At 41.7% G+C, this 71,254-nt stretch overlaps 3 protein-coding genes across 5 annotated transcripts; 2 read left to right on the forward strand and 1 right to left on the reverse strand.

Annotated features, from left to right (window-relative positions):
• Window positions 1–8,447: 8,447 nt before the first annotated feature.
• Window positions 8,448–22,841, forward strand: marchf7 (membrane-associated ring finger (C3HC4) 7). 2 transcript variants are annotated; one of them, XM_017722236.1, is made up of 11 exons: window positions 8,448–8,532; window positions 11,101–11,295; window positions 13,292–13,450; window positions 13,698–13,863; window positions 15,238–15,423; window positions 17,591–18,686; window positions 19,478–19,647; window positions 19,826–19,929; window positions 21,108–21,209; window positions 21,383–21,431; window positions 21,966–22,841. In XM_017722236.1, exons 2-11 carry the CDS (start codon window positions 11,113–11,115, stop codon window positions 22,067–22,069), a joined length of 2,319 nt encoding a protein of 772 aa, XP_017577725.1. In that variant the 5' UTR covers window positions 8,448–8,532; window positions 11,101–11,112; the 3' UTR covers window positions 22,070–22,841. The 2 variants fall into 2 exon arrangements, with proteins under 2 accessions (XP_017577725.1, XP_017577726.1); XM_017722237.2 differs by lacking the exon at window positions 8,448–8,532 and adding an exon at window positions 8,569–9,122.
• A 2,494-nt stretch (window positions 22,842–25,335) lies between these two features.
• LOC108442268 (protein FAM171B) lies at window positions 25,336–35,508 on the forward strand. The gene is made up of 8 exons (XM_017722238.2): window positions 25,336–25,704; window positions 28,641–28,877; window positions 29,755–29,847; window positions 30,206–30,364; window positions 31,773–31,949; window positions 32,174–32,290; window positions 32,491–32,614; window positions 32,883–35,508. Exons 1-8 carry the CDS (start codon window positions 25,542–25,544, stop codon window positions 34,129–34,131), a joined length of 2,319 nt encoding a protein of 772 aa, XP_017577727.1. The 5' UTR covers window positions 25,336–25,541; the 3' UTR covers window positions 34,132–35,508.
• Window positions 35,509–35,559: 51 nt separating this feature from the next.
• Window positions 35,560–42,445, reverse strand: zswim2 (zinc finger, SWIM-type containing 2). Of its 2 annotated transcripts, XM_017722225.2 has the most exons (10): window positions 41,961–42,445; window positions 41,805–41,881; window positions 40,487–40,527; window positions 40,098–40,323; window positions 39,656–39,794; window positions 39,373–39,485; window positions 38,968–39,052; window positions 38,726–38,814; window positions 38,436–38,634; window positions 35,560–37,199 (listed from the first exon to the last, which is right to left on the reverse strand). In XM_017722225.2, exons 1-10 carry the CDS (start codon window positions 42,108–42,110, stop codon window positions 36,507–36,509), a joined length of 1,812 nt encoding a protein of 603 aa, XP_017577714.1. In that variant the 5' UTR covers window positions 42,111–42,445; the 3' UTR covers window positions 35,560–36,506. The 2 variants fall into 2 exon arrangements, with proteins under 2 accessions (XP_017577714.1, XP_017577715.1); XM_017722226.2 differs by lacking the exon at window positions 35,560–37,199 and having other exon boundaries at window positions 38,476–38,634; window positions 38,726–38,833.
• Between the last annotated feature and the right edge of the window lie 28,809 nt (window positions 42,446–71,254).

Genomic DNA, 71,254 nt, shown 5'->3' on the forward strand with positions numbered 1-71,254 from the left:
TTTTTTGACACATTCTGTTTGATTAGCAAAAGAAATCAAATAGAAAAAAGTCATTTTACATGATGTAATTTGGTCAATATTGATCTACGACTTACAGAACTTTTACTATTTATTTTAAAAATATCACAATCAGCCAACATTAGTGGTTTATTGGAGTGCAGTGCCAACAGGGCCATTTCTTGCGATAAGTGATATAAGCAACCACTTAGCCACCCCACGGCCCCAGGTTGAGCCACAAGGGGGCCCCCAAAAGTATGTACTTATTATTTATTATTAGTAGCAATCATGATGTTGATAGAAAAATTAAAAAAATATACTTATCAATTAGATTTTATGCATCAATGAATTACTTTCAAGATTATACAATGTTGCTAAAGATTCTATTTATTTCTGTTTATATATATATATATATAGTTAATCATTGTTTTATTGCGTTTGCTTTAGCATTTGCTGCACCTTTCCTCCTGATTAAAATAGATAAAGTATTTTTTTTAAGTCTTTGTGTTGGTGGGAGGGACCCCAGCTAAGATATGGCTTTGGGCCGCTGAACCTTTACAAATGGCCCTGCAAATAACTCCCAAATGACACTGGAGAAGGAGCATTCACTGTGTCCTTTTGTGTGACTGTTTGTGTCAAAGAAAGCAGGTCCTATTCCTCACAACTATAAGACATACTAATTTTTAAGTGGATGAAGATGAGATCTGGTATCAACACTTAATATCTGCACTTAAATATTGATCAGGTCATGCACATTGTGTTTTGCCTTCAGTTCAGTGTATCTACAAATAAAATGACATATTTTCTTCACTATTCCTAAAAAGCAACAGACCCAGTTTTAAGTAACATGAGGTAAAATCTTAATGTAACAAATTGCACTGCACAATGCAGGGAGAGTAATCAACGTTCATCTTCCCTCGCCCGTCTCTTGAATTTCAATGTTTCACGCCAACTGTCAGGCCGCATCAAACCTCTCTTTATGCAAAGCAGTGTCTGCTTTAATTAGTAGTTTCAGGTCAGTGCAGCCTGCGCTCTAGGCAGCGAGCGGGGCCAGACATTCGCAGGAGCCTCCATGTTGTCTGATCAAAAAATAGGCCATCACTGCCGTGCCGAGAGTGGCCACGTCTCATCACCCCAGCAACAACATGTGTGTGTGTGCGCGTGCGTGTTTGTGTGTGCGTGTTTATCCCCCATGAGCCATCCATCTCCACGCAGCAGGGTGGTTTTGGGTGGAGCACACATAATCACAGCAGTCACTGTACACCTGGAGGTCTGCGAAATAATAAACAGCGTTCAGGTCGTGGTTTCCCTGTATGTTTTGCTCAGCTCTGTGGATCTAAGAGCCCAGCGCCTTTAAAGACAGCCGAAGAAAACAACACGAGATTCTTCAAGGAAGTCTAAGGCCAATGAAGCAATAAGCCGAACAGTGTCAGAATACTTGGAAGCTAATTTACGGATTTGTGTCAGTTTTTCCAGTTTATTTAATTGTATTTACTCAGTTTCCTTCTTTATTCCTCACTATTGTCCATTTCTTTGGAGATCATTTTGTCAAAAACTGGAAGCACTAAAGGGAGCATTCTGGCCTGAACTAGCATCCACTACATTGTTTGTCACGTTGTGTAGCAGCACAGCACTGTATCCCTCGGCCTCATCAGCTTGATATCTTATGTTTCAATCCATGAAAGTTCTCTCACTACAATTCCCAGCATGCATACTGCAAATACATCATACTACAATTTGTGAATACCCCCCAAAGTGATAAAGGAATGCAGTAATATAGAGGCTAATAAATACAGACAGCTTCCCAGCAGTGATGTTAGCTAGCTGGCTTTCTTCTGTATTAGCCACCTAGCCCACCCTCAAAGCACTGGTAGTTTTCAAAGGTTCCTCCCCACCTTCAAAACAAATTTGAAGAGTTTTTTGTCTTTAAACCAGAAAATCTCATTCTAGAGACTACTGTGGCACCACTGTATGATGTGAGTAGGCATGTTTACACCAGTTTATGTTTTTTTGGTTCCATTTGTGGTTAGAGTGCACCTTTAACTAGTCAACGTGGTTTAATGCAAACATGTAATGATGGAGAAATGCATCTCTTGTTAGCTGCATTAGCCTCATAGCATTAGTCTAAAGAAAGAAAAAGGGAAATAGGAAAAACTGTGTTCATTTGATTTGTTGCAAATCTATAACTCTAAACTGGCTTCGCTCTTAAGGCCTAAAGCTGTCCTGCAAGGAAAACCAGCAAAACCAACATGTGTTGTGTTTTGGATGCTGGTATGCTAGGCAACCAGGATGACGACACTAGGCGACCAGCTAAACCAGCACCAAACCAGCACTACACCTGCATAAACCAGATTAGACCAGCTGGGAATTAATGCTGGTCTGTGCTGTTTTTTTAGCAGGGAAGGTCCAACATGCAGACGCTCCTTTTCAGATGTTCTCCTCCATGCAGAGAAACCTACCACAAAGGATCTGAGCAAAGCGAATAGTGTACATTTCAGCATTTCAGAAAATCCTCTACTTACTACCATTGCATCTTCATTTCACACAAAGAAAGAGTGTGGAAACTACATCTGTAGGCTGGCGGTGTGAATGACTCCAGCCAGTCAGCCAATAACAGGGCCTGCTTGCCACTTTTTAACCAGTTTAGATTGGGCTGTTAAGTCAGTCCTTATGGCCTCTAGCGACTGACCCTCTTGTGTCCAACATGCATTTGTTGCAGTTGAGGTTCCAGTTGGAAAGTTCAGCGTCCAGATGCTCTTTTCCTGGCACTTCCTTTGACTCTGGGGGAAGGGCAGGCTACAGTGATCACATGAAAAGGCGTAGGCTGGTTGAAGCTTGTTCTTGCCTCGCCTTCTATTCCAGAGTGCGGATTCTAGGCAGAAGTGGCGCGCGCCGCTCGGAACTGTGCCCCTATTGTGTCCCCTGAAAAAGCATGACCCTCTGTGGTCCGTTCTGAAGGAGCAGAAGACCTGGGGGATGGGGGTGGGTTATCATGGATCAAGCAAGGGAGGGGGATGTTTTTTTTTTTTTTTTAACATAACCTAAAGAACTTTCACAAGCCTCTCTGTATATAAAGTATAAAGTTCTGGAAATATATTACTGCTATAAATTTTTCTTATATCTTCTGTTAAAAGGAAAAAGACACTTAAAGGGCCCATATCATACAAAAGGGAAGCTTCAAAATGTATAGTTCATTCCCTAGTCCATGCAGTCCATAGACTTAAACAAAGCTGCAAAATGGCCTGATTTGAATTCATTGTTTCTGTGATATCACAAAAAAACAACTCATTTACACGTATCTGTGATTCAGACAGGTTGAAATTTTTGATGTAAAAAACTAAGACCTTTAACGTAACTTACAGGCCTAAATAAACTTTGCTTGACATTTGCTTCTTTATGTTTGGTTTATTTCTGTGACAGCTTTACAAATTAGGCTGCTCTACGAAGTGATCAAACTGTCAAAGGTTCCCAGGAGCAGATGGCATGCATAAGCGAAGAGACGGCGAAGCGACAGTAATCATAAACAATGTCTAATCATACAGTTCTGATGCTAGGCCACAGCCTACCTGGCAAAAATATACAATATTTGTCCAATAGACACCAGCTCATGCAATTTCTTCTAAAACCAAGGATATTAATACTGAGCTTGTGTCCCATTTACTGTGTAAAAGCCTCTACTCATCTGGAAAGGCTTTATGCTAGATGCTGGAACATTGCTGTGAGGATTTGATTGCATTCAGCCACAAGATTGGTGAGGTCAGGTACAGATGCTGGATGATCATTTCTGGATCACTCCAGCTCATCCCAAAGGTGCTGGATGGAGCTCTGTCACTCTAAAGAACAAAGTTCCACTGTTTCACAGTCCAATGCCAGGTGGCTTTACACTCCTACAGCAAGTGCCTGGCATTGGGCATGGAGACCTGAGCGTGCCGTTCCACCGGCAGCGCTTTTCTATGGAGATTTTACAAGCTGTGTGTTCACTGTGTTAGTAGAAAGAGGCTGAATTCACCAATTAGAATACAGTGTCTGCAGACTTTTCTGGACTTTTCAATGTATGTCCCATGGTCCATGAAAGGCGTGGGAAAACTGTGGTGAGGGAGCGCGAGAGCTAATGGTGGAAAAAGCGGAGTGGGCTCCAGGCATTCCTTTGTGATTACACATCTGTGCGAAAGGAGGCCAGACATTCTTTTGGACCGTATCTGAAGCCTGCTGACCCTCAATCCCTCCTTTCCCTCCCCTCTTCATTCGGAAAAAAAAGAAGGATTTTAACTGTGAATGTTGTTTTGGTCCAGTCAAAGCATCAGCCTGCAGAGGAGCTCGGTCCCACCCACCGAGTTTAGTGTTCATGGTTGCCCGAGTCTGATAAAGGCCTAGGCCAGATCAGACTCGAGGACAGGGATGACGCTCAGGGCGCAATGATATTCTTATGCCAGACATTTGTTTTACATGTAGCCTAACCTTTTCCTTCCTCTTTCTAAACTCTTTACCTCCGACCTAATAGCTGTCTGGCTACGTAGTGGAGCCAGTGTGACAACAGATGGCCAGAGCCAGCAACCACCACAGCTGCTTCTTTAGGTTGAGGCTTTGTTCCAGAAGTCAAAAAAGGATGAATCACAACTTCTGCATACCAGCCTGGGTTAATATCAGTTTAGTGCAGTCGCATGCAGTCATGTTCTGTAACAAACAGATAAAAAAAGAAAAACAATTAAAAGAGGAATTCCATCAATTGTTAAGACGTAAACAAAGTCATTCAGCGTTTTTGGTATGAGATGATCCATGCTAGAGAAACGAGTGGTGGTGATAGGAACCAGACGTCCACAGTATTTCATGTTTCTAAAAGCTCCCTCTCGAAAGGCTGTTACATGAAATGTTCACAGATATGTTGCCTGGTGCCTGAGACATTGGTTTACTCAAGTTTTGAGATAAGGCGGAATAGTAACCTCCAAAGTTTTCAGATCATCGATCAGTTTGGATTGTGAACGAAATGGCTATATGGATCATTCTTCCTAATTGGTTTAAAGTCAGAGCTCAAAAGCTTTTAGATTAAAACCCTTTGAGTGACCCTGTACCTTAACCCTTTAGCATTCCAGGCTTGTTACATACTAAGGCTTATTATTCATTAACTACAGGGACTTCAATGCAAACTAATGGAGCTATTCTTAGGTTATAGAAGTGTTTAAGAAAACTTTGGGCCTGACGGCAGGCCCAAGGCTCAGTAAGGGGTTAATTATGTATATGTATCTTGCTAGTGACAAACGTTTCAGACGTGATCATTTTATTTCATTTTGAGCAGAACTGAAAAATCTTAGCTAGTACATGACTAACAAACCCAGCTCAGCAGCTGGACACACATTCAGTCAAATATTTTTATTAAAACACAAAAAAAAGTTGAATTAACTGCAGAAAATATGACAATTCCTGCTGTTACACAATGATTTTCAGACTTTGACACAATTAAGTCAAAAACAATGGGCTCTGACAGCTCACCATGTAGCCATGGGGGACAGGGACGCAGTCTCACTTCCTGCTCTGAAGTGCAGGGTGTGGCTAAAAAGACTCCGCCCACGGCCTAAAACATTTGAGCCTGTTTACATCTTGCATTAAGATGCTTTTCTGGTGATCGGATCACATTCGGATTTCACTTGAATGCACCCTCAGGATGCGCTGTGAGCGGATTACGATCGGATCACTTAAACCACATTCGGAGTTGACTCCTGAATAAAGACGGCGGACACATGAGGTTGAACGCATTCCTGCTCTCTTGGCTGATCTCATCTGGTCAACCTGGGGATGCATTTTAGTGAAAAGCGTAAATGGAATCTGGCCAAAGTTTATCCAGATCCAATCCAGACACAGAACACGTTACCCTCTTAAATGGCCTAAGATTCATTACACACTTCTAACCTAAGAACAGCTCAGCCAGTTTTCACTGAAGTCCCTGTAGTCAGTGAATGATGCACCTTAGCATGTAGCACACCTGGGATTTTAAGGGGTTAATGTAAAGTGTAAACAGGCTGTCATTTAAAAATTACATTCATGATGAATCCAAATCTCTCAACTTCACTTAAAGTAAATCAAGATGACATAAAAACAAGAAAAAAAATGGAAGTATATAGTATGACCGGTTGAGATTGAGGGGTTAGTGTTTGGGGCTTCCACTGCATTCAACTACTTTCCTTTCACTCCACTACAGTTCAGAATCTAATATCCGACTTTTTCCTCCTACATTTTGAGAAATCTGTCGTTCCTTTTGGTTTCTGTGTGTATAAAAACGTAACATGTCAAAACGAAAGAAGCGCAAAGCCAGAGCACCAATCAGGGCCCAGCGGTCACTTTGTTTAGAGCTGGTTTTGACCTGTTGGTCATACCGACCCAGTGCAGCACGCGGTTCAACGTCAGCGCAGCAGCGTAAAACTTTGGGAGAGTCTGTTCAACATAAATGATGAACTAACCTAACTTTGTGTAAATAGAGCTCAATATAGAAATATGTCCACATATGCAGTCGAGACTGACGCGGCTTTTTTCTGAATTTCTACAAACACCATTTCATTTTATAGTAAATGAGTTTGGGCTGGTTTATGTTTATGAACAGACGCCTACAGATCAACATAGTAAAGGAGCTCATCTGTGATCCTGAGTTTAAAGCCAGTTTTTATTCAACTTAAACTTGGAACTAAGTTGTAAATAAATCTGAAACTGAAACTTTGCTTGTGTGTAAAAAGTGATTTCAGAGCCACTCGGTTCTCCCTGATGGAAACTGTTTACCTTCAGTGTTTTGTGCTTCTGATCATTTTAATAGACGTCAGCGTCACTAATTAATGACGTTCTATTAAAAGACTGGTTTACCAAGAGAGACGCTGGAGGACTTTCACCTGAAATGAGTTCATGAAGCCAGTCTGGTTATAAAAATGATAACAGGACATCAGAGCCAGAATTACTCTTTTAGTACTTTTACTTTATACTTAAGTACATTTGAAGGTAAATACTTTAGTACTTTTACTCCAGTGGAGGTCTAAAGGGAGGAACTTCTACTTTTACTGGAGGAATATTTTACCCTGGGTGTCTCGACTTTAACTGAAGCACATGGTTTGTGTGCTTAGCCCACCGCTGTGTAATAGTTGTGACAGGCTGAACGGTCCATATTTGCCTAGGCGTCACGATCCCTGGTTCCTATCACCTGCACTGTGAATAAATCTGAGGCGGTAAATTTCTCCACAGTGCATTTCAAAAATGAGAAATCAATGGAAACTTCACTCGCTGCTTGCTGGTACATCTGACCCCAGCGCTGAGATTTCTGCCAAAATTGAGAAATCTAAATATGAAACAACTAATTATGAAACCATAAAACAAATCATATGCCCTTTTAAAATGTTCTATTGTTTCGCAAAGGCAGTGGTTCTACTTCATTTCATGCCAAGTGGTGCTAAGTGGTTCTTTGCATGGTGAGATGGTTCCTTAGATCGATGGCGAATGTGTTGTATAAGGTGCTATATAGAACCTTATTGAAAATGGATCCATGTAGCACCAAAACGGTACTGCTACCGTCAAGCTTGTAAGCTTTTAGTGCTGCATAGAACCACATACAAGACATTCTCCATTAATCTTAAGAAGCCACCTTCTTGCAAAGAAACATTTAACTTGAATCGGTTGTATATAGAACTCGTGGTTCTGAATAGAACCATTCCCTTCACTAAAGAACCTATTTGTAATCATTTTTGCACCTGGTTTTAGTGAGTAAACAACTATAAATAGTAGATATTTTTGAAAATATCCTGTTTTGACAATTCAATGCAAATCCAGTACTGAGCTGTTTGCTAAATCTGCAATGCAAAACAACCGAGCAACACAAGACACATACAGTTTGTCATGCGTTTGCATATTCATCAATTATGAAGGCTTGTAGGCGTTAGTGTACATACTGCATTAAGACTTAAGTACAATAGCGCTGATGTTTATTATTCTAATTAATGTCTCATTATCGCATTCGCAGCATTTCTAATTACCTTCCTGATAGGATAAATACCATGTGGCTCCATGCAAACAAAAACCAAAGAGCGGAGCGGCGAGAACCTGCGCGACACGTCGCCCTCTGCTGGCCAATTAGACCAACGACGACAACGTTAAAAAAAAATCCGAGCCTGCCTTTCAGATTATCTCTTCACTTAATCAAGTCACCAGGCGCATATTTGATTTATCCTGAATATCTTGTGCGTGCTATTTTTTTTTCATGTTACATTAACACACGCGCGCAGAGTATTATATGATCTACTGAACTACAAGCGAGCCGCTCAGCGCAGACACCGACTCATCAACTCCAAGCCGTTTAAGGAAAATCAGCGATCCTATTGCACGAACCAGGCGAAGGGGCGGGTCATAAGGCTGTGCGCCCACGCTCATTGGCTGAAAAGCCTGTCAATCACCTGGTAGCGAGCAACGCGGTGCTGCCGGTGTCCGTTTGCACTGTGCATCACATGACCTGCCCTATATCAACATACGGCCGCCATTAGTACTAAAGGCAGAGACGGGAAATCAGAGGTGAGACACTTTAGCTTCGGTTGTAAGCGCGAACGTCCACTTTCGGCACGTTGATGCTCCGTTTTTGGTCGATTAAAGTGAGGAAAAGCCTTCTCGGTTTGTGTTCTGACTCGAAGACGCACCGCAAAACCTTGTTTTATCAGCAGAAGTGGCCAGAGTTGTTAGCTAGCTGGCTAACGCTAGCGGGCTGCTATCTTGCTAACTCGGCCGAAAACAGGGCCTGGTGTTTTTCCTCTCGGCTGCTGTCAGAACCGCTTTAGCTGATCCGTTCGCATTTCGAAAGTTTGACGTTGCAGGGAGCGCGTTTACACTGGCCTCTCTGTGAGGCGGAGATCCTGGGCTGCTTGTTGGGCCGCTAACTGAACATCGGCGCTTCAGCTTAACCCGTTTTTATTTCCTCCGGTCGGTTAAAATGTGAGAGAGACGGTTTAACGGCTCGGGCTCAGACTCGCTTTCGGGCACTTCGTCTGGACTGCTGTCCCCGTTGCCTCGTAGCTCGAGTTCTGTGTGGCTGGTCTGTAAGTTGGACGAAGCCAGGTCGTGGTGCCTGGACGTTGCTGTCCCGAGGCCAGAGAGGGGCATTTTGAAAGGTCAGTGTCGTGTGTGTGTGAGCTGCTGGCTCGGCTAACGGTCTCGACTAAACGCTTAGAGCTGCTCGGGCATCGCGCTACTTTACCTGTCTTTCGTTTCACGAGCTGGCGTAATAAATCCCCCGCACGGTGGGCCTCGACTTCTACTCTATTCAGGGAGCGAATAAGAGAAACTGGATGAAGGGACCAGCGTTTCGAGCGCTTATTGAAGATCTTACAAGCTCTTGAGCTGCGCTAAAGCGGCTGGGGTGGCTGCAGGAAGGCCGGCTGTGAGTTGGAACAGCCTTGAGGAGCTCAGGGTTTGTCTGCACCAGCTACACAGGAAGAACTGGATGTATACACACCCTTGTATTTGAGTAATAACTTAAGGCTCTGGCCTAAATTCCACTGATTTTTCAGAGTGTTTGCATGATGAAATGGTTCAAATGTTAACAAGGTCATTCAGAGTGGTTTGATGCCAAATCCTCCTTTCTGAAGTCGAGTTGTTTACAGGGGGGAGGGGGGTAAACAGGAATCAGACATCTGGGACGTGCATTGTCTCTGAAAAGCTCCCTCAGGGAAAGGGGGAAGCTGTTGCATGACAATGTTTTGCCATGAATTTGGCCTAAAACATGTATTTCATTGGCAGAGAGGTACTTACAGGGCGTTGTAAGGCAAAAAGAAAAAGTCCTCAAATAATAATTATGCAAAATTTACCACTATTTTGACGTTTATCAACATTGCATGCAGAAAACGTGTTGACTGGTGGTTTTGGATAGCAAATAACATGGCTTCATTTGCATTGTAGACATTGCGAATCCTGTTTCCCGTCACCACGACTGAGTCGGTAGGTTTTTCTACAGGCTAGATGTGAGCAATACGTGAGTTGATGTCTTGATTTAAGGGTTTATACACTGATCAACCAACTGCACATGTTATTACACAAAGAAATTGGATCAGTTTAATTGGTTTTCGTGCAGTTCAGTGTGTGAAGTGTTACAGCAGTCGGTGGTTCTTTTTTGAATGTTGATTTTTGGTTTGTTCCAACTCCTCAAGCCTCAGAAAAACTAAATGGGATGATTCATAATGTGTTTACAAACTCCCTTGAAGCATCACTGTGTACCCACTGCCGGAAAAATACCAACAGATCCAAACAATAAGGGTCACAGAAGCAGTCTTTTCCTTCCTGCACTCCTTCAGAAGTCCGTGGAAGCCATGAAATGCTGGGGAACTTTCTAGAGGCGTTGAGAATGTTCTGGATAAAGTTAGGGGTCTCTCAGGGGTTCTCCTTCCCTCGCAGTACCTCTTTGGGGCAGCATTTTCCTGCAGGTTAACTTTAGCAAATGAGAGTTGGAAAATAGCAAGAGACCTATCTTAACCCACTGTATCAGAAGGAAGCTATTTTGATACCGTACTGTAAGGGGGGGGTATTTATAGAGCAGCTGGTGCTGGTTCTGTGTGACAAGTCCGTCCGACAAAGTTAGTAATGTGAAAATAAACCAATCATGAGTTTATTAGAGCGGTCCCCGATTGTAAGCAGTCAAGGCTCCGTGTGTTCTCAGCTGTTTGGCTGAGTCGGTCTTGAGTACTCCTGGATCGTAAAGCATAATTATTTATAACCTCACCTCTTTGCACAGCCCTAATTCCTGAAAATGTCTCCAATGCGTGACTGTACCCAGGTCCAAGGTTGGCGATAAGATCTTTTAGAAGCCAGCGTGATGTTCTTATCGTGCCGAGCAGTCTGCTGTTCTTGATGACGGTGAAAACAGTCATACTGAGTCATGTTAGTGCTGAAGGCGCATGGCTGTGAAATGAATTCCTTTTAATTCATTTGCATGCTCAGGTCACTTCAAGAACCCAACCGGTATTTGATCTGCAAGGCTCTGTTATGACCCGACACCCTCCATGTATTGTTAATTTATTAAGCAGTAAGTGTTTCCACAAGTTGTTTAAATGTTTTAGTCCCCTAGTCAAAGTGTCTTTGATCTGTATCTCACAGTCACCCTCAGCAATGGATTCCAAGCCTCGTCGGCTGCCGTTCACCATCTCCAGCTCTTCGTCCCTGTCCTCACCTTCATCCCTCTCCTCTTCTTCCTCGGCTCTCAGCGCCAGTCGGCTGTATGGCAGAGGGAGTGTGCTGGGGAGCGATCGTTTCAGCAGGGGAGGTGCAGGAAAACTAGACTCTGACTACCAGGTACTGAATCTAGATGCAGCTCCACAGTGAGAAACCTTCTCCTGGGCACAGTAACTGTGTGGTCGGGTTCAGTTTGCCCAGTTACGCCCCCCCCCCCCCCCCCCCTTGTAATACTGAGAATTAAAAGTATCAGATACCAACCCAGTGTACCATCTTTAAAAATATGATGGTTTAAAATGGACTACTTTTAAAGTTCTTCGTTTTAGATTTGGTTGCCACTGATTGGTCTAACTGCCGGCAGTTCACAAGCTCTGTGTTATAAGGTTAAATTTCCCCACTTAAAACATAAGACATTTTTGATAATGTAGGCTGTAATGAAAAAATTCCGCTTTTGTGATTTTAAAATTGCACCCTATTAAATTGTGTTTTTGTTATAATAACCATTAATCTTTCTGTGCTGGCTTCAGCTTTTCAAAGTAATGCTGTTACCTTACAAGAAGAAATGTATAGCCAGTAATTACATACAGAACAAAAGTTTGGCACATTCACAAAAAACATGACTTGATGTAGTCCTATGAAATTTAAATGAATTACATGCTAATGTAATTTAATGACTTTTTTCCTCCATCTGAAAAACTCAGTTTGTGAATTTGATTGTGCTGGCATGCACTAGTGGAGGGAGAAAACATTAACCAATATCATGTTTCATCTCCCACTTCCACTGTCACTGAGCTGAAACTTGCAGCTAGCACAGCCTCTCGCTGGTACCAAGTACTTAACTTTTCTTTTATTTTTCAAGCAGAATAAGCAGCTGTGATATTTTAAGCTAGATCTGTCATGGAATTGGATTAGGATTGTGTGGGGTCTGTCTTTCTGTCTTTCTGTCTGTCTTAGTTTTGCTGCTGGTGCCATCTAATACGAGCTACTGGGCTGGTGCCAGCTTTAATCTGTGTTTGTAGGGGGAGGGATTGCCTTTTATCTCACCCTCTCTTTAGAACTGCTAATTACAGTGAACGTATTGGCCTGATTTCAGCATTTAGCCCAATTGTAGAACCGTGATATAATCAGATGAGGTTGGGGGGGAGGTGGCCCTTCAGTACCTGCTTCATTTGAAAAGTTTTTGGAAACTTGCGCTGCCTTCTGGGCTCCTCTGTTTAGATGGAAAGATGGAAATAGATCTACAGGCAATATTAGCCCTACTAGTTCTGTTAGCATCCTGCTCTCAGCGGTCCTGCTGTGTCTATGAGAAGCTCTTCGTGTTACACAAGCTTGGGTTATTTATTTATTTTTTTACAGGACAGGCCAGATTGCTGGCCCCTAATGGGTTTCAGCCAGCTTGGCACGGAGTGTCTTGCTAGATAAGGTTACCGGAGCAGCCGGAGTTGTTTTTGACCCTGAGAATGTGTGTGGAAGATCACATGCAAATACAAGTGATAACTAAACACCATGACATGACGTTATCCAGGGTGAGCACAAAATGCTTTTAAACACGGCTCGTCACCACAAGCCTCCAAAGCGCCTTTGTTTGCTTTAACCAAACCAAAACAAGGGGGGCCTTATCACACCTTGGAGGACGTGTTTCTTTGTTGTCCCCAACTTGTAATGCTGTAGTGCTCTGTTTGTAAGAAACTGGGATTTGGAAACTCTTCTGAAAAACAGAGGTGTATATTTTGTGTTAAGATATTATGTAGTTTATGATAATGATAACCTGGACCGTGACATGCTACCTCATGCAGGTATCTACCCAGGGTGGAGAGAGTTTTAGAGAAAAATGGTTGCACTCTGAAATATCCAGTGGCATCTTGTTATTCTCAGATTTAATTGGAGCAATAACTAGGAATTTAATCTCAACAACAGGCACTTTTGTAAATGAGCATTGGTGGCGTATTAACATAGTGGTCCATTTTAATATGCTGGCCTATTTTAGCTGCTTAGTGTATTCCTGCCGTCATGCCATTCAGATTAACTAGTTACCGTGAGAACATGCCAAGAATGATCTGTAACTAATTTCTGTCTATCCTGTAACCGTAACGGTTCTCTTTTCCCTGTATTTCAGAGCCCCTGCCTTTCTGGAGGCCCAAGAGATTACAGCTCCTCAGAGAGCCGACACTCCAGGTGGAAGTTGTCCACGCCCCTCTCTTCCTCTTCCTTGTCTTCCTCTTCATCATGTGATCGCCAGTGGACAGAGTCTTCCTATGGGGGAAGAAGCAAACATGTAAATGTTTAACTTGTTTCGTTTGGTTATGAGCCACTTATTCATGCTTTTCTTAGAAGCTTGTCTTTCTGTAAGCTTACATGCAGATCAACATCTTGCCTTACAGGTTTTTTGTCTTCTCGCTGATGTGTACAGTTTGACTCCAGTTCTTTGCTGTATTTTGTCTCTGTGATCATCGATGAGGTCACTTGCTTGAGTCAGCATGAGATAACTGTGGTTCTCCCCCTCCCAACGTGTGTTGTTACAGGTTGACTCAGAGAGAGGACTAGGGTCATACTCCAGCCTCCTTGGTGCACCTCAGGACAGTGAGTCCAAGAGAGCCAAGCTGTCCTACACAAATAGAGCAACATACAGTAGAAGCCCATTTACCTCCACACCCAGCAGCACATACTCAAACCTGGGAGGCTTGCCAGGTACTCTCACATTGGGCAGAGTAAAGTCTGTGAACATATGTTGATGTAATTATGCATGAAATATGATTCTTAGGAGACTAAATCTTCTGTACTAGCTACATCCTTTAAAGCTAAAGTCATAGGTAGTGGAACAACAAACGAGTGGTTTAAAGCACTGATGTCAGGGTGTTAAATAGTAGGATGCATCAAATCCCTTTTCTTTTTTCCCTTCAGACCACAAAGTACACGTTTTGTAGTATTTGCTGATAAAGATTCCGATACCATACTGAGTAATCTACTTAACTTGAAGTAGTTGTTGGAGCAAATAAGTGCAACGTACTTTTCATTTGTCATTACAGTTTATCAGATTTTAAATGATGTGCATTCGCTTGTGAGGTCACACGAGTTACCTTGGCTTGAGTAGCATCACATTTGAGAAAAGCAGGTTTGTCTCGACAGCAACCTCTGCAGCATAGTGACCGCAGGAACCACGTTAAAGGTTAATGCATTCGTGGAGCCCACATTTTGAGTTTTGTCTTGAGGGGTGTGTGTGTGTGTGTGGGGGGGGGGGGGTTAAGCTGTAGTTGAATGTCGTTTAAAGTCAGACACACTAAGATTTTAGGAATCTTGTGCTTTGGTGAAGCACATTATGTTTAAATGGGTCGTGTATGAATATCGTACAGTCATATTTTTAGCCTCCATGTCTCCACTCTGTCTGTCTGTCTGTCTGTCTGTCTGTCGCCAAAACTTGACCGTATAGGTCTGGCAGGAATTTGCCAAGGCAAAATGTTTAGTGACCAGCAACTTGGGGTTCTTCTGCCACAGTTAAACAGTTGCTGCAATGTACTGTAGGCTGAAATCACCTGGTGGTATCAGATGGTATCGGTTGTTGGTGTTGGCATTTTTATGAGTATCGGTATTTGTATTGATGCATCCCTAAAAAAAAAAATTCTGCAAAATAATGTACATTTTTTTAAAGTCGGTTGTTGCATGTTATGACAAAAATCATGTTGCATGAATGCTGTACCTGGCCATTGAGGCATTTGTTCCTTATTTATAAATGTATAAATTGCAAGTGATGGTAAAGTTGATAAAGATTAGGATTGTGTCAATTTTTATTTTGGTTATGTAAAAGACTGAAGGTGAATCTTGGTATGGAAGTGCATGTATGCCTCTGTTTGATGAAACATTTAATGTATAGTAATTTTATATTTTATACTTAGTTTAATTTAAAATTCAGTTCACTGGTGTATGAAGCCTAAAAACAGTCACAAACACTTTGTATAGAAAATGCAGAATGTACTGTGAAGAGGAATGTTGGTACATTTTATAACATTTGTATCTAATCTTTTTCTTTGATTATGCAGGTAAATAACAAACTGACCTTGTGTTTAGATTCATCTTGGAAGTCCACATTCAGCCCTTTGTCCAGGTCCTCTTCATCCTCTTCCTCCTCATCCTCCTCGTCTTCATCAGAGGGTCTGTGGGCTCGCAGGGAAGCAGAGAAGAGGGTGGACCCTGGACTGACCAGTCTGGGGGAGCACCACAGCTATAGACCCACATCACTGACCTCCTCACTGTGTACGTATAAGTTTACCCCAGACCTGCACTGCTGCCTACATGCCTCTGACTTTAGCCCAGATTGTGGTCTCCAGTGCCTGAGGTTTTTTCGATGCTCTACGTTCAAGACCTGAGCTGTTCTGTCAGTCTTCGTTTTCCTTTGCTGTTTCACCCAAAGTACTTGACCTGTACATGTCCAACAAACAATTATAGCATTTCAGGTCAGTTATTTGAAGATGATTGACCTGAATGATTCACACTTTTTGAGTAGGTCTGTGGTTGCTCTGATTAATCTGCTGCTTCAAAGGAATAATTTGGCACAAATATGTAGTAAAAAAAAAATTGTTGGTTCAGGTAATGCATATTTGGTAGATCAAATTCAGACATTAAAATGACTTTTTTGTGTGATGTACTTTTTCCTCATTTTTGTAGCGTCAGAAACCACATGCACGTCTGTTTGAGATTGCTTAAAATCTGTGCGGTTGGAGTCCAGTGTGCGATCATTTAGGCAAGCTGGTTGAACAGTGCTAAGTGGTTAATTGGATATAACCTCCCTTTACTTCTTTAACTACTGTAGCCTTATCGCTCCAGTCCAGAACTAAAGAACATTAGACACCAAACTTTTCTTAGCTGATCACACTTATCTGGGATAAGTGGGTAAACTTATTTATTTATTTATCTATTTATCTATTTATTTATTTATTTATTTATTTTGGCCATACTATTCCTTTAAAGTCATATTAACAATGCAGGTCTGCTTTAACTGGAGCACAGAGTGAATCAGGATACGTCTGAGCTCTACATATAACTCGAATCATAATTCAAACCAGACATGCCAGACTATAATTCACTAAGCCACCGTGTTGTAAACTTTGAGGTGAGCTCATAAACAACCTTGATTATACTGTACACATTTTAGCCAAAATAACATTCAGACTCTCAAGAAAATGTTTCTGTACTAAGTTGTGCATTTGCCATGAGAAATGTGGGGAAGTTGCAATTTCCCTTGCTGTCAAAGTGTTTGTGTTGGATAATTTATGCACCATTAACAAACTTGCCACAACTTACAGTTTGTTTTCAGTGGTGATTAGAGTTTGTCTCATGCAATCAGGCTTTTTACAGGAATGAATGTTGTAGTAGAGCCACCAGTAACTAATGAACAAAGGTTTTCTGGGTTAGAGTTTTTAAGAAAATAGTGAAGACTGAGACAGTAGAAGGCAGAGACAGGCTAGGATTGTGTGGGAGTTGTGAACAAGTAGTACTTCTTATCCACAAGGAAACAAAACAGAATGTAAACTTATTAGATGTTACAGCAGAACTAGCACCATTGGATTTCTTGACCAGAAATGTTTTACTTCTGTGTGTGTGTGTGTTTAAAAAAAAAAAAACAAAAAAAAACATATATATGTGTGTATATAATTTATTTATTTATTTAATTTTATTATTATTTTTTAAAATCTTTTTTTTTTTTGGCTTGAAGTTTTGAAAAAATTCTGCATCGGACTAAACACTTGAGATGTCAACAAGCTTTCAAACTTTGTTGGAAGTTATGGATCACCTATACTGTGCCCTCTATACTTATCAGTGTTGGGTGTAATGATGCATGAACATCTTCTGTGGGCTTTCTCACTGTTTAGCTGAATACAGGGTTAAGTATTCAGTGATTTTAAAGCTTTTCCAACATGATTGCTGTCATAACATTTATGTAACATTAGAGAATGTAAATTGTGTTTATACTACGCATAAATTCAGGAACAAAAGTATTTCAGGTCATTTGATAGTTGATTCTGTTAAGACATTGAGTTATTTGCCTGTTTTTAAAGTTAATTTCTACTTTTTGAATTCGATGAATTTCACCATTGAACGACCAATTGATGACCGCTGGGATAGGCTCCAGCACCCCCCGCGACCCTGAGGGAGAAGCGGCTTAAATGGATGGATGGATGGATGGATGGATGGATTGATTGAATGACCAAATGTATGATGACTGACAATCATGTCACTCAAGCAATGTTTGACTGAAGATAATTATCTGTTAATATAATCTGTCTGTATTTTCAGAATTAAGCCCCATGCTATAGGCATCTGTATCTTTACAAAATGTCCAGGTTGTTTGGGCTGTAATCCACACGTTTCTGTTCACTGAAGTCCAATCTTGAAATGTAACGCTTCATATGTTGCATTTCAGATCGCCCAGAGCGTGTGACCTCCACTTATGCCCAGGGAGCTCGACCCAAAGAGAGCCTGTACTCCTCCCGCAGAGAGAGCAGCTCAACCAGCCATCGTCTCTCCTCTGAGTACCTCTCATCCTCCCTGGAGCGCAGCTCCCACAGGCTGGCTTCTGATTACCAGCCAAGTCCTCGTCTCCCTCGAGACACACCGAGCTCCAGTGCCACCCGCACCTCAGTCTCTCGGTCAGATCCTTTGTGCCTCTCCTCCTGGAGCTCCTCCCCTTATACGGCCCTCAATGAGTGTACTTCCAGCCCTCCTCCGTCTAGACCTGCCCCTGTGCCAAATCCCGCTCCCGAGGGCGGAGACTCGGATGGCAGAAGCACCACCAGAAGGCTGCTGTCCCGTCTCTTCTCCAGGCGCTCCAATCAAGAGTCTAGCTCCACCTCCAGCACTAACTCTGTCTCAAGATTGTTTGACACCACCCCTGAAGAGGCCCCTCACAGCGACGCCCCACCCACAGTCAGTAGGGAAAGTGTGGAGGCAGATCCAGCACAGGCATTTGCGTTCCTGCGCAGGCGTGAGCAGGCTCTGTCTCCTGTGCAAGAGAATACAGATGTGGAGCCAGAAGCAGAGTCCCTCAGGCCTCCCACAGGGCTGTCCTGGCTCAATTGGAACCGCTGCACCCCTCTGTTTTCCCGTCGCCGGAGAGAGGGCCGTGACGAGAGTGCCCGTATGGAGGCCCGCCAGTCACCACCGTTCCCACTCAGCAGTCCAGAGGGGCGCAAAACACCTGACAGGGACACACACCATGATGATGAGGAGGAGGAGGAGGAGGAGGAGGAGGAGGATGATGACGTGTCGGAGGGAGCAACAGCTGCTCCTCCTGCTGGAGCCTCAGGACTCTCCTCAGCCCTCTTACAGGATGCCTCCCGTCTTCAAGGGCGGAGCCCTGGTGTTACCAGGGTGCTGTCGAGCCCTTTGTTCCGAATGCCTGAAAATGTAATCGTTGGATTGGATGTTGGGATAGAGGGGCGAAGTCAGGCTGAGGCACAAGCAAAGGAAAAGCCTGCTCCCTCCAGAGACCCAGAGAGACTTCGGAAGATTCAGGAAAGGTGAAATACTGTCCATTGATCATGATTACCCTTTAAAAGCTGCAGTTTGAGTAGAATTCATCCTTTGGTTCTACAGCAGAGGCTACCAACGCAGGTTCTGCTGTATCCTTGTTCTGCACATTTTAGAATTTTCCCTGCTCTAAAAGACCCTCTTCAACTCATTAAATGCAGAGTAGTAAGTAAATTAGCTGCATCAGGTCTGTTAGAGCAGAGTAAACGGCAAAATATGCCAGCAGGTCTGATCTAGAACCAGAGCTAGGAGCCAGTGTTAATGGGCACTCATCTGTGGTGTACTAGATCAGTAACTTTATCTAAAGCTTTTAGTCACATTGTGACTGGAAGTTGAGGCTGGGGTAGCAGTCTTTGGTCTGTTGCTAAATAATGCATGAATGTTGTCTAGTTGTCTGGTACGCAGGAGGCATTTTATGGCAGAAATAAGGTATTGCTGCAGGAACCCTTGCAGTACAGTGGCTACAAAAAAACGTATGTGGTCATTTTGGGATGTACTGGACAAAATTGCCTTTTATGTATCTCAGTTGGTCACTGCTGCACAATGTGTTCTTTCTATATCCCTGCACCATTTAGGGTTGTCTAGTGTGTTGTACCCTTTCAAATTTTAAGTCGATATTTATCATCCTTCATTATTAGTCATGTCGTTTTGCAAGAAAGTGTTTTAAAACCAGCCTGCATGCGAGTTCCCAAACACCACAACATTCAGTGTGCATCATTGCCCTTTTGACATGGCCACTATTTGGCAAATTTGTTGACAATGGCACCGTTTTTCTTGATAGTCTGCTATTGGAGGACTCGGATGAGGAAGAGGGGGATCTGTGCAGGATCTGTCAGATGGGAGAGACCTCAAGTTCCAACCCGTTGATTGAGCCGTGCAGGTGTACAGGCAGTCTTCAGTATGTGCACCAGGACTGTATCAAGAAGTGGCTGCGCTCCAAAATCAGCTCCGGTAAACATCTTGCCTTTCCTCTGGTGACTAATCCTTTAACTTGGTCATTGATGATACAGGAGTCATGAAGAAGCATGCAGCAGCTGAAGCAAATAGAAGTCGTATCCACCTATTAATTTCCAATTTTGTCCTTTAATGTTGTTCTGACTCAGCTGCTTTGGCTCTCGTGACTCTGCAGGTTCGACCCTGGAGGCTATCACTACTTGTGAATTGTGCAAGGAGAAGCTGCACCTGAACATCGAGAACTTTGACATTAATGAACTGTACAGATCTCATGAACGGGTAGGAGCTTCTTGCACGCACGCACGCACACACACACACACACACACACACACACACACACACACACACACACACACACACACACACACACACACACACACACAGCTGCGACAGATTTATTAAAGCAACATTTTATAGTTGGCCAGTAATTGATGGACTCACTTAAGGGTACTGTAACTTGGATTAAAACAGTAAACATGGTGATACTGAAAATGTGACTTGTTTGTTTAAATGTTTAATTGAAACGAATGCATCTATATATAAGTTGAATCAAGAGTTAGAACCACTCAACTGCTGTACCTGATCAGGACTGTGTGGTGTTTTTAGACTGCTATTCCTTCTAAATATACATCCAGGAACAAGGAATGTGCATGGGTATTTGAGTGCTTCAGCTGTTCCATATGCCAGTATTTGAATACTGAAGTCACTATTTGCATGTTACTTGCATGTACAGCCTAATGATTTAATAGATTGGTGATAAATAAATAAATAAATAAATATTTATTTATTTTTCTGTTTTAATATTTGTAACACGACTGTTTTTACTTGTCTGCTGGCAAGAAACTACTTCCTGTAGAACAAGGCCTCACCAGTCCTCATCAGCATCCAGCATTGCACTGCTTATCTCTAGTGAAGAGGCTGAGCTGTAGCTCATTTGAAGAGGCAGTCTGTGTTACTTTAAATCAACACATTTCCCTTTGCCTACTTTTTAATAGGGGGAAAACATTTTTAAACATTCTTCTGTGCTAAATGTTGGTGCTACTAGCTTTTTTTTTTTGCCTCCAAACTACCCATGATGTCACCTCACAATGTAAACCTACAGGCCTGTTTATTTTGGCTGAATTCCTTTTTATTCCCATTTAGTTTTGTCTTCCCTGCAGTTAATCGAACATCCGGTCATTAGCTCTTATGATGTGAAAATGGCCAGAATGCTGTTCCTTAACAAAAAAGTTAATGGCATGATGAGAGAAGGAAAGAAACAAGGTGTAATAAAATGACTCTTAATTCTGATTGGAACAAGCAAAAACTAAACAGCACCCAAGACATAAGAACTTCAGATAATATACTTTAAATATGCATGTATTTGAAATCTATGGATAGGAAAGAAATGCTGAAAGCGAGATATTAAAGTGAACTGTGGCTCCTGTCCCATAAGTATCTGAATTGTTTGGTTTCAGTCCGAGTACGAATTCATCAGCTGTGGTCTGTACCTGGTGGTCCTCTTGCACCTGTGTGAGCAGAGGTTCTCTGATGTTCTGGGAGCAGTTAATGAAGCTGGGGTAAGCACCTTCAACTGTACACCAGCTTATCCATCTCAACCTGTCAGATCTGTATCTCAGCAAATAAACAATCTCTCCCAAATAGAGTACAGTTCATTTTTCCTTTGAAATGTGACTTTTCAACAACAATGTGACGTTTACTTGAAGAAAACATTCTCCCCTCTCTCGCTCAGTTGTTCAACTTGGCGAGAACTCTTCACGAACACATGGACAATCTTGAAAGTATGTTTCAAATAGCTTTTTCTCTTTCTTTACTTTGGTTCTTCCTCACCACCCTTGGGTCTTGTTGTCTAAGGTTGATTGATTCAGTGAACTTGGTAATATCTGAATGCTTTAAGTTCAAAATGGGCAAAATTGATTAGACTTTTGGGTAAGTACTATTTCACAGGTCTAACGGTAAAAGCTGAGTTGTATTAAAGAAATTGCTATTGGGGAAGATGGGCGTGCTGAAGCATGGCTTCGGATATCCGCAAACAGATGTACTCGCGAATCTGCTACGTAGTGAATGGATTAATTTTATAATCACATTTATAATGACACATTTGTTATTGCATGCCCACTGCAAGTCTTTAAGCTCCAAGTTTTACTTCTAAATTAATTCATTGATTTTAATTGACCTTCTTTTAGTAATGTTTCCTTATGTGTTCTAATGATCTGTTTTGCTGTTCCTCTCACTCTCTCTTGCCCTTCATTCATGCTCACTCTATCCCTCATTCTTCCTCTCTTCCACTCTTTCGTCTACTCTCTTATTCTCAGGTTCCTATGCCGAATCTGACGAAGACGAGGTGCAGGACAGCAGGCCCTCTATTGACTTCTGTGACCTAGAGGATGAGGAGGAGGAGGAGGAGGAGGAGTTTTAATCATGTTGAAGGTGGAGTAGAGAAAATCGCCGACAATCTGCCTCCTCTCAGCGCTCCACCTCTGCTCGTTCGCCCATTTGAGCAGACATTCGAAACGGCGTCCCAGTGATGGTACCTTAAACACTGTCTACAGCCCCATGAAGGGTTCTCATGATATGCAGATAAACTTTTCTTGGGGAGTGTTTGGCCCCCACAAACTCACTCACCCATCTACCCTTGGGATTTGATTGAGAACTTTTATGTTCATTCTGTTTTTTTTGTTTTTTTTGGGTTGTTCTTGCATCTGAAGCTGCCGAGTGCACTATGAAGCTTTATGCAGTGAGAAGAAAGAGCTGTTGGGCTGTTAAACCATGAGTGCTTTATTTGTTTACTATGCTAGCACGAAGACTGGGGAGAGGGCGGATCAGCACTACAGGGGCTGGGTTCAGTTAGATGGAGGTGCTGTGGATGAAGTGAAGCAAGACGAACCTAAACGGTGTAAGAGTATATAAGGGCATGGTGAAATGTGACATTGTATCAAAGATGATGGAAAAAATAATTCCCTTTAATTTCTTCATGTTTAATGTGACAAATGGATTTGCTTTGAAGTGAGTTTTTGGAGAATGAGTGTGAGAATGGGGATGACTTTTATTCAGAGAGTGTTCACGGTCGACTTTTCCATTGTCTGTTTAAATGTCGCTTTCTAATTGTAATTTGCTCTGCTTACTGATTTCTCAATTGAATTAAAGTAATAAAAGTTTGTATGGAGGTACGTCGCACATCTGCTTACTGATTTCTGGGCCCGTGTGTTCATTTATTTTGTGTAGAAGTGGCTTTCTGACACATTCCTGTTTAATTTGGTTCCAGAATAGGATCGGAAGTTCTCCAGATTGGGACATTAATAGGGGTGGGGGGTTTGAGGACAGAAGCTTGTTGGACGTTAGTTTGGAATAAGGTATTTTTAGCCCAAGTCTTGGGCCCAATCCCATTTCACCCTTTGCCCCTGTCACTTACCCCTTAATATTAATGGTAATAAATAATTGCCCCCCTCTTTGAAGGCGTATGATGCCCTAAATGTAACTAAAGCCCATCAGTGAGGAGCTGGACTTTCCCCTCCTCTGCGGTCACTGCAGACCGGCAGGGTCGCCTACAGAGCAGCACTAGTAGCTGTTAATGAAGCAAAGTTTTTATTTTTAAAATTTTACTTTTTTTTAATTTTATTTTTAGTTTTATATTCATTTGAGGTTTGTCCCATTTCGTAGGGCAAGATTGTAAGTCAATTCCAAGGGGTTAGGGTTCCAGTCGAAAACAATGTGTAGGGGAAAGAAGGAGAAATGGGATTGGGCCTTGAAAAATGACTGAAAAGGAAACGGCAGCCTTTCCTTCCCATCTAAAGTAGAAAGCAGACAGTAAAGTAAAAAAAAAATTAAAAATCAGGGAAAACCCATTTTAATAGGAGCATTAATACCATATAACCTTGTCCTATCATATTGAAGTCCAGTGCCTCATCAGTTTGTCCGACCCTCGGGTGGTCCTACCGAGCATGTACGCATCATTAGTATAACTTGGTGTTATCAGCTTTCTGTTTAAAATGGTTTATTGTGGTTCAATGTTGATTCAGTACAGGCTCTGCTTATTATTCCAACGTAGCTCCTGATCAGGTGATTTGGGTTAATAAAACATCCTGTTTATTCTTTTCATGCCCTTTTATGTGGTGCATTTACATGCATTAACCTCCGTCTCGAGCCACTTCTACACAGCAAAGCAATCATTTTATAGGTTCCTGCATTCTGAGATGCTCCTCAAGGAGGGCGATGAGGCTAATATCTTTCCTTGCACTATCAGGACATTTTATTTATTGGTTCAAAAGGTGACTTTCATAAGTCACAGTGATATAATACAAGGACAAGCAGTTTGTTTATCGCTGCTGTCTGAACAAAACCTTGTATCTCCATTTTTGTCGATTTTCAGTTTTTGACATAATTTGAAAATGCGTGTTGGCCTTTACATTGTATGCACATTTCACGAAGGATGGACCCAAATAAACGGGCAAAAATGACTTGGGGGGGGGGGGGGGGGGGGGAATCTGGTTCCATTGACTTACATTGAAAGTATTGCATGTTTTTTCCTTCTCCTGTAAAGTTACCATTTTGGAGATACGAGGTTTTGTTCCGACAGCAGAGTTATATTATATTTTTATTATGCCTCCATATCAACAGTCTGAACACAAATGTGTCTCCAAACAAAACTCAAAACCAATCTTACGGGAGAAGGCAGGCGTGTTCTTAAAGAAGAGCACCACAGGGTCGTTTCTGCATGATGAAGATAAAATGTTTGGGGTTTGGTGTGAAGTTGTTCCCAGTGGTGTTGATGGGAACCAGACATCCAAAGCGTTTTGTGCCTCTAAAAGCTCCTTCACAGAACGTTATTTAGGCTTGATCTACACTCTTAAAAAAGATGGTTCTTCAGGGGCTCATTAGTTAAGAAAATGGTTCCATATAGAACCATGGACACTCAAAGAACCCTTAGCATGATTAAAGGGTTCTGGAGATGGTAAATGTGCTGCAAATGGTTCTATACAGAACCTTTTTGAATATTGTTACAATGTCAAGCTTGTTGCAATAGAAGAACCATGTTCAAAAAGGTTCTACATAGAACCATCTATAGCACATTCTCCATCAATCCGAGGAGCCCTTTTTAAGAACCCTTTAATCATGCAAAGAGTTCTTTGAATGTTCAGGGTTCTATATACAACCTTTATTCAAGAACCCTTGAAGAACAGAGTTTAGTCACCTATAAATAAATATGCGCTGTGGTAGGACATTTCAACAATGTACACTCTTTTAAATAATGGCTCTTTAAGGGTTCCTTAATAAAAAACAATGGTTCTATATAGAACCATGAACACACAAAGAACCCTTTGCATGATTAAATGTTTTTTTTTTTTTGTAGCACAGAGCTCTTCAGATTGATGGAGAATGTGCTGGAGGTGGTTCTGTGTGGAACCTATTTGAATAATAAGTTGGATATAGTAACAATAGAAGAAACTATTTCAGTTAGGTTCTATATAGAACCACCTTCATCGCATTCTCCATCATTCTGAAGAGCTCTTTAGTGATGCAAAGAACCGTTTAATTCTTTGGGCAATCACGCTTCTATATAGAACCATTTTCGGTACTGCAGAACACTTGAAGAACCATGTTTTTAAAGCGTGTACGACACCGGATTAGCGCCACTACACTGTTCTGCCAGCAGATGGCGCTGCGCTGCTGTGATGATGCAACTGTACGGCTCAGACACCCGCCCATAGAAAGGCACCAGCAGCCGTGTTACGCCTGGGTCTCCGCGGCGTGACCGTGATGCTCAAGCCGACCTGAAGGGATATTTACACTAAAAAACCCCACAAACGCACCGCGACCCCCGAAGAAAAGCTGCCTCAGCCCCCCGCCTCACTGCGTGCAGTTATGTCTCTGAGGCGCTGCCCTCTCTCGCCATGGCTGAAGTCGCAGCGTACCTGCTCCTCTTCGTTGTGCTGATTTTCTGTGAGGATGGGGAGCTGGGGGGCGCTCGGGCTGGCCTGCTCCCCCACGGCCCTGCCTCGCCAACCCGGGACAATGGCAGCAACGCGGCCACGGCTTCGCCCACCGAGCCTGCAGGTAGAGACACGGCACAACAGCGCTTTAGCACCACAGACACACACGGGCTTTTCCAGCCTACGCGCTCTCATCAGCACCGCCACCACAATCTCTCACTCAGCGCGGCTGGACTGTGGGTGGCTCTCCCTCACCGACGCGGCCTGGGTGTATTATTTCAGCAGCGATGAAAGCGAGACGTTGATATTAGGGCTAATATTAGGGTGGCGTCGATCTAATAGCTCTGGTTGTTTGGTGAAAAGGGCTGGGTGTATTATTTCCAGCAGCGACAGTAAACGGTACCGGAGCTTTACGGGCTGGTGATGTGCTGTGAGGGATAAATAAGTGATGAGGCTGCGCTGTAACATCCCGGCTCAGGTTTCATGTCTGGTTTGGTTGGTGATGCACGTTTACAGCTGCAGTGTTTGTGTAGGGTGGTGGAGTCTATGGGCTGCTGTGAGTGACCCTTTGGGGAAAGGCTGATGTAGAAGAATAGGCCCCCATATGTTACTGTAACAGGCCCGTATAATAGATTTAAAGGCACAGGCAGTCATTTCTCAGAATGTTTACACCACTTTCGTGCTTGTTTTGAGGAAAACCCTTCATATGGTTCATTGTCCAGGCAAATCAGACTCCAACTTTCATACAATAAATTACTAATTACCATTTTATACACTCTTAAAAAAGACGGCTCTTCTGTGGTTCTTTAGTAAGTGCAATGGTTCTGTTTAGATGTCTAAAAGCTTTTCATGGTTCTTGGTAGAACCGGGGTCCTCTCTGCGTGGAGTTTGCATGTTCTCCCCGTGTCTGCGTGGGTTTCCTCTGGGTTCTCCAGTTTCCTCCCACAGTCCAAAGACATGCAGTCAGGCCAATTGGACATACTGAATCGCCCATGGGTGTGAATGTGTGAGTGACTGTCTGTGTCTGTCTGTCTGCCCTGCGGTGGACTGGCGACCTGTCCAGGGTGTATCCTGCCTTCCGCCCGAAGACTGCTGGGGGCACACTAGGGGGCAGTTAGCACACTTGTCCAGAGCGGTGGGCAGCCCTATCCATGGTGCCCGGGGAGCAATTGGGGGTCAGGTGCCTTGCTGTCAGCCAAGGAGATGAAACCAGCGACCTTCTGGTAAGAAGGCTGGTTCCCTGACCTCCAGCCTCCGACTGCCCCAGTTGCCTTTACTGAAGAACCATTGAGAAGCCATGTGTTTTAAGAGTGTACGTTCTTTAGCAAAGTGGTGGTTTCACCATGCAAAGAACCATTTAAATGCGCAAATGGTTCTATATAGAACTCCTGGTTCCAGACAGAATAAATCCCTTTACTGAAGAACCCCTGAAGCACCATCTCTTTGAGAGTGTAGGTTCTTGTATTCTGAGATTCTGTTTGAGCACCAAGGCTAAAATCCTTCCTTACACAGTTCAGAATTTTTATTACTCACTCTAAAAAATGATGGTTCTTTGAGGGTTCTTCGGTAGAGAAAACGGTTCTAATCAGAACCATGAACACTCTAAGAACTCTTTGCATGATTAAAGGGTTCTTTGTGTTGTGATAGGTTCAGATTGATGCAGAATGTGATGGTGGAGATGGTTCTATGTAGAACCTTTGTGAAAAGGGCTCTTCTGTCACAAGCTTGACATTTTTCAAAAAGGTTCTATATAGCCATGTACTTCAATCATGAAAAGGGTTCTTTGAGTGTTCATGGTTCTATATAGAACCGTTTTCTTTATTAAAGAAGCCTTGGAAAAGCATTTTAAGGATTTTTTTATTGCAGACATTACAGTAACTCTACAGTAATAAAAGGCCATATAGTTTGTAAGCCTGTTTTGTTTACATTACGTTCCTATTATGCAACCAAATTGATGGAGGCCTAACACAAATAGTGCCTCAAAAAATGTTAATCTTACAGGAGAAGGCAAGCACGTTGTTAGAGAGGAACTCCACCAACTAGTTCAGCATTTCGGCATAATGAAGTTAAAATGTGAACGACGTATTCAGAGGTCTAGACACACTTGGTCACAGTGGTGGTGATAGGAACCAGACGTCCAAGGCGTTTTATGCCTATAAAGCTTCCTCACGGAAAGTTATTACATGAAAGTAAGAATGCCTGAGACGCTGTTTTACACTAGTTTTGACATAATATTTGTGTAATAATATTCAGTCCCAGCAACTGAATTACACAGAAATTTTGAAAAATCGCTCCATTTGGACCATTTCTATTGGCCCATCCATCATGAAATGTTGGCACAGTGTAAAAGACTGTGTTCAAAAGGTTTGGATAAAATAAAATATACAACAGATGATATGATGCATGGTCTAGGCCAGGGTGGGGAGGGTTGGAGTGAGTTGAAGGTACTTTTGTACAGTAAAACGTACAGTGATTTTTCCATTTCTTGCGTTCTGAGCTTTAATAAAAGTTGAGATCCTCCCTCAAATGTTTCATTGCCAAAAAATGCGCATGTACTTAAAGAATGACCATAGGCTTTTTACTGTAAATGTCAGGTTAGATATTCTTGGTGATTTACACTCAGATTATTAATTGATACAATTTCAAATGAGGATAAGTTCAACCCACGTTCAGCAAATCGGGATAATCATTGTGATGCACTTTGAGACCGGATTGGTAGAGGTCTGCGTACGGGTGCAGCTTTCTGCTCATTTCGCTTATGACAGTTGGCACTTTGATCTATTTTTAAGTCTCTCTGACGGAGCTGGGGTCTGTCTCATTATTATTTCATGGTGAAGATAAGGTTAAAGCAGGATTCCTACTGCTATCAATAAATAACAGCAGACAATGCAAACTAGCCCCAAAAAGCAGTTTTTTTAACTGTTGACAAGAAATTTCATTTGCAGGTATTTCACTGCAGTTTGTTCCACCCTTTCCGTTTCTAAAGTTTCCCGTTTTCATACAGCATATCAGTTTACTTAACTGAAAGTCACCCTAACGCCGCTCATCACTTCCTTCCAGAGTCATCCTCTCTGACTCTGAAGGTGTGGGTGAAGGATGCGTCCAGCCAGCGGTACCTGAGCGGGGCCCAAGTCCGAGTGTTTGTGAACGGATCTCAGCTGCACTCCAGCCAGACCCAGGAGAACGGAGAGGTCCTGCTGACCGTTTCCTACCAACTCGGAGTCACCCTGACCCTGGTAGCCAGCATGGACGCCTATGTACCTGCTCAGCTCCCCTGGAAGACCACCAAGATGCCCAGTAAGTCTGTTACCCTGTTTTATTTAATGTTTCCAAAATGTTGGGTCTAAAGGGACCCTGAGCATTTAATGTTATTCATGTTATGTGATGTTCTGTAGTGCAGTGTTTCCTCACCGCTTTGACAGAAATCATGATTTTGTGTCCTCTTTGTATTCTCTCACTACAATACCCAACATGCATTGCACAAAATATGTCATGCAATCATTGGAGTCCCATCATGATCATAAGAAAGATCCAGGCTAATAAAGACAGACACAATAGCACTAACCTGCCTTCTTTCTACATTAGTCAGCATGTCTGGGAAAAGAAGCCATTTCAAACAGCCTGCCTTCAAATATCCATCCCACAATGGATCTGTGAAGCTTTTCCAAAGTTCTTTCATACCTTCGATATACATCTATATATCGATATAAATCGATATAGATTTATTTTTCTGCATCATTATATTTCTTATCTGATTTGGAATTTGTCACATTGCATTGAAAACCAGAATAAAACGCAAACACAACATTAACATTCTCAGTTACATTAGACAACTTCACCCAAAGCTCAGTGTGTTGGAAACCCATTAGGAGAAGAGATTACACTGATATCTTATTCCTCCAGTAAGATCTTTGTTTTGCCCATATTCACTCCCTCCTGCCATCAGATGACTGTGTTCCAGGACAATGCCTCTGAGTTTAAACAATGGCTTCACACACTGCTGTGAGAGAAGGTTTTCTGTGAGCTGCTCTGACATCACGCTGGCCTGTTTTCTAACACTCACAAGGCACAAATTACCTTTACATGCCAAACACTGATACCAACACTAACGTAATTCAGGCAAAGCTGGGGGTGTCAGATCTGACCTGGACTTATTTTTCATGTTCTGTTTCAGTATTTTCTGCTGTTACCATGTCCCTGGTCCCGCAAACCCAAGGCAACATCTGGCTCTTTGAAGACACTGTGTTGATAACAAGAAAAACATCTGGTGCGTACACATGCTGAACCTAGTTTGAGTTTTTGTTTATTTGTTATTTATTTATTTATTTCTGGGGAAAACTTGGATTTCTGGATGAATGAAAGAATACATTGTGTGATATCACTTATGGGGCACATAAATCAAATGAAAGGTCATTTTAGATTCATTGGACAGTTTTGTGTCGTAGTTTTTTAAGGGAGTTTTGGGATTTTGTCTTTCACAACTTCAGAGGTTTACTTCAGATTGAGTTGGCAGTGTTGTTTCTGTGTGTAAACAGTGCGCTTAGAGACTTAAATCAAATCCTTCCACTAATGTTACTTTCAAAATGCTTGACCCGACACTTACGTTAACACTATTTCTCTTAAAGATTTGTCATCTCAGCCAAGTGTCCAGTTCCCCAAGAGTCTCCTTTCGCTCCCAGAGAACACGAGCATCTCCATGGTGACTGCCTATCTGACCGTTCCAACCCCACCCCCAGAGAAAGACAATCATTTCTGTACAGTGGGGGTCCTCAACAACAAAGGAGGTACGCAGACTGAAAGCATGTTAATGACTGCAGAGGAATCAGTGAGTGTGTTTACATGCACTTAATAATCCAATAACTGCATAACATTAGATTTTGTTAGTAATCTGATCAATACATTTACATGCACTAGTAATCAGATAATGGGGAAACTCCCCAGTAATCAGATTTCTGCTCTACAACCAGCCAGACTCACAGACGTTTACGCAAACGTAATGTAAAATTCAAACTTTATGATGTGGCTTTTTTAAAAAACATTGCACCACTTTACCTTAAAATATGAACATCATCTGGAAGATGAAGAATATTTAATGCTTCATTTCGTCAAGCATGTAGTTTTAGTGTCGCTCCAAAAGTGTTTTGCTGCTTATTTCGGGTACTGCTGTTTTCGCACATCTGCAGACCGAGAAATCAGAAAGAAGAGTGTGATGTGCTGAGAAATCTTGATTACTGAGCTAAAATCCAGCTCTCTTTATTGGATTTCTTAATCAGATTTGTAGATTTCTAGACCTAGAGTCTAAGAAATTGGAGTGTGCTGTTTACATGACCATTTGAATGATCAGGTGACTGCAGAAATCTGATTATGATCAGATTATTGAGTGCACTCACTGACGTTCCCAGAGTAAGTAATCAAAGATCAGAAGGTACTCGAAGGAAAACTGAAGTTCAGCAGGCTGTTTTTAATGGATTCATTGTTGGCCAGGTCAAGTCAGCGATGACTACAGTCTCTTAGTCAGTGTTCCATTGATTAAATACTAATATTGAGTAATTAGCATAATTGATTAAACAGTATGTTAGGTCTGCTGGCCTCTACATTAAACCAATGTAACTAAACCCTTTCAACTGCAGGAGCCTGTATGCATGAAAATAATCAAAATTTAAATAGGGGTCACAATGCTGGTAAGATAAAATCGAATTAAGATATTTTCCCCAAATCATTCTGCCCAGTCACCTCCAGCTAATTAAAGGAATAGTTCATAGTTCAATAGGATGACTTACTGTAAGTTATAAAAATGAAGTTCACCACTACAGACAGTCATTTCAGACAACACCGGGCTCTGGTAATCACAGAGCAGGATGATCTTGGATCAGATTCCTCCATGTTTATTGCCGTCATTGCCACAAAGACTGATTTTAGTTCACCACTTCACTTCTTAAAAAAGCTAAATTTGGGCTCCATTGTTAAATGCAGGAATTGCTGAGTCATTCCTTTAACTTCTTCAGTAGTCCTTGATTGGCTAGATCAGATGCATAGTGTTAGGTAAAAGTTGGATTCAGGTTATACCTAAACAGGAGTTTAGATCCTGAGGTAGATCTCCAGGACGAGGGTTGGTGGCCACTGCAGTAGACCATAAACTTCTATATATCTACAGAACAAACTGTTCATAAATCAGAGTATATTTCTCTCAAGTTTCAGGATACAGGACTGTGAAATTGTGCCCTGTGGCAATGCTCAGCACTCAGTTGCTGTCCGGTGGGAAAGAGATTGACATCAGAGGGCCTATTCAGCTCACAATTCCCTTACCGTACCACACCCACTTCCAAGCCTCCGACTCCCTTCCTGCCTGGACTTTTGACAAGACCACAGGTTGGTGGAGAACAAAAAAGCAGATGCGATTAGCTTATACAATGTAAATAATGGCAAATGTCTTCATAGTCTTGTCCCTTGAGCCCTGCCATTTCCAACAACTGAGGGTGGCTTGCACTGTTTTGCATAATTTTCTATGCTCATTGAAGCCTTTTCTGTAATCTCAGAAGGTCTCAGACTTGCCTTCTGGTTTTCCAATGAATTAGCATATTCTTTTGATGTAGGTACCTGGGTGAAAAAGGGCTTCGGCTCTGTTAGGAGGGAACGAAATGGATTGGTCTGGACTTATGTGGCTCCTCACCTTGGAAACTGGATCGCAGCACCATCTCCATCTTCCAGTGGTAAGCCGGAAAATCGATATGTCTCAAAACAAGAGCGGTCATTTTCCACATAGCATAGGATCCATGCATAGCCCATAAACAAGGCTATGGTTATAATCCGTGTCATCACTGAAGGCTAATATGAACAGAGCCTCGAGTGTTTATCTCTTTTCTTGTACATTTCCAACCCAGTAACCAGATTTGTGTTTGCAAAAATCTAGGTTACTTGGGACATGCAACTTCGATGGATTTCATCTCATACCATACATACCTTCTTGTGGGCATCTTGGGCGGTACACTAGTGATCGTCATTGGATTTTTATCTGTGATCTTATGTCACTGCAGGTAAGAGATCACTTTTACCACCAACTTCGCCCTGTTGGACTATTGGTTTCTTATAATTACACTCACCCTAACTTTAACCTTAAATTTGATGCATCTAATCTCGTCTTAAAGTCAATGCAAAGCCTAACCCTAACCATAACCTTGTTCCCTGTGCTGATAAGCTAAGATTGTTTTTGTAATTTTTTTGTTTTCGTCAACTACTCAGCAGTGTCCGTCTGTAGATGACTTTCCACGTAAGGTAGCATTTCTTTTTCTGTTTGCTCTGCAGAGATTTAAACCATGTGACTGAGCGAAGACGACGGAACTCCACCAAACTGTCTGTTCTAAAGAAAGACCAGACCACATCCACCAGCTCGGATGAAGTCCCTGAGCCTTTGTACCACAGTGGGGACAGGTCTTACCCAATGGCCTCAAGAGGTGTAGGCCATCCCGATGTGTCAGCCTCCCCTCGACACCAGGCCAACTATAACATCTACGTTGAAAATGTATGTAGGCCTGTGGGTAATCTATATGAGAACATTGGAACTGCAGGCCTAGAGAGCCTTAGGGCTCCGGTACCCAACTTGTATGTGAACAGTGATGAAGTAGCAAGGCTTCGAGAGATGTCTGAAAAGAGTACCTCTTGGCAAGCTCCTGGAGAGAGTGTGGTATATCGAGACAAGTTGTTCCACATCTACAACCAGCCTGTGGCCGTTGTTCAAGCTCCAGAGCTCTTCACTGCCCAGGGACAAACTGATTCTACTGGAAGCAGATGCGCCACCTTTCCTCGGAATGGCATGGAACACGGAGCACAGGCTGAGCGCAACTTCAAAGACAGTTTCACCCAGACGTTGCCCAAAGTCCCACAGCAGGACAGCGATGAGCAGCCTGCTTTGGAGGGCCCACAAACCTCTACTGCCAATCCAGGAATTTGGGGCCGCTACAGTCACCTGCTTGAGTCTGTCTCTGTTCCGGGTACCCTGAATGAGGCAGCTGGAATGGGTCCATTCCACGGTGAGCTTCAGGGAATCTCTGAACAGACCTTGCTGGAGCTCTCCAAAGCCAAGCCTTCTCCCCATCCTCCTCGGGCATGGTTTGTGTCCCTGGATGGTAAACCAGCAGCCCAAGTCCGTCACTCTGTAATCGAGCTCCAGGGGAGGCACCGGCCAGGCAGCAGCAACGACACCAGCCTGGACTCTGGGGTGGATATGAATGAGCTACAGCAATCGGTACGGAAGAATGACCGGGAGGGACCCTCCATCACCAACATGCCCAAAGCAGTAGGGGGTCGTGGCCATGAGGAACAGGACTTGAGCAGTAGTGAAATCGGAAGTCCCGAGGATGCATCCCTGAGGAACACCCTAGAGGGTAGCAGCGCAGCCATTCCAAACATCCCTGAGGATAAGGACGCAGGTGACACATCCAGTGAATCCAGATCCACCCCGCCGCCTCGCAGGCTGCGAAAGGTACGGGACAAAAAGCCTGATAAGAAAGCAACTCGACACATGAGGGAGGAGAGGCCTCAAACAAAACGCTAGCCAGCCTTTGTGGAGCTTTTCGGTGTTCGCCAAATATACCTGGTTCATCAGTTCATCAAATATACCTTGATCAACTTGCCTTATTATATTGTCATCAGGAAGGGTGTCGCAATTGATAAAAACAAAAACAACCGGTCTTTACCTTTGGAGCATAGCTTTCTAAAAGTGAATTTCTGTGGTATCTCTAATTTTGCTGCATCCAACTGTTGGCCAGTGTGTCACAATAGCTTCACTGCTCACTCCAGCGTGTCATTGCCCGTGTCACGTTTGTACAAAGTCCTATGTTTACATAGTAAGAGTGCATTGCAGTAGCGTACATATTACATTCAGAATCAACTTTTTTTTCACTGTGAGCACAATGTCTATACCTACAAAGCTTTTTTAAGCTGATGAAGAGCGTGCATACTGAAAAGGATGGTTGTAATGGCATAATGATAATGGAATGCTTTGTACACTTGAAGTCGTCTTTCTTTTTTAAGTTCAGGTACAAATGTGAAATAACATGAAATCCAGTAAATAAGCAATTTGGAATGTTGTGAGACAACAATAACCATCGTATTTTCCTCATGTCTGTAACCAGTACATGAAGGATATAAAATTTTGGCATTCAGGAAAAAAAACTGAAAAAAACAAAGTGCACTAGAACTGGAATTTTTAATAAGAGGCCTTTGAGGTCATAGATTGTTTCACACACTTAATATTGTTTATACTTTTTGAAATTGCATGCAGTTCATTGTGAAGGTTTTTTTCCCCCATTGGATGATATGATGTGTTCTATGTGAGAATGTAGCAGCAAACACCAGAGATCTGGCTCAGGTTATGTCTTCTTTTACCAAGGCTTTTATTCTGAATACTTCAAAGCTGTAAGTAAAATGCTTAAAAGGCCATAGTTCAAGCACGTCATGATGTTTTTGTGTGCATAGATGTTTTGATGGGTGATATTAATTCACGAAAGTGACCAGTAGGCTATAATGTAATCACTTGCTGAATGTCTGATATTTTTTTCTTTTTTTAGTGTAGCACTCATATTTTGTTGACGATTAGAAAGAAACACTGGTAGACTGTTACCAAGTAGCAGAAGTGTGTGGACCGAGTTTTGGAAGGCAGTTTGATTTTGGCATTATGACGATAAAATAGTGATGCATGACGGAAAAGAAGCCGAGGGGATCGTTTTCTTTGTAAGTAGTGTCAACCAAATGTGTTTTGACGTCACTTCTCATATTGTACTGTGTATAATTTATTTGTAAAATACTTCAGTCATTTTTAAACTTACCACTTTAAAAAGCGCTTACGGGAAAGTCCTCCCATTTCTTGAATGCTTTACTGACCAGCTTGTCATTTGCCTTTTTTGTGCACATCAATAAAGGGTGTAACCAGTCTGTTCGTGAGTTCTGCTTACCTAAACAGCATTTTACATTACCAGCAAAACAATTTTAAAAATCTGATTTAATGTGCTTTTCACAATCGCAAAGGAACAATTCATTTTTACATGACCATTTTCCAACATATATATTCAGTAAACAGGCTGTTTTTTTACTGTGCTTCAAGACTTATATATAAAAGCAATAAGCCACAAGAGAGGCCATACGCTGCTGTGATTTTATCGAGAGGATAATTCAAATCAAATAAAAAAAATTATATATATATATATATATATATATATATATATATATAAAAAGGTGTGAAATAGAGGGAGTCCTGGTGGGGTCTGGGAAATGTGTATGAATTTTAAAATAAGTCTTTAATTGCTATTTTGTATTGTGGTAGTGTAACAGAGATGTGAAGTAGTTTTAGAGCAGTGGGATCACCCCCCCCCCCCACCTTAATCACCAGCGTCCTAGTTAATCTGCTAACAGTTACGAAGAATAATATTTTATTTTATTACATTCATTAAAACTATCTGAGTTGATTGTGAAGGGGCCTTTAGAAAGAGACTTAAGTAGATAACGCCTGTACTTGCCAATGTATTTGTTCCAATCAGATGTGTAGTAAGGTGGGGTTGCTCTGAACAGCCTTATTTAATAGAAGGCCAATATTGCTGATTGTTGTAATTCCACGGTATTTCATAGTTTTGATGTCACCATTATCGAAAAATGTGGAAAATAATAAAGAAAAGCTCTTCTAACAGTAGGTGTGTCCATGAATCATGTCAATGTAAAAGCAAGGAACAGATACAAAATGCTTGTTGAATTTGCTTTTAACTACAACCTTTGCTTGAAAAAAGGAAATATAAATCCCTCTTTTTTGGCAAGGAGAACACAAAAAACAGTCCTTGAAGGAAAATTAAATCAAATGGCTAATCAAAAATAGCTGGAATCATCAGATTATTTTGATTATGAAATACTTGTGCTAAATAATAAAAACATTCTATCCCACTATTCTTGGTTGCTTTTGTGTTTAACAGTGATCGGTATGCTTGTCATCCACAGATCAAGCTCACTCAGATCTTTACCACTCGGCTGTGGTCTTAACCATAATGGTCTGTGTCCTTGGGGAGAACCATTTTTGAGTCTGGTTTTATTGGGATGCTCATTTAACTCTGGAAAAGAGCTCTGCTGGGTTCTGTCAGACCCTTCCATTCTCCTGATAGTACATGCTGACGTGAGAGATGAACATCTGCCTGGAAAAGATGGCTTCACACTGACTCTTCTCCTGGGGGCCGAGATTGGAGCCTGTCCCGAAGACCTGCACCTCTGGTTGAATCTGGATTCACTAGATTGACTTTGGGCTCTGTTTATTCCAGAATTTGTTGTGCTTATGCAGAGTCTCTGTGTGACCTGGGTAAGGGATTCAAAACAAAGAGGAGCCAATGGACCTGCTGTAGATGTGTCGGATCTTTCTGTGCTTTGCAAGGCAGGTGCCCTGGCAGTCTGAGCCAGCAGGCCAAAACCTGGAATGAACAGCTCAGATCGCTGCTGATCAATAAGGCTAGGCTTGGCACCATTAGAAGGAATGACGGGTGCCTGGACCCCAACAGCATTCCATGTGAGGGGGTTGTAGATGACTTGCCAGTCCAGTGGGCAGCAGACAGACTGGTGTAACCATGCGTCGATACACCCAGTATGGAACTGCAGTGCCAGAAAAAGAGAGGGAGCAGCAGTTTGGTATTGATACTGTCCTTATGCCTTACCACTAGGCTTTCTTAGTGACTTTGTTGATACAGTTAGTGATGAATTATGAAGACTGCCATCATGCTGTCTCTTTAACAGGAGTCTCACAGATATAAGGATAAGAATATAACTCGGTTGCTTAGTTCGTTAGCTCACTTGTGTAATTTACTATAACCAAAAGGTACAGACATGACAGTATTTACTAGCTAAAAAGATACAGACCAGCTATACTTAGATGAACAGTGTGGTGACAAATCTAATTTATAGTTTTCCACTTGCCACAAACGTTGTCAATCAGGTATTTTTGGTGTGCAAGATCATTATTTCTGGAGATATGAGGCGAACGTGGCTAACTGCATATCAAATCGTACTGAGGTGTTCAGTAATCTCAAACTGGCTTACATATGTGGTTTAAATACCTCAGTCTATAAAAATGGACAAAAGTGCAGACATAAAAGATTGCTGCTACTTTTTTTTCCTTCTCAAAGAACCCTTTAATCATGCAAAGGGTTCTCTGAGTGCACATGGTTCTATATAGAACCATATTTTTTTAGGTATGCAACTTTTTATCTGTTTCAATAGCAACAGAAACCAAAGCTTTTTGAGATCACTTAACAAATCAATGCAGTTCAAGGACTCTTAAAAAAGGTGGCTCTTCAAAGGTTCTTTAGCACAGAAAATGGTTTAAGTAAAACCATGAACACTCTGCATGATTCAAGGGTTCTCTGTTCTTTAGAATGAAGGAGAACGTGCTGTATATGGTTCTATATAGAACCTTTTTGAAAATGGTTCTATATAGCACCCAAATAGATTCTTCTACTGTTGATGTCAAGCTTGTGATAATAGAAAAACCCTTCTGGGTGCTATATAGAACACTTTACTGCACATTCGCCTTCCATTCAAAGAATGATTTCACCAGTCAAAGAACCCTTTAATCATACAAAGGGTTCTTTGAGTGTTCATGGGTCCATATATAACAATTTTCTTTGCTAAATAACCCTTGAAGAACCATCTTTTTTAAAGAGTGTAGGTATGGAGTTTTTGTTATGACACTAATTGGAGGAGCTTCCCATTGTTGTTAACTACATGAGCCTTGCTCCAGTGCAAAACTAAGGAAGCACTTTCTGGACACCAACCATCTCTTGACTGATCAACAACATCCAGAGTAAATTGACACAAGCCTTTGGAAGTTACCTTGTGTCGACAGGGTAGAGTTTTAACATGCTGGCCCAAATGGAAGCTCTGAAGGCATAAGCGGCACTGCATGCCCTTTTCCAGAAGTTTGGAGCTAGGGCGAATTCGTAGAACTGGTAAACTCTTCAGCACATGCTCTGGAACCACATCTGACATCTCACTGGCCTTAACGCGGAGTGCATCAGTGGGGCTGCAATGGCTGCAAAGGGATAGTTTTTATTGAAACATTTAAGAAGAGCTAACACCAAAAGAACAGTTACTGAAGTAAGGGGTGTATAAGAGATCCTTACTTGTGCATCAACTGACTGTCTACTGTCTGTGCTTTTTTGGGTTGGGGGTCCACACTTTGTGCCACTGGTTGCCACGGCTGGTTTCTTTTCTGCAGCAATCACAGTTAACTGGTAGAATCATATTAGAAATCTCTAGAGGTTGTGTAGTAAAACACTGACAATTACCTGGCAAACTCAAACACACTCATATATCGGCAACCCCAAAACGAAAGGTGGAAATTAGCCTTGAATCAGAAACTCACCATTCTAGATGCAAAGCTATGCTGAGGGTGGCAGTTGCTCTTAAAGCAGTCCTCACACAGGTGGAAATAACTGCAGATGGTGCACCTACAATATAAGAGTATATTTATGTTAACTATATGGAAAATGAAACATGTAAGAGGCCTTTAGTCTTCCTAAGGACTCAAATGCTTGAGCTTGGTCTATGGGTTTCTCATGTTATAAGGACTTCTCATGAGAGTTGGGATAACTTGAGGCTTTGGGCCATATGTTGGTTAATGGTGCTCAACCGATATTGAGCTGATTTATTTGATTAACTACTATAAAATAACTCTGAAAGTAAATGATATGCAGTTACTTCAATCAGTGGTTATCATACCAAGGTTCTGACTTCAGTGTGGAGAACAGCGTTGGAAGAATTCACCTACTTTAAACATTTTCCAACTATGGGACAGACTCTGCAGTTGTTGCACGGAATCCCAAGGTGTTTGTCCAGTTGCTCTCTTTCCGAGGGAGTATACAGTTTGCCAGAGGTCTTTACCTGCAAATGTACAGAATCTTCATGTGTGCAACTGCATCACCTTGCATGTTCACTAGACATTTACTGGGATATTTATCTTGTTCAATTTCTATATATACACAATATAGGAATTCCAAAGAAGGGAAAAAAGTGGAGATTTCCTACCACCTGTTACGTCAAACCAGTCCTACCTGCTCCACTAGCAGCTTCGATGCACCAAAGTCCTCTCGGCACAATGGACACTTCACCATGACCTCCGTTTCTGACCTGGTCTGATGGTCAGCCCAGACTTTCATACAGGAGATGTGGACGTTGTTTCCACATCCATACCTTTAAGATGACAAACATCAGCACCTCATATTAAAAATCATAACAGATTTGTAAACTCATAGGTCTACAGTTTTGATACAAATAATTTCTCTCAATTTTTGGCTTCAAAACGTAGCACAGCACAGTTCAGAGCAGAATGGAACATGTTAACACTTTGTCAGCTAATCTGTTGAGTATCTCTGAGAGAGATGGGAGATGTTAGCCGAAGAGAAACAGTCTGAAATACTTTAATGACATACAGATCTTAATATATTACAATCCTAGATTACAAAGCAATTACAGGCCACAAGCAATTGTATAAACCTGCAATGCGTCACTGGCAGTCTTTTCTTCAGCAGCTCCTCTTGACAGATGGGGCATATATCATCTTCTCCGACTGCCTTCTGCCTGACTGTACCTTCCTCCTCGCTGGAGTCAGGCTGTGGGGGTGCTGAGAAGGTGCTGTCAGTTGGGCGTGGAGTTCTGGCCCTGTACAGACCCTGTAACACCTCCAGGATCTGTCTGTCCACAAGACCTGGCTGGAAACAATCTGGATGGGAGGAAATAGCGATGAAATTGGTGAGACAAAGCAGAAAACACCAAAAGCTTCCAAAGTTACCAAAGCACTGCTGTGAAAACTGTGATGGATGTGGAAATTGAATTGAGCTTGACACAGTTCGGCTTACTTAGTTACAAATGAAGAGAAAACTTACATTCATGGTCTCTTGGTAGCCTAAATTTACGCATCAAAATCCTGAAATGAAGACAGAGTCAGAAAACATAACATGGAGTGAGGACACATACATAATCAAACCAAAGCAGATCTATATTATGAGCGTATTTATAAGGGGAATTGCAACAATTTTTAAAAAATGGCATAATTTTCCTATTTCGATTGTTATATCAAAAACAGGGCTGCAAAACAGCAGAGGGCGCCCACAAGCGAGTCCTCAGCGAAACGGGGTGAACGGAGCTTAACGGCTAAAAACGAAAAGTTTAGTTTCTGATCACTTTCCTTTAATTTTAGGAAGTAGAAGTATGGACTTCACCAAAAAAGCAAAGACAACTCACCTGTATGTTTCCTTTCTTTCTACAGCAAACAGGTTTTGGGCTGCTACTGAGTCCTGATTGGTTGGTGAGCGGTGCAGCTCTGTGGTTGTTCGTGCTCACGAACGTACATGAGGCCTATAACTCGAGATCAAAAGCGCTTAAAAATACCACACTAGTGTTAAAATGTCTTATGCTATTCTGTGTTCAGGATACAAATGCGTCCTTTTTATCAGTGTTTAAGCATTTATAAGCTATGATTTTGCCCAAATGCTCCATATTAACCCATTCAATTTGGACTCGCTCAGGAGCGCCCTCTAGTGTTAGAAACCCAGAAAACACTACAGAATGGTACTTTTCTCTAGAGTAAGTTCTCTGGGGGTGCATCAGTTGTGCACTGTTGTGGTGCACTGTGGGATTCTTTGAGTGCACTGGATCTTCTGCTCTATGTATTCAGACACCACTACCAGATGGCAGAACCCCAAAATAGTGCACTACATAGTGAATATGGCACAGTTTTGGACTCACATCTCAGGCAGAAGGCAGTGAGTTCATAACCAGTACATTAGTAACTTTCTTGTGAGGGAGGCAATAAGTGTCTGGTTCCTGTCACCCACCCCAAACCCGCTGTGGCTGACCCGCCCCGTGCTCGACAGCATCAGCGCCTCCCGCCCTTGGCATCGTCTCTCCCCCCTCGGCCATAAGGTTGCTGTGGGGGCAGTCATGGGCTGGACCTGAAGGTCGCCGGTTTGATCCCCAGAGCTGACAGCACATGTCTGAGGTGTCCTTGAGCAAGACACCTAACCCCCAACTGCTCCCCGGGCGCTGCAGATTGGGCTGCCCACCGCTCCGGGCAAGTGTGCTCACTGCCCCCTAGTGTGTGTGTGTGGTGTTTCACTGCACGGATGGGTTAAACGCAGAGGTGAAATTTCCCTGTTGTGGGACTAATAAGGGTCAATTAATACTTAATATCTAGGCCCTTACCAACAGATGTGTTTGCAGAGGTCCTTCTCTTTTTGGAAAGTTCCACAGGTGCAAGTGTGAGGATCACCCAGGCACACCTGAAAGACAGAAACACGCTGAACAGCAGCCCAGCAGACCTCAGCAGTGAAAGGAAGCGGACACAAGGCCTGAACTCACCCTGTGCTGTTTGGATTCCCCATCTTCCTTCAGGAGGAATCCGGTGGGCCCGAATTCTTTCAGGATGAAAATCGTCGTGCTCGTCGCCAGATCTTGTTGCCAGGTTACGGCGTCGGTGGCTGTTTTTCTCCAAGCTGTTTTACGGAACATGGCTCGGTTTAGCAAGTCTGACTGCTGCTGTCTGCTGGTAGCTAGTAGGCTAACGTGTTAGCTAATAGACGTAATAAGCTCTTTTTAAGCGAAACGCTTTAAATGTGAAGTGCCGGGCAGTTATGGCGGTATAGCCCGCTGTGCCAGCAGGAAATGTGGTTTTTACCGACAGTAAAGGCTAAATACTGTGTCGGCATGTCTCCCTGTCAGGAGTTGTGTTAGCGCGTTGTTTCTTCAGGCAGTGTGGCGTTTCCACTCACAGCGTTTCTATAGCAACCGTCCACAGCAATAAGCGGTTTTGCAAATCACCGCTAGATGGCGATGCCACTCTTTGCACTGTGTGTTGATGGACGACCATGCAGGCCTGATGACTTTATAACTGATGAATTTATAATGTAGTTTATAACAGTCCGTTCTATAAATTAAGCTGTAGTATCACCAAAGATGGGCAGAGTAGCTTAAGATATCCTCAACTAAAGGTCATTTCTTCAGTATGACTCAAAAACTAGTTTGGGTGGGTGCAACAAAAGAGGATCAGGTCCATATGCTCCAAAAGTAAAACTTGAGAACCGCAGTGGAACCTCTTAGAACACTATAGAACACTATACGTTTTTGTCTAAAAAAGGAGAAATCGTATTTAAGGTGGAAACAAGCCATTTCTTAAATTAAACTTCAATAAATCATTAAACTTCTATCCATCCATCCATCCATCCATCCATCCATCCAGTTTCCAAGCCGCTTCTCCGTCAGGGTCGCAGGACATTAAACTTCTAAAACATTTCAAATTACGCAGCCCTTAAAGCACCAACACAAAAAAAGTGAACAGCATTGTGTTCCTTTGTACAAAACCCTGCTGATGACATCCTGTATACATAAAAATAATGTGTGGCCACGAGATGATTAAGTGGGAATGAGATGGTTAAGTCATGGCCATTACTTAGTAAGGCGTGGGAACAAGACCATGGCTTATGGAGTCGTGGCCACGCATTAGGATCTCGTTCCCATGGTTTACTAAGTTGTGGCCACGACTTAATCATCACCCTTGCAAAACCTGTGCATTTCCTCCTGTTCTGTTGCAGTTATTTTGTGATTCCATACTATAGTTTTGCATTCCCTCGCAGTTATTTAGCTTTGGGTTGTCTCGTAGAGTTTTGTATCCCAATGCAAAATCCACTGCATCTGCAAGGATCATTGCGAGGGAACGCAAAACAGTTGCAAAGGAATGAAATTCTTTTTTTTTTGGTAAACTACGACCCCGTAGGGGCTCCATAGCAAATCAATTTAAGACTTGTTTTTTCAATGAAAATAACGAAAATAATAGGTGTGAAAAAAGCAGAGCCGTTCATATGCCATCACCAACCGAGCTGAAGGAAAATGAACCCCAAGAAAGCAACTTGGAACTTAATGTGAAAGACTAAAAATGGGGCTGAATAAACTGCCTTTCCCTTCTGTAACCTAACAAAAGGAATCTTCTCTTTAAAGTACTAAACAGCAGAAATTCACTAAATGTTTACTTCAGGACTGAATGTAAATCACTGTCTTCATCACCGCATTTAAAAACATCTGACCGACATATCTTTAACACTTTCTTCACAGTATTTACACGGCTTGTTTACACATTTACTCGGCTTCTAGTCTACTTCTGCCTTTTGTTGTGGCTGGTGTGATATTCAAGAACAGCAACCCCCACCCCCCACCCCCCACCCCCCACCCCCCACTCTTTCATCCGTCTTCCTGCATTTATCTTTAAACCAAGTGTTGGGCATGAAAATCTAGGTCATGTACCACCCTGTTCCTCCCTGGCACCTTTAACCCAAAGCAGGCGCTTCCGCCTCTGTCTAGGAAGAGGAAGAGGGTGAAGCGGCTCCAGATTTGTGGACAGCCGTATTGTCTGTTCTGGCAGCCTCTACCTTCTTCTCACTGTTTTCCATTAGGCTCTTGCAGTGGGAGGTCATGGTGAGGGCCGCATCGGGGGAAATCACCATAAAACAAGACGTGGGAGATGCAGACAGACATTTGCGTCAGTGTCCGTGAGGTGAGGACTCGGCTCTGTGGGTGTAAGATCACCCTGTACAGCTCTGTTACCCAATATAGGCCTTTCACTGGTCTGGTCTGAGACCACGTTACATTAGAGTGTGTTGCCCAATCCTGGACCTGTTGTCCCCCTGCACTGCACATTTCACTGTTTTCCCCGATGTGACAAAGCTGACTCAGCTCATCGGCTCGCTGCCCAGATCTTCGTTCGCTTAAAGTGAAAGTTCGGCAGAAAATCAAATTTACACAATTCTACTCTTACCCCAAATGTGGTCGATCAGCCAAGACATGCTTTGTGTCTGAAGTTGGCTTTCGTTTTACTCTGCAGCTACAAGGCTATTGTAGCCAACAAGTAATGGAAGCTTATATTGTACTAATTAGCACCAAATTTTGGGCCTAAATCACTAGACATTTACTTTACACTGCGTACAACTGTTTGTACAGTGTCAGTTAGCTTCACCTGACATATTGTTATCTATAGAAAATATGTATTTATACCCAAGATGCAAAATACAGAGGGTCTCTTGGGCATCCAGAACTTCCTAATTAACATCTTGGACCCCCTTATTGTCTCGAAATCAAAATTCTGGGGGTGGGAGCGGAGGGTGGTGGGATAAACTTATTATGAAGTCATGCTGTTTATGGAAAAATGGATGCTCAAACACAAATTCAGGGAAAGCTCATTGTTTAGCTGCTTTGCCTACAATCACTGAGCTTCTGTCTTTGGTATTCTTCACTATCTAGAGATGCAGGACTGCTCTGCTTCACCCAGTTAGTCCTTCATGTCCTAACAACCATAACTATGCACAGGATACTTCGGAAAAACTTTAAAATATGCCACAGAATATTTGTAAATTGAAAACTTGCCCAAATTTACAAGACTTTGGTGGAAAGAGTCCGTTTGAGATCTGTAACCATGTGGTGCATTGCTCTGTCACTGCGAGCTCAATCCCCGCAAGAAAACAGCCAAATCTGTTAGTTCATATAATTAGCAGTTAGCTTTCCCCTCCAAATGTGTTCAGCTGACCACACGCTTAGCCTTCACCCTCACAGCTTGGTAGCATCGTGTGATAGGGAGACCTGGCTAATGTGTAGGTTGACCAGACATCCCTTTTTCTGGGGATAGTCCCTGTTCTTGGTGGCCTGTCCCTGGCTGCATCTGTCTCCAGAAATGTCCACGTTTTTAACTTTGAATTAAAACACTTCTAAGAAAAGTTCTAAGAAAGACCAGTCAGCAGAGCAGATGGGCAGTCATCTTTGTTTTGGCCAAAGGGGGAGCTGGCTGCTGTCTACTAACCACTTCTACCACTTGCTCACCTAGTTTTAAAGAATACCACCTAGGGATTAAAAGCAGGCATGTAGTTATAGGACTTTGTATAGGGATACAATGTATTTGACCGTAGGCTACCATGTGATCTACAAATACTTTTTTAAAACTGTCACATTTTTAGCCACCTATATATCAAATATGCCATATGTTGATAGCAGCCATCTCTCCAGACATGGAGCTAACCCAGTGGTGCGTTTAGGGTTTGGGTTTTGGGCTACAGCTAGGGGTCTTTTGCCTGTAGCCATGGGCATCCATAGATTCCATAGTTTTCCATAGCTTTGCTCACCATGGTAGGCTACTATATGGTTTTCTGACATGGTTTAAGTTACTTACTTAGTGTCCAGTTTAATCAATCTGCCTCAGCATTGTTTGTTACAGTCCAACAGCTACCATGGTCAAATACATGAAACTGGAACCGTCCCCTTTTGTATTTCATAGATAAAGACATTGGAAATATTAATGATATGTTGACCACCAACACTGGAACCGTCACCGGTTTTCATTTCAGAATTCTGGTCATCTTATTGCTGAGTGATAACTGGCCATGTCTAAAATGGGAACAAATTGGAGAACCATATAAAAACAGCTCACGTCAGGCCAGTATTACTTTAAAATGATCGTTCTGAGGCAGGAGAAAGGCTAATGTGCAGTTCCAGAGCTTCAGGACCAGGATTGGTAAACATTAACATTAACGCTATGGCAGTTATTATCTCCAGATCTCGGACAGCGTTGATTCAGTTAACATAAATCTGGAAGGTAATGCTTCATCAGTTACAGTGAGAGAGAAAAGAGGTCTCACTGCACCCAGGAGTGCTAAAGGTTGATATCATTTAGCTACATGACGTGAACAGATTTCCCTATATTGAAATAAATGACATCCTAGAGCAATTTCCACAAAACAAGTGCTGTATTATTGAGTCACGAGAGCAGTGGTGGATGATAAATGACCCTCCCACCCCTCCGTAAAAGCACTCCGTAATGGATTACATCATCAAAACATCTGTTGACCCAACACGCGCAGCCTAATTCACATATCATTTCAGGCATTCTGCCGTTGACAACACCCATTTTTATTGCCCATGAATATGGATGTCCCATCCGTTTGAATTAACGTACCCATTCCTGCAGCTTTCCTCCGTCAGATCCTATTCGTTTGCTCATATGTTTGCTTTGTGCTTTTGCAGCGCACCATGAATTCGACCCTGTCTCAGCGCGACTCACACAAGGGCGATATGCTGAGAGTGAGAGGAGAGAGGAGAGACAGAGATGAGAAAGGGATTGCTAGAGGGAGAGACAGGTGGAGAGGGAGTGCAAAGCTCCATGGCTGCAAAACACAGACTTTCCAGCATGCTCTGCTTTTATCTTTCAATTGCTGAAAAGCTGCAGCTCAAACCAAATATTCTCAGCAGAGCTTTCTGAGCCTACTACACTGACCAGAGCCCAAAGCCATAACTCGGCCTGCCTGGGGAACAAAGCAACGGCCCTGAACTGACTGGACATTTGCCGGGACAAGCACTCTGTTTTTCTCTAGACTGAAAACAGCAATGCTTTGAATTTACTAGATTCTAATCTGGGCGTTATTTGCATTTATTACAGTCTGTGTACCTGTGGCAACTGTGTTGATGTCATATTTTTTATTCAATTTATTGCTTTTATTCTTTTATCTATTATACTTAACTTAAAGAAACTGTAATTTTGTTTTACGTACGAATGTGAGGAACTTAAGTGAGGGCCCACTTACACAACCTTAGGCTTTAAAGTGCTCAAACTTACTGTCCTGGGGGTCCAAACTGTGATGTTTGTGGTGGGCTGAGGGCCAGAAATACAAAGCAGCATACGAATGAAATGGATAGGTTACAAATTGAGTTTTTAAACACTAGCTCAACAACAAAAGTACAGATTTAATAGAGAAATAAGATTTTTTACACTTTTGCACATTTCAATGCACAATTACTGCTTATTTGCTGATTTTAATATAAAAAAGCAACAATTGCAGGAAAATGCCACTTAAGTTTGTTCTTTGTGGAGGAAGTATTAATTTACTTTCACTTAGAAAATCAACCAAACATCTCATTTCACCAGGGCTGCCCAAACCATCTATGATGAAATAGTATAAAAACATGTTGTTCAGTCATTTTTTGGGTAGGTGGGATCACAGGCCAACTTTGGCTCATGGGTCACACTTTGGGCAGTGGTTTAAGGGCTCAACCCTGTTATTTTTAACAAATGAGGTGATAAACTTTGAGTTTGCTTCAATTTTTCACAAAGCAAATACACACAATATGAATAATAAAAAAACATGAGTAATAAGCTTAGTTAATCCCTATATTTATCCACAAATGATTCACTTATTAATCTTGATTCTCTAAATGAAAATGTCAACACCTCCTCTGCAGAGAACACACGTAACCATGGCAGCTTTTTGCAGATGTTTGTTCATGATTTCTATTTATTTGCTGAGTTTAACATATTGGGAAAAAAATAAAGCAAAATATAAAATGTACCATAACTTTTGCACAGGCCACTTTTTATGTTTTATTTTGTTTTCCAACATGTTAAATTTAGCAAATAAACAGTAATCATGCAATAAAATGTGCACATTTTTACATATGCCTGCATTATTGTATAGTTAAAACATTGTTCAGTAACTACTTTGAAACTAATATGTAAGTTAAGTAGTTATGATGGAGAGAGGAACTGAAATGTGGACCCACAAACAGCTGCTAAGAGTTTAAGGGGTTAATATTTCTGTTGATGTGAGGAAATTTATGTTTAAGTTTTTTTTGCTGTTACCCCTGATTATTTTCCCCATCTTGTGCCAATTCTCACAGCAAAGTACATCTTTCTCTTCAGAACCAAAAGCACTGCTATTAGCTATTATGAGTTTCACTTTTTCCCACCATGCCTTGGTGCACGGCGAGGTGAAGAGGAGGGGTCTCCCCATGGGAAACTGAAGCAGATACAGTGCTGTCAGAGAGTGTTAGTATTTATGTTAGAGCCGCTCCAGCAGGGCTGAGACAGCACAGAGCGGCCGGCCAGCATTGTTTCCCATGTGGGTGTTAACCGTGACGGCCAGCGTCCACAGAGCCTCGCAGTGAGCTCTTCCTGATTAGAGGTTATGGGAGAAACTTCAGCTGTGTTCCTACTCTGTTACTATAACTTTTCAAGCATATAGTATGAAGGATGAAGTGTCAATGTTTGCGTTCTTACATGATGAGCAATTATACCCAATAGGAAACCACTAAGATTTGTCTATACACGCTTAAAGATGCCCAGTGATATGTATTTGGCTGTTAACATCATAATAAACTCTCTTTCACTCCTTTTTAAGCTGGCCATTAGCAGAAATGGAATATAGTATACAACACCAAGCTTTCATTAGTCTATAATCACCAACCAGTAACCCCACTTATGGAGCGGATCCTCTTCCAAACAGGCCATCACGCTGAGCCACCATGTTTCTGCAGTAGTCCAGAACAGACAAACCAAACCACTGGCTCTAGAAAGTACATTTCACATTTTTACGTTGAAGAGGCAGCTTGCGTTTGGTAGCGCTGGTTGGAAAGTGCTAACCATTTTATGTTGTGAGAAATTTGAGAACCTTTTCAAAGTTTTGAAAAATGGAGCATCAAATTATTTAGTACAAGAAAAGCAAGGGAGGGTGAATTCTTATAGTCAAAGAAGCGAAAACATGAAGAAGCAAAACAAAATCTGCACAGGTGAAGGCAGAAAACCTGATGAACCACCGTAAATTCTAATGTACGCTTGGAAAGGGAGGGGTGAGGGAGGAGTTTTCAGCTGATTGACATCTGCAGTCTCACCACTAGATATTGCAAAAGGGGGCAGTTGTGGGCTGGAGGTTAAGGAATCAGCCCTGTGACCGGAAGGTTGCCGGTTCAATCCCCTTGGCTGACAGTCCATGACTGAAGTTCCCCTGAGCAAGACACCTAACCCCCAATTGCTCCCCGGGTGCCGTGGCTAGGGCTGCCCACCACTCCGGGCAAGTGTGCTCACTGTTCACTAGTGTGCATGTATGTGGGTGTTTCACTGCATGGATGGGTCAAATGCAGAGGTCTAATTTCACAGTGTGCAGACACAGAGACAAATGATTCTCAACACACTGCACCTGTCAGTTTGTGTTATCTTAAGCACAATTCATCATATACTATTTTAAAGACAACGTTGTTTTCTGTAATCTCTCTTCACAATGTAACAACCTATGTTTACTTATAAACAGTATTTTGCTTGTTGGCCAGGTCACCACGCAGCAGTTATCCCCCCACCTGTCATCCAGCGAAAATGCTCAAAGACCACCTCTGATATTGTATTTCAGTCTCTATGCAAGCAAAATGTGTTTATTACATTTACGTTTATTTATAATTTGTGATTCATGTTTTCTTCAGTGTGTTCCACAAATGTGAGTCATATGAGAATTACAACAAACTACTACTGAACAAGTGGCTTAGAAAATGTGTGTGTGTGTGTGTGCGTGTGTGTGTGTGTGTGTGTGTGTGTGTTGATGTGTGTGTGTGTGTGTGTGTGTGTGTGTGTGTGTGTGTGTGTACTGAACTACTGGAAAATAAAGACTTCACAAAAATGACGCTGTACCCTACTGCCACAGTGAGAAAGTGATATGATAGCCTAGCATAACTAAATTTGCCCAATTATCACATAATCACCTAATCGCAGTTATTTAAGATGGCTGAAGATATTTTCCAGTTGTTGTCTTTCACAGTCAGATGTTTACCCTGGAGCAAACAGGATGTGAACTGGGTGTGTTTTCATTTGGTGAGTTGAGGCAAATTCATCTAAATAAAAGAAAGCAGAAAAGACGTTTATTGAGCATGAGGGGTCTCACAAAAAGAAAAGTTCTGAATGACTTTAGAGCCATGTTTGTTTATTTGAGCTTGAGCTGTATCACCTTCAGTTTGGACCTAAAAAGTACAGCTAGGAAACAAGGTAGCTAATCAGCAAATTTGACCACTTTAGGCTTGTACAACTTAATTCGACATTATTTATATGGCAATTAATAGCTAAATATTTGTGATTGTGATATGCCTAATGAACGCAAAGAATGACATAAAAACACTAAAATTAATATGTTAGCATTGAAGGGAAATGACATTATTTATTCTCCTTGGTAAAGGCTTACGCTGAGTTTGTGTCCATTACCGTGCAACAACAAAGCCTTAACCAGAGTCGTTTATTTGGTTGGCCTCTTCCTATTTCCCCTGTTATGTTAAAAACAGGACTGCAAAATATCAAAGGCCTCGCTCTCCATTCCTCAACTAATGGGAGTGAATGGAGCTAAGCTGCTAAAAGTGAAAAGTTAGTGAAAAACAGTCACTTGCTCAGAACTTTTTTTAACTGTAGAAGGTAGAAGGACGTATTTCACTAAAAAAGCAAAGAAACCTCACCTGTATGTTTCCTTTCTACAGCAAACAGGTTTTGGGCAGCAGGATGCTAGTGTTACTGCAACTGAGTGCTTTGATTTTGCTCAAATGCTCCATCTTAACCCTCTCATTTTGGACTCACTCGGGAGCGCCCTCTAGTGTCTGAGAAACCAGGAAGGCATTACAGAGTGGTACTTCTCCTCTCTACACGTTCTCTGGCTTAACTCAATGGAGAGTCCCAATTCTGTAAGGTTATTTACTTGTTTTCAGGAAATCACATCTTGCTGGACTACAGTTTCACACTAGACTACACTGTGGCATTCTAAACCTGTGGTCTGTGTCCATGTTTTTTTGGTGGTACAAAGTAGTTTACAGAGATTGCAGCATGATATGATATGTGTTTCTACAACAACATCATCTCTTTGGATGAGTACAGTTTAGTACTAGTCTTTAGTAAACAACTGGGACGCAGCAACTGGATCAGCGAAACCAGATTTGTATCCCAAAGAACCAAATGAGGACACAGTGGTTATGAGAGTTCACATACAGAGAAACATACCAGGCTCACAGAGAAGGACAGACAGAATTGGAGAGCACTGTGAAAGGGAGACAGAGAGAGTGAGGCAGTGATAGAAAGATAACGCAGAAGAGAGGAAACGGGGCAGGGAAAAGCTGTGATCTCTCATTCCTGTTTGGATCCCAGGAGGTGCAGCGGAGACACAGGCTTTCCTGCTGTGTGTAAATCATATGGCCAATAATAATTCTGTTCTCCTATTATAGTGCTAATGCCAGCTTACAAACACACACACACACACACACACACACACACACACACACACACACACACACACACACACACGCCTAAACACAGACACACACACACACACACACACATGCCTAAACACATACACAAAAGCCTTATCAGTGTGACCTGAGAATATGTGACCTTTCAAAATGTAAAAATCAACAGAAAGGTGAAAGCGCAGTTTGCTGTAGCTTTATTCCAATGAGCTAAATCCACATCAGCTCACATCAGTTGGGAGTAACCAGTGATTGACAGTAACTGAGTAAATGTAATTAGTTTCTGTACTTTAGTATTTTTGGTGTATCTGTACTGAAGTTTCTCCGTTCTGGGCGTCTTTCTCCTTTCACTCCACTACATTTCAGAGTCTAATATCCGACTTTTTCCTCCTACATTTTGAGAAATCTGTGGTTCCTTTTGGTTTCTGTGTGTATAAAAACGTAACATGTCTAAACGAAAGAAGCGCAAAGCCAGAGCACCAATCAGGGCCCAGCGGTCACTTTGTTTAGAGCTGGTTTTGACCTGTTGGTCATACCGACCCAGTGCAGCACGCGGTTCAACGTCAGCGCAGCAGCGTAAAACTTTGGGAGAGTCTGTTCAACATAAATGATGAACTAACCTAACTTTGTGTAAATAGAGCTCAATATAGAAATATGTCCACATATGCAGTCGAGACTGACGCGGCTTTTTTCTGAATTTCTACAAACACCATTTCATTTTATAGTAAATGAGTTTGGGCTGGTTTATGTTTATGAACAGAGGCCTACAGATCAACATAGTAAAGGAGCTCATCTGTGATCCTGAGTTTAAAGCCAGTTTTTATTCAACTTAAACTTGGAACTAAGTTGTAAATAAATCTGAAACTGAAACTTTGCTTGTGTGTAAAAAGTGATTTCAGAGCCACTCGGTTCTCCCTGATGGAAACTGTTTACCTTCAGTGTTTTGTGCTTCTGATCATTTTAATAGACGTCAGCGTCACTAATTAATGACGTTCTATTAAAAGACTGGTTTACCAAGAGAGACGCTGGAGGACTTTCACCTGAAATGAGTTCATGAAGCCAGTCTGGTTATAAAAATGATAACAGGACATCAGAGCCAGAATTCCTCTTTTAGTACTTTTACTTTATACTTAAGTACATTTGAAGGGAAATACTTTAGTACTTTTACTCAAGTGGAGGTCTAAAGGGAGGAACTTCTACTTTTACTGGAGGAATATTTTACCTTGGGTGTCTCGACTTTAACTCAGGTACATGGTTTACGTACTTCGTCCACCACTGGGAGTAACACAACAGAAAGTACTGCATTACAGTAATTCGATTAGCTTTTCCTGTAATGAAGGTATTCCAGTATAAATTCTTGTTATCATATTCCAGTTTCTGAATTATATTTCATATATGTCATATGTCTCTAACAGAACTGTGGGTCTCATTCACCAACTGCTCTTGAGAAGAATTTTTTTCCTAAATGTATGTAATTTTTGGGCCATTCTACAGAAACGTCCATTTTTTTTATGTCTCCATAGGAGTCACTGGTGTTACTGATTGTCATTGATGTTACACATAAGAATTGACACACCAGTGACATTTTTAATGAAAAATTACACTGCCACAGAGCATCAAACCACATGTTGTCAATCATGGAACATCCACTAAAATATGTAATTTAATCCATTTGTGTTCTATTTTTTCACAATTTCCCAAGAATAAAGACGGTCACTCCAGTGACGTCAACTAAAAGCTTCATATGAAATCATGAGCTAAATGAGAAAATTTCCAATACCTGAAAAGACTCAGTGGACTCGCCATGAACATTTCTTCATAGATCCTCAGAAAACGGGTAAAATGAAGTCAATGATGTCATAAGTGTGATTTTTATTTCAAAATAAGAGATGTTGTCTTATGCAGTGACACCAGTGACACGACTCCTGGGAACCACAACTTTCATTAAATATTTTATAATATTTATTTGGCTTTCGTTTCTTTATGTCATGTAAATCATATATTTCATAGTCATGTATTGATTATTGCAGTTAAAATTGCAGAAAAATATCTTTTTCACCTCAGAATATTCAGTTCACAGTTCAGTTCACAGTACTTTATTAGTCCCCAGAGGGCAATTCATTTGCAGCCTTCTTGTCCACACACACACAACTATACATATATACACATAGACACATATACACACAAACACTATATAACTATCATTTAAAAACACTATTATCCACATTTAACAGCTTGATAGCAGAAGGAATAAAAGATTTGGAATAGCGATTTGTTCTACTGAAGGGCGTAATATAACGCCGACCTGACGGCATCTCCGTAAATTCACTGGACAAAACATGATCACCCTGAGTGATGATTCCTTTTGCTTTCTGAGCTACTCGTTTCTCCCACAGGGAGACCAGGTCTCTCTGTCGAACTCCAATTATCTTTGAACAAATTTTTACAATGCCTTTCAGGCTATTCTTGTCCCTCACCGACAGCCCATTAAACCAACAAATAAACGAAAAGGTTAAGACACTTTCAATAAAAGCCTGGTAGAAACTACACAACACTGAATGACAAACATGAAAGGAATTCAGTTTACGCAATAAATGAGCTCTTTGTTGACCCTTCTTAACAACCAGCTCTGTATTCGCATCAAATTTAAGTTGAGAATCGAATACTGTCCCTAGGTACTTATATGTGTCCACAATTTGGACCTCTTTTCCATGTATGACACTAGCTTTTGGTTCCTTTTTGTTTTGCCTAAAATCAATTATTAATTCCTTAGTTTTTGACACATTAAGGTCAAGAAAGTGCTCATCACGCCACGTAACAACAGCTGGAAGAGCACAACCATGATCTGACTCTGAGCCCTGAAGAAGAGACAATAATACAGTGTCATCAGAAAATTTTACAAGACAGCTGCCCTCTCTAAAACTCTAAAAAGAATATGGCCCACATGACTGTGGGGACGAGCGCTACGGTGGTGCTTGGAATTTATATAATTAATATAAAAACCAATATGATGGAACTCCAGAAGGTGTAATTGTTAAAATAAGCTATTGTTTTATTTTAAAGTATGAATAAAGATATAACAAATATTAATAAATGTATAAATAAGACCAGACTCCAGTTTCATTCAGGAACAATTCTGTAAGCAGAGCATTTTAATCTTAAATATTTCATTTCAAGGCAGCGCACAGTGCAGTTCACAATGCTAATAAGTGATACTTTTTTGATCCCACAAACGGGGAAATTCCACCTCCACATTTAACCCATCCATGAAGTGAAACACCACATACACACTAGTGAAGACACACACTAGGGGGCAGTGAGCACACTTGCCCAGAGCAGTGGGCAGCCCTATCCACGGTGCCCAGGGAGCAGTTGGGGGTTAGGTGTCTTGCTCAAGGACACCTCAGTCATGGACTGTCGGTCCTGGGGATCGAACCGGCGACCTTCTGGTTACAGGGGCAGATCCCTGACCTCCAGCCCACAACTGCCCCAAAGCAAATGATTTACAATCAAACATGACTGGATATGTTTTGCTCAAAAGCAGGGATAGTACCTTTCGAATGAAGTTTACTGTGATTGGCTGTTTCTTTCTAGTTAAAGAACTGAACTGACCGCTGGACTTCACCTTGTTACTTTACAGTTGGTGTAGATTTGTAAGGAGTTTACAGAGTAATGCAGAAGTGTGAAGTAGTGAGCAGTGAGACAGGCTTAATCTAATTCTCCATTTCTACTATGATCTACTATCGAACTATAATCTATTTCTGAATTCTACTACAGGCTATTGTTCAATTTACCATCTCAAGTATGAACTGTCGGTGTACTAATGGACTGAATTACACCAGAGGCTGTTCTATAACATGTGCACATTCAGAACGTGGCCTACACCAGTGGTTCCACCCAGAGCTCTGACCTAGAGGGGCATGTGTTCATGCGGCTTTATTATTTCGTTACTTATATTATGTGATCCATGATTTTTTTTTCTCTTTTCAGAGGAAGGAACCACACAGGAAAGGAGCGGGCTAAAAGTTCATGCAGCACATGTTGTAAGGTCACCACCTCATTCAGCACCAGCAAAGACGATGAGCTCTCTCCCTCACACACACCTTCACTTTTGCACTCCCACAGATGTGCGAGCGCATACGCACGCACACGCATTATCTTGCACACTCACGTGCACAATATGAGTAGTTCAGAGAATGAGGCACTGAGAATCACAGTGAGGTGAACTGGTTCACACTACATGATTCTGTATCAGATGTTTGGGCTGTACTGTTCCTTAAAGTCACTACATCAAAATAACCCTTTGTTACCTTAATAGTTCATATTGCTGGTCATATTAAGCACGATTCTTTGTATGATTCAGAGATAAAATTCTCATAATGAAGCGTAAGGACTCTGCCATCTCTAAAACATCTGAGTTTTGATTATGTCACCGAGCACCAGTGGGTGGGGCAAAATAATATTAACTTATAATATCCTTTTTCACTGCATAGTTCGGGACTTCCAAAAACAGGCAGACGTAGCATTTTATGGCTGCAGTAAAAAAAGAGGCTTATTAATTCTTTTATAATGTTAAGACTTACTATTATTAAACATTATGGCAACTAAAAAATGCTACTATAAAGCCAAGATTTAATGCTACATGGTTTGGGGATTCTCTCTGGTGAAAATGTGTAATTACATGTAAAGTGCTCAGGAACATTTTGTGACATTGGTTGTGCTTTTGTCCCCTTCCCTGAGCAGATGAATCGGATTACTGCAAGTGCGTTGAAAGAGTATTCAAAGAGAACTCATTGAAAACTTGGTGTCTCCTTGGGATGCATATGAATTACCTACTGTTATCATATATTCATAAGTATAATGTTGATTTTACATAAACATCAAGCTTGACTTTCTTTTTGAGCCTGTGCTTGTGATGTAAATACATCAACACGTATGATGTGGTCTGAAAAACTCCCATCAAACCTGACCCAACACCTTTGACTTTTAAATGATTCTTCACAGGGTGACGTACAGCAGCACACACACCATAAGTGAATGTTTCGGAAAGTCAGCATTGAAGATATTCAATTATAGTCATATTCATGCATTATCAGCATTTTAGCCTAAATAAAATCCTCAGGCTATTTTAAAAAGTGCAAAAAGATTTTTTTAAAGGTTTGAAGTAATATTTTTATTATTGACGTTGTACTACTGTGTAAACTGTTCCTCCTATGAACATCGAAAGAGAGGCCATGAAGTAGTTATATAATTAAAAAATGTATAATTTTCAGGATTGTTAGTTTGAGATAATGAGTTAATTATCTCGTTATCTCAAGATAACAAAATTGCTATCTTGAAACAGCAAGTTATTTATCTTGTTATCAGGAAAAGTTCTCAAAGTTCTCATCTTGAAGCTGTTATCTCAACATAACAAAAATATTTCAAAATAAATCTTGAAAGTTACTTATCTTGTGATCTCAGCGTAACAAAATTGTTATCTTAAAATAATGAGTTACTTATCTTGTTATCTTGAGATAGAAAAAGTTGTTATCTCGAGATAACAAGTTACTTAACAAAAATATCTGTCAACATAACAAAAATATCGTGAAATAATAAGTTACTTTTCTTGTTATCTCAAGATTACAATCCAGAAACAGCTCATGGCCGCTCCAGACTTCTGTATCCTCCAGTCTCAACTCCGAAGTGATAAAACATAAAATTGCATCAAATTTTGGTGAAATTACAGGAGATTTCATTGAATAATGTTAAGAATTGTAATCAAATGAAATAATTGTTATATCAGAAATTTACACCCCCAGTTTTGTAAGTTGTTATGAAAGTGAGGAATTAAACGTGTGAGCCCACAAACAGGCCCTTGCAGTTCAAAGCCTTTCATCACTGAACCTTTTGATTCAGTTCCAGTCCCTGAAACTCTGCTCTAATGAAGTCTGCTTAAAAAATGGGAAAGAAAACACCAGAGTCTTAATCGGCGATGTTATCTGTGATTTTAAGAAACCAGGAAAGCTCTTGGTATTAATGCGTGACAGATGCTGATGGATCAATGAGCACTTTAGGGTTTCCTTCACAGCGCCGGGGAGGGCAGAGCAGGCCTGTGAACCAGAGGCCAGACACGAGGCGCCGTTTGACCCCGAGCAAACCCAGGAATACAATATCAGCGAGTTAAAGGAAGCAGCCCCGCGCCCTGAGTTTTACTGCTTGTTTTTCTTTGGGAGCTCCCCAAGAGGAGTCTGAGGCCTGTGGTGGATAGGCTTGCACTCAGAGTCATGAAAAAACAGCTGTACCAATAGATCTGATACAGAGGATCACGACTCCACGGTTTGGCTCTCCTGGCTGTGACATGTGTCAGAACGCTGTTCAGGCTTAAGATAAATTATGCTACAGGCCAAGACCAGAGGAACACTCACTGACTAACAGATAGGCTCGGCTGCAGCCGTTGCTTGGCAAAAAATCTCATTTACACTTTTTTTGTTAATCTTATTTCATATGTAGTCATTCAGCCAAGACATGTTTTGTGCCTGAGGGTTGGTTTTCAGTGTTGCACTGCAGCTGTGTGGCTAATGTACTTAAAAAGTACTGAAAGAATATGAACGCTAATTAGCGTTGTTCAAACTGCATGAATAAATCTTAATACGCTTGCCTCAAACTGTGTCAAGTTGTTAGATACTCTCAAATAGATTTGCCTATTTAGTGTCTGACACTGTAGGACCGCTGTTATCTACGGACAGAAGCAGCATAGCTAAAAACATTAGCACCTTCAGTCCTGAATTTTGTCTGTACTGCTCTATAACAGCTGGTCATACAGGGCTAGAAACCACATCAGTCAGTCTATTAGCGATAACTTGTTTGCGATGATTCAGGCATACAGTTCCCACAATGCTAACCGAGTTCAAGCATAACTACAAGCTAAGTGCATGGTTAGCAAACCTAGCATCCCAGTGCCTTTTACTGAGCTCTTTATATGATATATTGTTCCTTTATATGTTTAAGGGAGATCCCAAGGTCATGGTTAGCATTGTGGGGTCATCAAAGGTCATACACAGAACAAGAAAGAGCAGATTTTTCAGTAGGAATGCACTTTCTCTCAGCTAGCCTAGCCTCAGTGAGCTAATGCGCTAGCTAAGCAAACTTTGTAATTCAGTTTTTGTGAACGCGTGGATTAAGTGTGATGCACTACTCTTTTTTTATGTTGTTGCTAATTGTATAGCCCTTAAGGTTCCCAGATAGCAGACAGTTTTGGGCCAATTCTGGCTTTCCTATGTGAATGCTGGTTGACTACCGGGTAAATGCTAGGCATGAGGGCCAGAACAGGGCCAGATCCTGGACAGTTTAATGCGGTTTTGCTTCGTGTCTACATTAGTGGGACAATTCTTTTGTGAATGTTGTGAACCAGCAATGTAGTTGGGCCAGATTGGGGCCATATTTGGGCTATATCCTTTATAGTGCGTGGCCCAGATTTGGGCCGAGGATCCAGCCATATGTAAGGCCAGAGCAAACCAAGGATGTGGCCCCCCAGTGGGCCTGGCAAATTTTGATAACTGTGCTAGCTTGCAAGTTAGCAGATTAAAGTAACAGCTTGATATCAGAGTTTCCTCAAAGGACATCCTTACAAAACAGTACTGAAACAGAGGACAGATGTTCTAATAGAGGACATGCTCAAAGATTTTATTATTTATTTAATGTCATCTTTAGTTTTGCAGTGTTGCTTGTATTGTGAAGTTTAAATAAAATAGTGACCAAACATTTAAATACTACATATCAGTGAATAGATAGATTCTCATTCTTATTCACGGAAATGTTCATTCAGGGTGTGTTAATATTGTTTAATCGTGTTTATGAATATGCCTGTAAATATACCATAAGTAAATTAGATTTAGGATTGAGACAACATGGGAAATTTCAGTGAGGTAATCCTGGGAATATAGCACAGTTTCAATATGTACAAAAAGGGAACAAGGCCTGGTGAACATAGGAAATGAAGAGCCTGGGCAACAGTGTCTTGTACTGTCTCAGATTCATGCTACAGTTTAACTTAGGCCAGATCCTCAAATCTGCTGGTAGCTCCACGTTCAAAGTTGTGCTTCATGGTTGATCGTGCTTTTAGAATACTGGGTCCACAATCATGGAATAAAGTCCCTGAGTCTGGATTTTTATCTTTTTTAAAGAAGAATTTGAAGACTTTCCTCTTTAGACGTGTTTTCTAAGTCATTTTGTAATGGTTCTTTTCTGTAAAGCACCTTGAGTTGATGTTGTCATGAAAATTTGCTATATAAAGAAAATGTATTATTGTTGTTACATGGGGATGACCCCAAATACATCAGGCTCCACTGCAAAACTAAGGAGGCACATCTATTTATTGCCTTCTCTTCTTGTTTCATTGTCTCTTTTGTTTAAACATCTATTAGACTCATGGCATTTCAGCTGTTGTCCCCATTCTTTTGAATCTCAAGTACACTATCAAGCGTTAACGCACAGATGCTGATAGAGAAACGTCCTGTCTGAGGACAATAGACCTCACTCAGCTGTTTATAACATGGCTTTCAATTCACTTCAGCAAAGGCCCAAAAAGACTATATTTGGATTGCTGTTGGAAGTTAATTTCCTAATTGGGTCAGCATGACTTCCTTTACTGACACAAATCAGATCATATCACAACCTCCCGCAGATTGTGTATCAACATTGCATCTCCTGTATTGGTGGTTACACATATTTTCATATATTTTCGGATAGTGTTCTTCATTCATGACCAGACAAATAGAAAACCAACCATTAGTCGCTTACCCAGTGGCAAGTCAGCTATTTTGAAAAGTTATAACTTGTTTAGAAAGAGCCTGTTGGAAAGAATTTGACTGGAGGAGATTTTAACAACGTCATTAAACCACTAAAAGGTCATTAACAGGTCAAGCACCATACCTGTCATAGTGACACGTTGACAAGTTCTGTAATGATGTCTGAATCGTCTCTTTTGTGAAGACCTAGTCATCACACCCTTTCAATAAAACCTTTCAGAACTTTGTCTTTGGATGGATGTTCTTATCTGAGACCCTGAATGTAGGCCATAGACACCCAGAAACATCTGGTTCTGCTCGGACACTCGTCCAAATTCTGTGGCCTCTCTCCAGCCTCTCCAGGCCCAAAGCAGAGTACAGGGACTCCTCGGGTCATGTAAACCCAGCAGCCACACGCCCACACACCCACAAACCCACCACGCCACCCAGATCCAGAGAGACGTAGCTGGTGGGTGGACAGAGAGCCAGCCTGCAGCATGACTAGCCATGTGGGTGCCCAGCCAATAAACCTGTCAGCAACCTGGCCAGTGCAATGGACAGTCAGCCAGTAAATTGCACCACTGACTGGTAGCCTCCCTTTGCAGCCTGTGTGGCTCTGCAGACACAGTTGGACCATGGAGTATATTGACAAGTAGCTGATGGATGAGTGAATGGAGAGGGGCCTGTCTCTTCACATTATTATAGTTATTCTCAATGACCAATGTTTTATTACTCAACTTAGAAATAAATTCATACATAGAGTAAATTTTGTGTATTTGATTTGGTTTGACTTGCAAGTTCTCAACTTTGTTTTCTAAAATGGTGGAAAACTGACTGTTTGGAGTTATTTTCCTTAATTTAATTCTAAATATGCATATAAATAGTGTTTTTTCCCCGCGGTTCTCCGGTTTCCCCCCACAGTCCAAAGACATGCAGTCAGGCCAACTGGACATGGTAAATTGCCCCTAGGTGTGCATGTATCTGTCTGTCTGTCTGCCTTGCGATGGACTGGTGACCTGTTCAGGGTGTATCTTGCCATGTGTTTGTATATGTGTGTGTATTTGAGTTTGTGAGGGTGGACAACATGGACAGGCTGCTGACTGGCTACAGCTGCTAAAGGAGAACCCTACACTGGATGCTTGTGATATTTTAAACATCTGGTATTTTTACATAAATTGTATTGATTAAAAAAAAGAAACAATAATGCGGTGGGTTCACCAGACCACTGAGTAACAAACACATCAACACCACACAAAGGTTAGGTGATCTTTTGTGACATGCATGTCTGATTTGCAAAAATGACCTCTGGAAATCTTCAACAGGGCACAAATCCAGACAGCAGGGCTGCTTGTAGAAATTCTAATATACTGCTCATTCAACGAGGCAGTTTTCTCTAATAGTTCTATTATATCTATTTTTACATCTCTAAGACCTGATAAATGCCATATTTGGAACGGTGTAGGAAATGAACTGCCTTACTGGATCAGCTTGACTTCCTATACTAACACAAATCAGATCCGCACTTTGTGTATCAACATTGCATCTCCTGTTTTGGTGGTTACAGATTTTATTGAGATATTTTATCCACTGCTATATTCTTTAAATAGACGGTTCTTCAAGGGTTCTATAGTACAGAAAATAGTTCTATATTAAACCACGAACACTCAAAGAACCCTTTGCATGATTAAAGGGTTCTTTGCATCGTGAAAGTGTACTTAAGATTGATGGAGAGTCTTTTGTACATGGATCTATATAGACCCTTCCTGAAAAGGCTTCTATATATCACCAACAGGTGTTATTCTATTGTTATAATATCAAGCATTGTAATAACAGAAGAACCCTTTTCAAAAACGTGAGCATTTCTGAGGAATGGAGGTGCATGCTGACACAGATTTACTTGGTTAAAGCTAAAGTTTGTGCTAACATGTTCACTTAATAGATACTTTACAATTGCTAACTTTAGCCAGTATTTAGTGTTAATAAGTACCAAGATAGCAAACATATATTGGTCCCCTGGCTGGGTCAACACTCCGATAACATGGATTATTGTCCTGTATGTGAGGCCTAACTGGTTTTTAATCTCTTCAAATAGGTTTTAAATTAGCACAGGCTCTTATTTTGGAAAATTGTCTACAATAGGTATGAAAAAAATTAAGAGGGAAAAAATGAATATAAAATCATATAAAATGATTTAGTAGAACATGTTTTTGCTGACACTGTGCTAGATTGGTTACCGCTGCATAAGCAGCTTTATTTATGATATTACTGTTAAAATTACTTACCAAACTAGTTTACAATGGATGATGAAAGAATGGAATAAAGGAAAAATTAAGTAAATTGGACTGTGAGTGGAAAATGAGTAATGAAAAGTAAATGCAGGTCAGTGAAGGAAGCACGCGCAAAAGCAATTAAGCTATTATACTAAACGTTTTTGGTGAATGCATTTAAGAAACTGTACCCTGTAGAAACCTTTGGGCCACATTTTGCTTTAGAAGAACGTTGCAAAAGCTCTAGCCAAGAATAACACAAGTAGTTCTTAGTCATCCAAACTGAATGTGTAATAATTTGATTTATTTTATTAAATAAGTTCTACTCAGTTGGCTCGAGTAAGGCTGGCTGTTCTGTGCAGTGACCAATCGCTGTTTTGATTTGCAATGATTTATCCTGATGTAATACAATTGTGTAACTCAGAACAGGACAAACAATCATGCCCACATAAATAAAGTTAGAGTTTCTCAAACAGGTCACAACAAATAAACCGCATAAATCCTTTCTGTGTAAACACAACAGCTGAGTGGTTCTACAGTGTAGCAGAGCCTGGTTGCGGATGGGCAGGGCTTGGAGAGAGACACTGAGAGAAGCTGTGTAAGAGTTCAGGCGGTTCAGGGCATGAGGAAGTTCCCGAAAGGGCATGATAAAGACACTTATGGAAGCTTTTCCTGACACACCCAGTAGAGGCCGAACCTCAAACCATTTGCTTTCTGTGCCTCTCCCCGGACCCCAATCTCCCCACAGCCCTTCAGGGAGGTAAATATTTCTTGTTTCCCGGGGAAGGGAAGTCGGCTGCGGCTAAATCTGTTTAATCTCCGGCCCGTCCCCAGGGCAGATGTTACACAAGGCAAAGCCTTGGCGGTCCGAAAGGCCTCTCTGTGCCCGTGACCTTCCTTGGGACGGCCTACGGTGACGGCAGCACGCTGGCAGGGGGCTCCTTCATCACGCTACAGTGCGTGTGTGTGTGTATCTGTTTATGTGTGCTCTGGGCCTTCCCAACCTTTTCCCAGACTCCCTCCTTATCCTTCCTGTCTCAGAATGCCCCAAAGAACCCTGGGAAGGATCTTTTCCCACCATCTGAAGAAGTCACACACCTCCGTACCCTTCAGGACCCTGCAGACTAGGCGTTGCACTCCTTTTTATGCCTGGACCCATCCTCCGCTCGGCCGCTGTACAGTTACAACAAGCATTGATATGTGTTGTAATGGACAACGAAGACAGGCCAAATCGCAACATCTGTCTTCCCTTAGAGAGTACAAGCAAAAGATGATTCGGGATTTGCTTTATGTTACCTAATTTGGTGACTTTTAACCCGTTGATTTTAGTGGTTGAGACAGAGACTAGAGCACAGATGGTAAATGTAGAGCTGCGTTTTTATGCAACGCCTTCCAAGCGAAATTCTCAGACTATGAGTTAATTGCGTTAAATGAAAAACAACAGTTTGTGAAAGCAAGAGTTTGCAAGCACTGAGCAGTCAAAGAGGACTCTGCGTGTGCCTGTGCACACTGAAACACAGAGTAAGTTGGATTTACGTAAAGGGGAACGCCACCGATTTTGCAAAGTTACTTAATCATTAAATGGTCTAGATGTAAACAAAATCGTTCAGAGAGTTTCAGTGTGAAATGCGCCTCTCTAGAGCAATTTACAGAGAGAATTTATCATTATAGTAATAGGAACCAGACGTCCGAAGCATTTAACGGCTCTAAAAGCTACGTCCCAATAAGTTATTACCCAAACAGTTATAAACGCATTGCTTGATACCTGAGAGACTGTTTTGTGATAGTTTTGTGATCCATTTTTGTCCTAAAATGTACTTTAATAAATAGTTTTTCTCCAGGATTACCTCCATGTTTCCTGTCAAAACTGCATTCTCGACTGAGATCAATGCATACAGTTAACGTGTTTTTGTAGTTACTAGCCTGTAGCTACAGCCTTAGCACGGCAAACGTCAAGCAACACTGGAACTAGGGAAAGCGAAAGGGTTCAGAGAAGGTTTGTACAGCGGATGTATTCACCCTATCACCAACAAACAATACAAAAAGTATTTATCAGTTTACTGTTTACTGTTTACTCAAATTAAAAATAATGTTTATCATGGAATCTCAATTATGCCCTGTTATCTTGGGTGAATTTATATCGGGGTTTGGGTAAAAAACACACAGCCTTTTGATCTTTTTTAGAACCTTTTTGTTTTCCATAATTCTAGTGCTGCTTGGTGTTGTTCTCTGTTCAGTGAATGAAATTGAAGGGAAACAGAATTGGATACATTGCATGAGTTTTGCTGACACTGTGATGTAACACCGCCAACCCAAACAATACAAAAGGCATGCAGGGCGAAGAGGTCCATGCAGGGTGCATTTATTTCATTTAGCAGCATTCAACCATTACCAGCACGACATATTAAACCTTATAAGATTCATGCAAGTTCACTGGTCATTTTGGATAGCAGATAAAATGCTGACATTTGCAGTGTAGGCATACAGACTTCTGGTTCCTTGCACTATAATGGTGAACAATTCTTCCTCTAGAAAGGTGCATATTACACCAAACCACTCTGAGTAGCTTTGTTCACATCTAAACTTTTGAATAATTAAGTAATTTTGCACTTTAAATGGTTCATTACTGTAAGTAACACCTTTGCTTTACTGAGGGGTGGCGTTCATAAGGCTATGTGACACTTACATAAATGCAGTAAATGCCACACATGTAAACCTTTTATGATGACCAACATAAACCTTTATACACATTTATAAAGTGTCAGTAATGAAATGAAACGACATTGGTGTTGACAAAAGCAGCCTTTATATTAACTGTTGGAATAATCTTTTACAGTGTATTATAGCCGCGAGTCATTAGGCTTATATACAGTGTCGAGGTAACATGGCACCAGATAACACATTCCAGTTGTGTGATTATTTTCCTGTAATGAAGTAGGGTTTGAATGTTTCCATTAGCTGCTTTCTCAGGTCTTTAAACAGCATTAGCTGCTCATTGTTTGAATCAGTATAACTGGCTGTAGGCCTGTGATGATCATGGCACTTTAGCTGACAATTGCTGTCACACGAATAAGTACGATTTTTTTTGTTTGTTGTTCGCAACTAATAAAGTAGTTAAAGTTAACAAGCTGTGGAAAATACCAGCGATCAGCCCAGATAATTGTGATTAGCTCAAACAGTTGCTATCAGTCAGCTGTGTTAAATGGTAAATACAACAAATCAAATGTTCATTTCTGCCTAATTTATATTATATTTCTCGGTTTTGGCCGATTACTTTCTTCAGGAAGTAATGAGTAAAATAAACCAGTTACATTTTGAGTGACGTATCTAGTAACTTGTAAGATAATTACCCCCACAATGCTTATGTAGATGTCATGTAGCTTGAATGCTGCCATTTAGTGAAGTGTTACCCATTTTTTTCTAGAAACCCACAGAATGGCCTAATTAGGTGTGTGTGTGTGTGTGTGTGTATCTGTGTGTATGTGTATATATATATGTGTGTGTGGGTGTGGGTGGGTGTGTGTGTGCATGTGTGTGTGCATCTATCTGTGTGTGTGTGCATGTGTGTGTGCATGTGTGTGTGTGTCTGTGAGTGTGTATTTGTATGTGTGTATGTGTATGTGTGTGCATGTCTGTGCATATATGTGTGTGTGTGTGTGTGTGTGTGTGTGTATTTGTATGTGTGTATGTGTACGTGTGTGCATGTCTGTGCCTATATGTGTGTGTGTGTGTGTATTTGTATGTGTGTATGTGTATGTGTGTGCATGTCTGTGCATATATGTGTGTGTGTGTGTGTGTGTGTCTGTGTGTGTGTATTTGTATGTGTGTATGTGTATGTGTGTGCATGTCTGTGCATATATGTGTGTGTGTGTGTGTGTGTGTGTATTTGTATGTGTGTATGTGTATGTGTGTGCATGTCTGTGCATATATGTGTGTGTGTGTGTGTGTGTGTGTGTGTGTGTGTATGAAAACCGCTGACGGAAATGTGTTGCAGCCTTTTTTCCATCACTCCAGCTGTTTTCTAAACTGCCCGCACACAATGCTACTATTTCTCAACTGGCCAGATGGCGTTAGTGTGTCAGCTTTAAAATCCTGTTTGATATACAGCTGGTTCTTCAGCCAAAAGTGATGGGAATCGTGTCTGCATTGACTTAATAAAGTAACCTGGAATAAAAACTTCCCAGGAGTTGCTGCACTTGTGCTCTTCTCAGCTGCAGAGCTCTGGAGTGTGGTGTGCAGAGTGTTTGTGTTCAGTGTTACCTACAGCGCCCGCACATCTCTCTGGAATTCAGCGCTTTATTTTGAAGGTCAAAGGTTGTGGGCTGCCCCGCCCATGTCTGTGGTGTTTGGCGGCGGTTCCCGCTGACGGACAGGAAAGCGTGTGATTTAACATCCCGCCTTTTTCCCCCTTTCTCCCAGATAGCAGCGGCAGTGCCCAGCAGAGCTGCAGCGGCACCACAGCAGAACAATGACAGGAAACTGCAAATGATGAAAATGTACTCACTCCATCCATCAGACACACCTCAGAGAGAGAGAGAGAGAGAGAGAGAGAGAGAGAGTGAGAGAGAGAGAGGATGAAAGGAAAGAGGGATGGAGAAACAGAGAGAAAGACAGAAATTGAGAGAGGCTAGGAATAAGAAAGAGAGGATGAAAGCGGGAACAAAGAAAGAGAGAGATTGAGATAGACTACAAGCAAAACAAAGAGACAGAGAGAGAAAGAGAGAGATAGTCTAAGAGCAAAAGAACGAAAGAGTGAGCTAGAAGTAGACAGAGAAGGAGGGAGAAAATAAAGAGGGAGACAAAATGAAGGGGAAAGAAAGAAAGACAACGAGAGAGACAGAAGGAGAAAGAAGGACGGATGGAAGAAGAGAGAGTGAGAGACAGAGATGAGAAAGAGTGAGAAAGTGAGATAGAGGGAAAGAGAGAAAGGAAAAGGGAGTGAGAGTACGGAGCCCCACTGTCGACATCCTGTATAAATAAAAATAATGTGTGGCCACGACTTAGTAAGGCATGAGAATGAGATGACTAAGTCGTGGCCATGACTTAGTAAAGCATGGGAACAAGCTCCTAATGCATGACCACAACTTAGTAAGCCGTGATCTCGTCCCCATGCCTTACTAAGTCATGGCCACGAGTTAATCATCTCATTCCCACACCTTGCTAAGTTGTGGCCACACATTAGGATTTCGTTCCCCATGCGTTATTTTTATTTTTACAGGATGGTGATGTCCGGGCTCCGTAAGAAAGAGTGAGATAGATGGAAAAAGAGAGAAAGTGAGAGAGAATGACAGAACTAGAAAAACATAGGATGAGAGAGCGATATAGATAAAAAGACAGATGAAGAGAGAGCGAAAGAAAATAAAACAGGAAAAGAGATGGGGAGAATTAATGAGAGAGAAAGAAAAAAAGAAAGAAAAAGAGAACGAGAGGACGAGAAGTGAGAGAATGAGATAGAGAGAGGAAAACAGAAGAAAAAGAATGAGAGAGAGAAAAAAGGAGGGAGACAGAGAGAGGAAGACATGAGAGAGCGGGAGAGAGAGAGAGAGAGTGAAAGGGAGAGAGGGGAGAGAGAGAGAGAAAGAAAGAAAGGAGAGAGAGATAGAGAGAGGGAGAGAGAGAGAAAGAAAGAAAGGAGAGAGAGAAAGAGACAGGGAGAGTGATAGAGACAGGGAAAGAGAGATAGAGAGAGAGAGAGAGAGAAAGGAAGGAGAGAGAGATAGAGACAGGGAGAGAGAGTAAGAAAGAAAGAAAGAAAGATAGAAAGAAAGGAGAAAGAGATAGAGAGAGGGAGAGAGAGAGAGAGAAAAGAAGGAGAGAGAGAGAGAGAGAGGGAGAGAGAGAGAGAGAGAGAGAGAGAGAGAGAGAGAGAGAAAGGAAGGCGAGAGAGATAGAGAGAGAGAGAGTGAAGGGAGAGAGGGGAGAGAGAGAGAGAAAGAAAGAAAGGCGAGAGAGATAGAGGGAGAGAGAGAGAGAGAGGGAGAGAGAGAGAGAGAGAGAGAGAGAGAGAGAGAGAGAGAGAGAGAGAGAGAGAGAGAGAGAGAGAGAGAGAGAGAGAGAGAGAGAAAGGAAGGCGAGAGAGATAGAGGGAGAGAGAGAGAGAGAGAGAGAGAGAGAGAGGGAGAGAGAGAGAGAGAGAGAGAGAGAGAGAGAAAGGAAGGAGAGAGAGATAGAGAGAGGGAGAGAGAGAGAGAGAGAGAGAGAGAGAGAGGGAGAGAGAGAGAGAGAGAGAGAGAGAGAGAGAGAAAGGAAGGAGAGAGAGATAGAGAGAGGGAGAGAGAGAGAGAGAGAGAGAGCGAGAGAGAGAGAGAAAGGAAGGAGAGAGAGAGAGAGAGGGAGAGAGCAGTAGCTACAGAAGGCCAGAGACACAGGCGTGTTCTTAAACACAGAACAACAGAGAGTGAGTGAGGATGAGCGGAGGATGAAGTGTAGATGGAGGAGTGGAGGTAGAGGGAGGAGAGCGCTTCTCAGTGTCCACACTGCCCTGACACTTCCTGGGATGAGCTCTTCCTGTTCTCAGTGTTCCATGTCCAAGTTCCTGTGTGTTGCCAGCAGAGCAGGAAGACTCTCCCTAAACACGACCATCCAAACAATCACAGATCACACATCCCAACTCTGCAGAACCTCAGTACAAATATATACACAAAAGATGGTTCCTCACGGGTTCTTCAGCAAATACATGTAACCATTAACACTCAGAGAAGCATTTTCATGCTTAAAGGATTCTTTACATGGTGAAATGGTTCTTCAGATTGATGGAGAATGTATGTTCTACACACAACCATCGTCTTTACTAAAGAACCCTTGAAGAACCTTCTTTTTTAAGAATGTACTATACAGAAGTTTATATTTACACTTTTCAATGATGTTGTGGTGCCAGTGTAAAGTAACAAGCTGGAAAAATTGCACTTTAAAGGTGAATGCTCTTTTATTGAACAGGCAGTGAGGGAGAACCGCCACTCAGCGCTGCTGAGATGGCCGAGACAGCAGGCAGGTCACTTCTAGCCACATTTACTTTACACACACTTTAAGGCACTAACATTGACACTACTGCCCCACAGTCCAGCACAGTGAAGCATGAGCAACACATTCAAGGATTCAAGGGTTCAAGGATTCAAGGAGATTTTATTGTCATTCGCATCACATGGTACATGAGGTGGAACGAAATTAAGATCTCATGGTCCAGTTTACACCCAAGAGCTGTTATTAAAATAGATAAATAAATAGAAAGTACACAAGAGAGGGAGAGTAGGAGAGTAGGCAGTTAGCAGCAATATGAAGTCCAGAGTGCAAGTTTGCTATAGCAGCATGATATTGACTTAGAGCAGTGGATAAAGTGTCTAGATAAAGTGTTTCAGTGCGGTTTAAAGTGACAGTGCCTGTAACAGTACTTGTTCTTGTAAGTGTCAGTGCAGTGTGTTCAGTTGGAATTTAAGAGCCTTACAGCTTCTGGTATGAAGCTGTTTCTGAGTCTGGTTGTTTTGCACTTGATGCTCCGCAGCCTCCTGCCTGAGGGGAGCGGGACAAAAAGTGCGTGTGCTGGGTGGGTGGGATCCTTCCTGATGCAGGTAGCCCTTTTCCTGCATCTGGAGGTGTAAATGTCTGTGGTGCTGGGGAGGCTGACTCCAGCAATCCTCTGTGCAGCCTTCACCACCCTCTGCAGTGCTTTCCTATCTGCAGCAGAGCAGCTTCCATGCCACACGTTGATGCTGGAGCACACGACGCTCTCCACCACACATCTGTAGAAGGAGGTGAGGACTGCCCTCCCGAGTCCAGCTCGTCTCAGCCTCCTGAGGAAGTAAAGCACCATCAGCACCTCATTAAGCCAACAAAGACTTATTTACAAGAAATCCTGCTTCTCATGTGAGCGCAGCGCCTCCTGAGAGCCTCTTTACACGGCTCCATTGGCAGCGCAAGCCAGTGGCGGGATGCCGCCGTATTAAACCAAGTTGCAGATAAGTGTCTAAAATGATTCTAATGTTAGTCTTAGAGTTACTTCACAAGCTTCAAATAATTAATAAAACACGACTGGAAGCTGTAAATATAAGTTAAATATAAGAAGAAATACAGTATGCAAAGCATCGAAAATGAGGCTGAAATAAAAGTAACGTCTGGAATGGCTTTTATTTCAAAAGGTGATCAAACCTCAAGGCAGATAAATATTTCAGGATATTATTACAGACATTCCTGAAATATGAAATAGAGCATCCTTACATACCCTTTGGCAAATAGCTGATAATATTTAAATCCCCATGATTATTGTACTGTATATAAAGTAAAACAAGTTATTATGTTTGTTGAATGGTTTAGGCTGTATAATAAGTTGCTTATCTGGTCAGTGAGCATTTGCAAATCAATTCCTCTCTTCAAAATAAGAAAATATTGTTACTCTTGATGTATTTATATATATTTGGATCTATTAGAATTATATATATGTATATATATATATATATATAGTGTTTTTACAAGTAAAACATAATCATTACTGAGATAAATGTTCTAAAACAATTCGCTTAAGACTTTTGCACACTACTTTATAAATACAGCACTGTGC

The sequence above is a fragment of the Pygocentrus nattereri genome, chromosome 30 (assembly GCF_015220715.1).
Source record: "Pygocentrus nattereri isolate fPygNat1 chromosome 30, fPygNat1.pri, whole genome shotgun sequence".
NCBI classification, from domain to species: Eukaryota; Metazoa; Chordata; class Actinopteri; order Characiformes; family Serrasalmidae; genus Pygocentrus; species Pygocentrus nattereri.

Coding starts and splice junctions, on each gene's coding strand:
- marchf7 (XM_017722236.1), top strand. CDS start 11,113: ATGGATTCCAAGCCTCGTCGGCTGCCGTTCACCATCTCCAGCTCTTCG. Junction 21,210..21,382: donor GAGCAGTTAATGAAGCTGGG/GTAAGCACCTTC, acceptor TCTCTCGCTCAG/TTGTTCAACTTGGCGAGAAC. Junction 21,432..21,965: donor ACACATGGACAATCTTGAAA/GTATGTTTCAAA, acceptor TCTTATTCTCAG/GTTCCTATGCCGAATCTGAC.
- LOC108442268 (XM_017722238.2), top strand. CDS start 25,542: ATGGCTGAAGTCGCAGCGTACCTGCTCCTCTTCGTTGTGCTGATTTTC. Junction 31,950..32,173: donor GACTTTTGACAAGACCACAG/GTTGGTGGAGAA, acceptor CTTTTGATGTAG/GTACCTGGGTGAAAAAGGGC. Junction 32,291..32,490: donor ACCATCTCCATCTTCCAGTG/GTAAGCCGGAAA, acceptor GCAAAAATCTAG/GTTACTTGGGACATGCAACT.
- zswim2 (XM_017722225.2), bottom strand. CDS start 42,110: ATGTTCCGTAAAACAGCTTGGAGAAAAACAGCCACCGACGCCGTAACC. Junction 40,324..40,486: donor GCTACCAAGAGACCATGAAT/GTAAGTTTTCTC, acceptor CCTCCCATCCAG/ATTGTTTCCAGCCAGGTCTT. Junction 39,053..39,372: donor ATAGTTGGAAAATGTTTAAA/GTAGGTGAATTC, acceptor CTTATATTGTAG/GTGCACCATCTGCAGTTATT.